This window comes from Octopus bimaculoides, unplaced genomic scaffold, assembly GCF_046866305.1.
Source record: "Octopus bimaculoides isolate indiv1 unplaced genomic scaffold, ASM4686630v1 contig168, whole genome shotgun sequence".
Taxonomy (NCBI): domain Eukaryota; kingdom Metazoa; phylum Mollusca; class Cephalopoda; order Octopoda; family Octopodidae; genus Octopus; species Octopus bimaculoides.
In genome coordinates this window covers 1-65,000 of record NW_028315418.1, presented here as the reverse complement: position 1 = coordinate 65,000, position 65,000 = coordinate 1, and the positions used below count along the sequence as shown (strand labels likewise).

General features: G+C 43.9%; 11 protein-coding genes across 11 annotated transcripts; all 11 read right to left on the bottom strand.

Moving 5' to 3' along the window:
• Nucleotides 1–5,356: 5,356 nt before the first annotated feature.
• Nucleotides 5,357–6,289, bottom strand: LOC149129051 (uncharacterized). Its single transcript, XM_089346812.1, has one exon. The coding sequence runs from the start codon at nt 6,287–6,289 to the stop codon at nt 5,357–5,359; it is 933 nt and encodes a 310-aa protein (XP_089202938.1).
• Nucleotides 6,290–15,963: 9,674 nt separating this feature from the next.
• On the bottom strand, nt 15,964–16,743 carry LOC149129050 (uncharacterized). The gene has a single exon (XM_089346811.1). The coding sequence runs from the start codon at nt 16,741–16,743 to the stop codon at nt 15,964–15,966; it is 780 nt and encodes a 259-aa protein (XP_089202937.1).
• Nucleotides 16,744–26,558: 9,815 nt separating this feature from the next.
• LOC149129049 (uncharacterized) lies at nt 26,559–27,338 on the bottom strand. The gene has a single exon (XM_089346810.1). The coding sequence runs from the start codon at nt 27,336–27,338 to the stop codon at nt 26,559–26,561; it is 780 nt and encodes a 259-aa protein (XP_089202936.1).
• A 9,803-nt stretch (nt 27,339–37,141) lies between these two features.
• Nucleotides 37,142–37,921, bottom strand: LOC149129048 (uncharacterized). The gene has a single exon (XM_089346809.1). The coding sequence runs from the start codon at nt 37,919–37,921 to the stop codon at nt 37,142–37,144; it is 780 nt and encodes a 259-aa protein (XP_089202935.1).
• A 2,743-nt stretch (nt 37,922–40,664) lies between these two features.
• On the bottom strand, nt 40,665–41,597 carry LOC149129047 (uncharacterized). The gene has a single exon (XM_089346808.1). The coding sequence runs from the start codon at nt 41,595–41,597 to the stop codon at nt 40,665–40,667; it is 933 nt and encodes a 310-aa protein (XP_089202934.1).
• Nucleotides 41,598–44,187: 2,590 nt separating this feature from the next.
• On the bottom strand, nt 44,188–45,120 carry LOC149129046 (uncharacterized). Its single transcript, XM_089346807.1, has one exon. It carries the CDS (start codon nt 45,118–45,120, stop codon nt 44,188–44,190), a length of 933 nt encoding a protein of 310 aa, XP_089202933.1.
• Nucleotides 45,121–47,735: 2,615 nt separating this feature from the next.
• On the bottom strand, nt 47,736–48,668 carry LOC149129045 (uncharacterized). Its single transcript, XM_089346805.1, has one exon. It carries the CDS (start codon nt 48,666–48,668, stop codon nt 47,736–47,738), a length of 933 nt encoding a protein of 310 aa, XP_089202931.1.
• Nucleotides 48,669–51,283: 2,615 nt separating this feature from the next.
• Nucleotides 51,284–52,030, bottom strand: LOC149129044 (uncharacterized). The gene has a single exon (XM_089346804.1). The coding sequence runs from the start codon at nt 52,028–52,030 to the stop codon at nt 51,284–51,286; it is 747 nt and encodes a 248-aa protein (XP_089202930.1).
• A 2,784-nt stretch (nt 52,031–54,814) lies between these two features.
• Nucleotides 54,815–55,747, bottom strand: LOC149129043 (uncharacterized). Its single transcript, XM_089346803.1, has one exon. It carries the CDS (start codon nt 55,745–55,747, stop codon nt 54,815–54,817), a length of 933 nt encoding a protein of 310 aa, XP_089202929.1.
• A 2,610-nt stretch (nt 55,748–58,357) lies between these two features.
• On the bottom strand, nt 58,358–59,290 carry LOC149129042 (uncharacterized). Its single transcript, XM_089346802.1, has one exon. The coding sequence runs from the start codon at nt 59,288–59,290 to the stop codon at nt 58,358–58,360; it is 933 nt and encodes a 310-aa protein (XP_089202928.1).
• A 2,584-nt stretch (nt 59,291–61,874) lies between these two features.
• LOC149129041 (uncharacterized) lies at nt 61,875–62,807 on the bottom strand. Its single transcript, XM_089346801.1, has one exon. The coding sequence runs from the start codon at nt 62,805–62,807 to the stop codon at nt 61,875–61,877; it is 933 nt and encodes a 310-aa protein (XP_089202927.1).
• Between the last annotated feature and the right edge of the window lie 2,193 nt (nt 62,808–65,000).

Here is a 65,000-nt window from a genome sequence, read left to right as displayed (position 1 = left end):
TGTTAAAACTATGAATGTCTGACCAGAGTTCAAAAACAAATTAAAAAAATTTCGTGTAAAATAACTTGGAACGAATTGGAACAGAAACAGAAAACTGCACGCGCTGGCGAACGGGAGTGGGGTGGGAGGAGAGGGAGGGAAGGTTCAGATCGTCAGACATCGTCAGTCGATGGCCTCTGAACTGGAAAGGTTTGACCAGAACTCAAAAACGAAATAAAAAATTAGTGTGAATGCGTGCGTTCATGTTCGTGTTTGTGTGAATGCGTGTGTGCACCTGTGTGTGTGTAAGTAATTGAACGGGTGACTGTGTGTGTATGTGTGTGTGTGTGAAGCAGACACAGAAGAGAAAGGGAGAGAGTGGATCGTAATGCATCAGTTGTTGCACAACTTCGACATAAAAAAATATAATCCCAAAAACAACTTTTCTAAGGCAATAAAAAGGGGTTAAAACTATAAATGTTTGACCCCGAGCTCAGAAACGAAATAAAAAAATTAGTCTAAAACAACTTGGCTGTTGGGAACATAGCAAAAGACAAATATTATTCTATATTTTTCAGATGAGGAATTACGTACTTTATTTACAATGGATGGATAAGTGTCTTCATCTTGTTTGTTATCAAAAACGAAATTAAAAAATTAGTGTAAAACAACTTTGCTGGGAAAAAACAAACAAAAAAAAGAAATGCGCGCTCGCGCATATCTGTGTGTGTATGTGTGTGTGTCTTTGTATGTGTTCGTCCCCACCCACTGTCTGTCTCTCCCTCTCTCTCTCTATCTATGCATCTATTTGTTCACCTATATATCTATCTATTTATGTATTTATTTATCTTTCTGTCTGTCTCCCGTAAATCCTTGAGTATAAATCTGCATTTTGACTCCAAGATTTAATGGTCAAAATCCCTAGTTCGTACGATATACGAGGTTGAAAATGAAAAATATTATTCGTAAGGTCGCCATTAAGATCGCCAAAATGGCGACCTTACGGTTTCAGGCAAAACACATGGAATATATTCTGGGAGTTTGTCAGATTTCGTCTGAGGCAAAGAGAAAGATTTGTGGAGTAAGGGAGACAACTCTGTCATAGCTAACCTGTGCGTGTGCGTTCATGTTCGTGTATGTGTGTTTGTGTGAATACGTGCGTTCATGTGTGTTTGCGTCAATGCGTGTGTGCGCCTGTGTGTGTGTAAGTAATTGAACGGGTGACTCACTGTGTGTATGTGTGTGTGAAGCAGACACAGAAGAGAAAGGGAGAGAGTGGATCGGAATTGTGAATGTGTGTGTGTGTGTGTGTGACAGAGACAGACAGACAGAGAGCGTATGTGTGTGTATGCATGTTTGTGTATATGTGCGCGTGTTTACTACACATGACTAAACCATTGGTTCCCAATCTGGGATCCGCCGACCCCTGGTAGTCCCCTGGGAGTCCGTGAACTAAATTCAAAATACATAGGCGCAATAGTGGCGGTTCTGGGTTCAGTCCTACTGCATGGCACCTTGGACAAGTGTCTTCTGCTATAGCCCTGGGTCAACCAAAGCCTTGCGAGTGGATTTGGTAGACAGAAAATGAAAGAAGCCCGTCGTGTGTGTGCGTGTGTGTATGTTTGTGTCCCACCCCACCATTGCGAAACAACCGATGTTGGTGTGTTTACGTCCCCAGAGAACCATAGAACAAACGCTAGGCTTTTACAGGGTGGGGCATAAATACTGTTACAAAATAAAACACAGATTTATCCCGACAAAAATTTATTTAACAACCCACTATTACAAAATATGCTTTGCAAATGGCCAAGGAACAATATGGTGTATCTTTTATTCAAAATGTTTACCTCGTGCCTTCACAACACTACAAAGTCTTTTTGGGAAGTCATCTATAGCAGCAAGCACAACATCTAAGGGTATTTTAACCCAGCACTTGGTCAATTTTTTCTTTAGAGCTCCAATATTTTGGCAAGGAGTAGAGCAGGCTTCATTCTCCAGAATTGACCACAAACAATAATCAAGAGCGTTAAGATCAGGTGATGAGGGAGGCCATTCTTCTTTGCTGATCCAGGACGGACAGTTGTCTCTACACCACTGTTGTGTTAATCGAGACGTGTGGCTCGTCGCCCCATCTTCTGGGAAAGTCCAAACTTCATCACCGTACACCGAATTGCACCATGGTATCAATGCACCTTCCAGAATGTCCTCGATGTACCGTTCTTTGTTTATCTTGATTCCTTGAAGGACAAAAACAAGTGGAGTTTTCCCTCTTTCAGAAATGGCTGTCCAGACCATCACTGATGCTGGTTTATGGGTTCTGAAAACCTTTCCTGCATTACCAGGTATTGCCTCAATACTTTTAGCAAGGATTCGGTCATTTTGATGATTGTGAGACTGTTGAACTGAGAATAACTTTTCATCACTAAAGATGATGTTACGGAGCGTGCCATCTTTAATACGGTTCAACAAGAGTCTGCTTCCGCTGAGTCTCTTTTCATTTGTGGGCGTGGAGGGAAGCTGTCTCTTTTGGAGTTTATAGGGTGACAACTTTAGGTCACTTTTGCATATCCTCCGCGTAGTCCTTGGCGATGTTTGTTCTTCTTTTGCCATTCTACTCATGGATCTTCTTGGATTTCGTCTGATTTTTTCCCTAACATTTTTGATGAGTTTAGGTGTTCTGGAGGTGAGGGGATGGCCTGATCTTTGTCTATCTTTCATCGAAGAAGTTTCCTGGTAACGATCAATCGTCCTTTTTATCAACATTCTGTTAATTTTGAGGTTTTTCCCTAACTTGAATATTTCAGGTGGACGCATGCCCTTCTCATGTTGCTCTATGATAGGAAGGTAGATAAAACACAAACCCCTTCAGGTAGATGGCCCTGCTCAGTATGTAGAAAAGGAGTAGGTAGTAACTCTATAAGATGTACCCGGTGCAACCTATGGACACATAAGAGGTGCAGCAATATCAAAGGCAGGTTAACTAGGAAGTTAGTTTTTGTATGTGGCAGATGTTCAGGTGCAATAAACACTGTAAACAAACAGGAAACAACTTCTATCTCATTCCAGGGAGAAAAACTAGAGGTAGTCGATAGCTTCCGCTATTTGGGTGACCAAGTTAGTAGTGGGGGTGGGTGCGCTGAAAGTGTAGCTGCTAGAATAAGAATAGCCTGGGCAAAGTTTAGAGAGCTCTTACCTCTGCTGGCGACAAAGGGACTCTCACTCAGAGTAAAAGGCAGACTGTATGACACATGTGTACGAACAGCCATGCTACATGGCAGTGAAACATGGGCTGTAACTGCTGAAGACATGCGTAAGCTCGCAAGGAATGAAGCCAGTATGCTCCGCTGGATGTGTAATGTCAGTGTGCATACCCGTCAGAGTGTAAGTATCTTGAGAGAAAAGCTGAACATTAGAAGCATCAGTTGTGGTGTGCAAGAGAGACGATTGCGCTGGTATGGACATGTGGTGAGAATGGATGAGGATAGCTGCGTGAAAAAGTGCCACACCCTAACAGTTGAGGGAACCCATGGAAGAGGTAGACCTCGGATGAGGTGGTGAGGCAACACCTTCGAACATTGGGCCTCACCGAGGCGATGACTACTGACCGAGATCTTTGCAAATGTGCTGTGCGTGAGAAGACCAGGCAAGCCAAGTGAGATCGTTGCCAGTGCCCCTGGACTGGCTCTTGTGCGGGTGGCACATAAGATGCACCATTTTGAGAGTGGCCGTTGCCAGTACTGCCTCACCGGCTTTTGTGCCGGTGGCATGTAAAAGCACCCACTACACTCTCTGAGTGGTTGGCGTTAGGAAGGGCATCCAGCTGTAGAAACTCTGCCAGATCGGATTGGAGCCTGGTGTTGCCAGCCGGTTTCACCAGTCCTCAGTCAAATCGTCCAACCCATGCTAGCATGGAAAGCGGACGTTAAACGACGATGATGATGATGATGATGTATTCAGATGGTATTGAGAACAATAAAAGACAATTGGGATATTAAAATGGTGTTGGGAACATAGCAAAAGACAAATATTATTCTATATTTTTGAGATGAGGAATTACGTACTTTATTTACAATGGATGGATAAGTGTCTTCATCTTGTTTGTTATCAAAAACGAAATTAAAAAATTAGTGTAAAACAACTTTGCTGGGAAAAAACAAACAAAAAAAAGAAATGCGCGCTCGCGCATATCTGTGTGTGTATGTGTGTGTGTCTTTGTATGTGTTCGTCCCCACCCACTGTCTGTCTCTCCCTCTCTCTCTCTCTATCTATGCATCTATTTGTCCACCTATATATCTATCTATTTATGTATTTATTTATCTTTCTGTCTGTCTCCCGTAAATCCTTGAGTATAAATCTGCATTTTGACTCCAAGATTTAATGGTCAAAATCCCTAGTTCGTACGATATACGAGGTTGAAAATGAAAAATATTATTCGTAAGGTCGCCATTAAGATCGCCAAAATGGCGACCTTACGGTTTCAGGCAAAACACATGGAATATATTATGGGAGTTTGTCAGATTTCGTCTGAGGCAAAGAGAAAGATTTGTGGAGTAAGGGAGACAACTCTGTCATAGCTAATGTGTGCGTGTGCGTGTGTGTGAATGCATGCGTTCATGTTCGTGTATGTGTGAATACGTGCGTTCATGTGCGTGTATGTGTGAATGCGTGCGTTCATGTGCGTGTATGTGTGAATGCGTGCGTTCATGTGTGTGTTTGCGTCAATGCGTGTGTGCGCCTGTGTGTGTGTAAGTAATTGAACGGGTGACTCACTGTGTGTATGTGTGTGTGAAGCAGAAACAGAAGAGAAAGGGAGAGAGTGGATGGGAATTGTGAATGTGTGTGTGTGTGTGTGTGTGTGTGACAGAGACAGACAGACAGAGAGCGTATGTGTGTGTATGCATGTTTGTGTATACGTGCGCGTGTTTACTACACATGATTAAACCATTGGTTCCCAATCTGGGATCCGCTGACCCCTGGTAGTCCCCTGGGAGTCCGTGAACTAAATTCAAAATACATAGGCGCAATAGTGGCGGTTCTGGGTTCAGTCCTACTGCATGGCACCTTGGACAAGTGTCTTCTGCTATAGCCCTGGGTCAACCAAAGCCTTGCGAGTGGATTTGGTAGACAGAAAATGAAAGAAGCCCGTCGTGTGTGTGCGTGTGTGTATGTTTGTGTCCCACCCCACCATTGCGAAACAACCGATGTTGGTGTGTTTACGTCCCCAGAGAACCATAGAACAAACGCTAGGCTTTTACAGGGTGGGGCATAAATACTGTTACAAAATAAAACACAGATTTATCCCGACAAAAATTTATTTAACAACCCACTATTACAAAATATGCTTTGCAAATGGCCAAGGAACAATATGGTGTATCTTTTATTCAAAATGTTTACCTCGTGCCTTCACAACACTACAAAGTCTTTTTGGGAAGTCATCTATAGCAGCAAGCACAACATCTAAGGGTATTTTAACCCAGCACTTGGTCAATTTTTTCTTTAGAGCTCCAATATTTTGGCAAGGAGTAGAGCAGGCTTCATTCTCCAGAATTGACCACAAACAATAATCAAGAGCGTTAAGATCAGGTGATGAGGGAGGCCATTCTTCTTTGCTGATCCAGGACGGACAGTTGTCTCTACACCACTGTTGTGTTAATCGAGACGTGTGGCTCGTCGCCCCATCTTCTGGGAAAGTCCAAACTTCATCACCGTACACCGAATTGCACCATGGTATCAATGCACCTTCCAGAATGTCCTCGATGTACCGTTCTTTGTTTATCTTGATTCCTTGAGGGACAAAAACAAGTGGAGTTTTCCCTCTTTCAGAAATGGCTGTCCAGACCATCACTGATGCTGGTTTATGGGTTCTGAAAACCTTTCCTGCATTACCAGGTATTGCCTCAATACTTTTAGCAAGGATTCGGTCATTTTGATGATTGTGAGACTGTTGAACTGAGAATAACTTTTCATCACTAAAGATGATGTTACGGAGCGTGCCATCTTTAATACGGTTCAACAAGAGTCTGCTTCCGCTGAGTCTCTTTTCAATTGTGGGCGTGGAGGGAAGCTGTCTCTTTTGGAGTTTATAGGGTGACAACTTTAGGTCACTTTTGCATATCCTCCGCGTAGTCCTTGGCGATGTTTGTTCTTCTTTTGCCATTCTACTCATGGATCTTCTTGGATTTCGTCTGATTTTTTCCCTAACATTTTTGATGAGTTTAGGTGTTCTGGAGGTGAGGGGATGGCCTGATCTTTGTCTATCTTTCATCGAAGAAGTTTCCTGGTAACGATCAATCGTCCTTTTTATCAACATTCTGTTAATTTTGAGGTTTTTCCCTAACTTGAATATTTCAGGTGGACGCATGCCCTTCTCATGTTGCTCTATGATAGGAAGGTAGATAAAACACAAACCCCTTCAGGTAGATGGCCCTGCTCAGTATGTAGAAAAGGAGTAGGTAGTAACTCTATAAGATGTACCCGGTGCAACCTATGGACACATAAGAGGTGCAGCAATATCAAAGGCAGGTTAACTAGGAAGTTAGTCTTTGTATGTGGCAGATGTTCAGGTGCAATAAACACTGTAAACAAACAGGAAACAACTTCTATCTCATTCCAGAGAGAAAAACTAGAGGTAGTCGATAGCTTCCGCTATTTGGGTGACCAAGTTAGTAGTGGGGGTGGGTGCGCTGAAAGTGTAGCTGCTAGAATAAGAATAGCCTGGGCAAAGTTTAGAGAGCTCTTACCTCTGCTGGCGACAAAGGGACTCTCACTCAGAGTAAAAGGCAGACTGTATGACACATGTGTACGAACAGCCATGCTACATGGCAGTGAAACATGGGCTGTAACTGCTGAAGACATGCGTAAGCTCGCAAGGAATGAAGCCAGTATGCTCCGCTGGATGTGTAATGTCAGTGTGCATACCCGTCAGAGTGTAAGTATCTTGAGAGAAAAGCTGAACATTAGAAGCATCAGTTGTGGTGTGCAAGAGAGACGATTGCGCTGGTATGGACATGTGGTGAGAATGGATGAGGATAGCTGCGTGAAAAAGTGCCACACCCTAACAGTTGAGGGAACCCATGGAAGAGGTAGACCTCGGATGAGGTGGTGAGGCAACACCTTCGAACATTGGGCCTCACCGAGGCGATGACTACTGACCGAGATCTTTGCAAATGTGCTGTGCGTGAGAAGACCAGGCAAGCCAAGTGAGATCGTTGCCAGTGCCCCTGGACTGGCTCTTGTGCGGGTGGCACATAAGATGCACCATTTTGAGAGTGGCCGTTGCCAGTACTGCCTCACCGGCTTTTGTGCCGGTGGCATGTAAAAGCACCCACTACACTCTCTGAGTGGTTGGCGTTAGGAAGGGCATCCAGCTGTAGAAACACTGCCAGATCGGATTGGAGCCTGGTGTTGCCAGCCGGTTTCACCAGTCCTCAGTCAAATCGTCCAACCCATGCTAGCATGGAAAGCGGACGTTAAACGACGATGATGATGATGATGATGTATTCAGATGGTATTAAGAACAATAAAAGACAATTGGGATATTAAAATGGTGTTGGGAACATAGCAAAAGACAAATATTATTCTATATTTTTGAGATGAGGAATTACGTACTTTATTTACAATGGATGGATAAGTGTCTTCATCTTGTTTGTTATCAAAAACGAAATTAAAAAATTAGTGTAAAACAACTTTGCTGGGAAAAAACAAACAAAAAAAAGAAATGCGCGCTCGCGCATATCTGTGTGTGTATGTGTGTGTGTCTTTGTATGTGTTCGTCCCCACCCACTGTCTGTCTCTCCCTCTCTCTCTCTCTATCTATGCATCTATTTGTCCACCTATATATCTATCTATTTATGTATTTATTTATCTTTCTGTCTGTCTCCCGTAAATCCTTGAGTATAAATCTGCATTTTGACTCCAAGATTTAATGGTTAAAATCCCTAGTTCGTACGATATACGAGGTTGAAAATGAAAAATATTATTCGTAAGGTCGCCATTAAGATCGCCAAAATGGCGACCTTACGGTTTCAGGCAAAACACATGGAATATATTATGGGAGTTTGTCAGATTTCGTCTGAGGCAAAGAGAAAGATTTGTGGAGTAAGGGAGACAACTCTGTCATAGCTAATGTGTGCGTGTGCGTGTGTGTGAATGCATGCGTTCATGTTCGTGTATGTGTGAATACGTGCGTTCATGTGCGTGTATGTGTGAATGCGTGCGTTCATGTGCGTGTATGTGTGAATGCGTGCGTTCATGTGTGTGTTTGCGTCAATGCGTGTGTGCGCCTGTGTGTGTGTAAGTAATTGAACGGGTGACTCACTGTGTGTATGTGTGTGTGAAGCAGAAACAGAAGAGAAAGGGAGAGAGTGGATGGGAATTGTGAATGTGTGTGTGTGTGTGTGTGTGTGTGACAGAGACAGACAGACAGAGAGCGTATGTGTGTGTATGCATGTTTGTGTATATGTGCGCGTGTTTACTACACATGATTAAACCATTGGTTCCCAATCTGGGATCCGCCGACCCCTGGTAGTCCCCTGGGAGTCCGTGAACTAAATTCAAAATACATAGGCGCAATAGTGGCGGTTCTGGGTTCAGTCCTACTGCATGGCACCTTGGACAAGTGTCTTCTGCTATAGCCCTGGGTCAACCAAAGCCTTGCGAGTGGATTTGGTAGACAGAAAATGAAAGAAGCCCGTCGTGTGTGTGCGTGTGTGTATGTTTGTGTCCCACCCCACCATTGCGAAACAACCGATGTTGGTGTGTTTACGTCCCCAGAGAACCATAGAACAAACGCTAGGCTTTTACAGGGTGGGGCATAAATACTGTTACAAAATAAAACACAGATTTATCCCGACAAAAATTTATTTAACAACCCACTATTACAAAATATGCTTTGCAAATGGCCAAGGAACAATATGGTGTATCTTTTATTCAAAATGTTTACCTCGTGCCTTCACAACACTACAAAGTCTTTTTGGGAAGTCATCTATAGCAGCAAGCACAACATCTAAGGGTATTTTAACCCAGCACTTGGTCAATTTTTTCTTTAGAGCTCCAATATTTTGGCAAGGAGTAGAGCAGGCTTCATTCTCCAGAATTGACCACAAACAATAATCAAGAGCGTTAAGATCAGGTGATGAGGGAGGCCATTCTTCTTTGCTGATCCAGGACGGACAGTTGTCTCTACACCACTGTTGTGTTAATCGAGACGTGTGGCTCGTCGCCCCATCTTGTTGGAAAGTCCAAACTTCATCACCGTACACCGAATTGCACCATGGTATCAATGCGCCTTCCAGAATGTCCTCGATGTACCGTTCTTTGTTTATCTTGATTCCTTGAGGGACAAAAACAAGTGGAGTTTTCCCTCTTTCAGAAATGGCTGTCCAGACCATCACTGATGCTGGTTTATGGGTTCTGAAAACCTTTCCTGCATTACCAGGTATTGCCACAATACTTTTAGCAAGGATTCGGTCATTTTGATGATTGTGAGACTGTTGAACTGAGAATAACTTTTCATCACTAAAGATGATGTTACGGAGCGTGCCATCTTTAATACGGTTCAACAAGAGTCTGCTTCCGCTGAGTCTCTTTTCAATTGTGGGCGTGGAGGGAAGCTGTCTCTTTTGGAGTTTATAGGGTGACAACTTTAGGTCACTTTTGCATATCCTCCGCGTAGTCCTTGGCGATGTTTGTTCTTCTTTTGCCATTCTACTCATGGATCTTCTTGGATTTCGTTTGATTTTTTCCCTAACATTTTTGATGAGTTTAGGTGTTCTGGAGGTGAGGGGATGGCCTGATCTTTGTCTATCTTTCATCGAAGAAGTTTCCTGGTAACGATCAATCGTCCTTTTTATCAACATTCTGTTAATTTTGAGGTTTTTCCCTAACTTGAATATTTCAGGTGGACGCATGCCCTTCTCATGTTGCTCTATGATAGGAAGGTAGATAAAACACAAACCCCTTCAGGTAGATGGCCCTGCTCAGTATGTAGAAAAGGAGTAGGTAGTAACTCTATAAGATGTACCCGGTGCAACCTATGGACACATAAGAGGTGCAGCAATATCAAAGGCAGGTTAACTAGGAAGTTAGTTTTTGTATGTGGCAGATGTTCAGGTGCAATAAACACTGTAAACAAACAGGAAACAACTTCTATCTCATTCCAGGGAGAAAAACTAGAGGTAGTCGATAGCTTCCGCTATTTGGGTGACCAAGTTAGTAGTGGGGGTGGGTGCGCTGAAAGTGTAGCTGCTAGAATAAGAATAGCCTGGGCAAAGTTTAGAGAGCTCTTACCTCTGCTGGCGACAAAGGGACTCTCACTCAGAGTAAAAGGCAGACTGTATGACACATGTGTACGAACAGCCATGCTACATGGCAGTGAAACATGGGCTGTAACTGCTGAAGACATGCGTAAGCTCGCAAGGAATGAAGCCAGTATGCTCCGCTGGATGTGTAATGTCAGTGTGCATACCCGTCAGAGTGTAAGTATCTTGAGAGAAAAGCTGAACATTAGAAGCATCAGTTGTGGTGTGCAAGAGAGACGATTGCGCTGGTATGGACATGTGGTGAGAATGGATGAGGATAGCTGCGTGAAAAAGTGCCACACCCTAACAGTTGAGGGAACCCATGGAAGAGGTAGACCTCGGATGAGGTGGTGAGGCAACACCTTCGAACATTGGGCCTCACCGAGGCGATGACTACTGACCGAGATCTTTGCAAATGTGCTGTGCGTGAGAAGACCAGGCAAGCCAAGTGAGATCGTTGCCAGTGCCCCTGGACTGGCTCTTGTGCGGGTGGCACATAAGATGCACCATTTTGAGAGTGGCCGTTGCCAGTACTGCCTCACCGGCTTTTGTGCCGGTGGCATGTAAAAGCACCCACTACACTCTCTGAGTGGTTGGCGTTAGGAAGGGCATCCAGCTGTAGAAACTCTGCCAGATCGGATTGGAGCCTGGTGTTGCCAGCCGGTTTCACCAGTCCTCAGTCAAATCGTCCAACCCATGCTAGCATGGAAAGCGGACGTTAAACGACGATGATGATGATGATGATGTATTCAGATGGTATTAAGAACAATAAAAGACAATTGGGATATTAAAATGGTGTTGGGAACATAGCAAAAGACAAATATTATTCTATATTTTTGAGATGAGGAATTACGTACTTTATTTACAATGGATGGATAAGTGTCTTCATCTTGTTTGTTATCAAAAACGAAATTAAAAAATTAGTGTAAAACAACTTTGCTGGGAAAAAACAAACAAAAAAAAGAAATGCGCGCTCGCGCATATCTGTGTGTGTATGTGTGTGTGTTCGTCCCCACCCACTGTCTGTCTCTCCCTCTCTCTCTCTCTATCTATGCATCTATTTGTCCACCTATATATCTATCTATTTATGTATTTATTTATCTTTCTGTCTGTCTCCCGTAAATCCTTGAGTATAAATCTGCATTTTGACTCCAAGATTTAATGGTCAAAATCCCTAGTTCGTACGATATACGAGGTTGAAAATGAAAAATATTATTCGTAAGGTCGCCATTAAGATCGCCAAAATGGCGACCTTACGGTTTCAGGCAAAACACATGGAATATATTCTGGGAGTTTGTCAGATTTCGTCTGAGGCAAAGAGAAAGATTTGTGGAGTAAGGGAGACAACTCTGTCATAGCTAATGTGTGCGTGTGCGTGTGTGTGAATGCATGCGTTCATGTTCGTGTATGTGTGAATACGTGCGTTCATGTGCGTGTATGTGTGAATGCGTGCGTTCATGTGCGTGTATGTGTGAATGCGTGCGTTCATGTGTGTGTTTGCGTCAATGCGTGTGTGCGCCTGTGTGTGTGTAAGTAATTGAACAGGTGACTCACTGTGTGTATGTGTGTGTGAAGCAGAAACAGAAGAGAAAGGGAGAGAGTGGATGGGAATTGTGAATGTGTGTGTGTGTGTGTGTGTGTGTGTGACAGAGACAGACAGACAGAGAGCGTATGTGTGTGTATGCATGTTTGTGTATATGTGCGCGTGTTTACTACACATGATTAAACCATTGGTTCCCAATCTGGGATCCGCCGACCCCTGGTAGTCCCCTGGGAGTCCGTGAACTAAATTCAAAATACATAGGCGCAATAGTGGCGGTTCTGGGTTCAGTCCTACTGCATGGCACCTTGGACAAGTGTCTTCTGCTATAGCCCTGGGTCAACCAAAGCCTTGCGAGTGGATTTGGTAGACAGAAAATGAAAGAAGCCCGTCGTGTGTGTGCGTGTGTGTATGTTTGTGTCCCACCCCACCATTGCGAAACAACCGATGTTGGTGTGTTTACGTCCCCAGAGAACCATAGAACAAACGCTAGGCTTTTACAGGGTGGGGCATAAATACTGTTACAAAATAAAACACAGATTTATCCCGACAAAAGTTTATTTAACAACCCACTATTACAAAATATGCTTTGCAAATGGCCAAGGAACAATATGGTGTATCTTTTATTCAAAATGTTTACCTCGTGCCTTCACAACACTACAAAGTCTTTTTGGGAAGTCATCTATAGCAGCAAGCACAACATCTAAGGGTATTTTAACCCAGCACTTGGTCAATTTTTTCTTTAGAGCTCCAATATTTTGGCAAGGAGTAGAGCAGGCTTCATTCTCCAGAATTGACCACAAACAATAATCAAGAGCGTTAAGATCAGGTGATGAGGGAGGCCATTCTTCTTTGCTGATCCAGGACGGACAGTTGTCTCTACACCACTGTTGTGTTAATCGAGACGTGTGGCTCGTCGCCCCATCTTGTTGGAAAGTCCAAACTTCATCACCGTACACCGAATTGCACCATGGTATCAATGCGCCTTCCAGAATGTCCTCGATGTACCGTTCTTTGTTTATCTTGATTCCTTGAGGGACAAAAACAAGTGGAGTTTTCCCTCTTTCAGAAATGGCTGTCCAGACCATCACTGATGCTGGTTTATGGGTTCTGAAAACCTTTCCTGCATTACCAGGTATTGCCACAATACTTTTAGCAAGGATTCGGTCATTTTGATGATTGTGAGACTGTTGAACTGAGAATAACTTTTCATCACTAAAGATGATGTTACGGAGCGTGCCATCTTTAATACGGTTCAACAAGAGTCTGCTTCCGCTGAGTCTCTTTTCATTTGTGGGCGTGGAGGGAAGCTGTCTCTTTTGGAGTTTATAGGGTGACAACTTTAGGTCACTTTTGCATATCCTCCGCGTAGTCCTTGGCGATGTTTGTTCTTCTTTTGCCATTCTACTCATGGATCTTCTTGGATTTCGTCTGATTTTTTCCCTAACATTTTTGATGAGTTTAGGTGTTCTGGAGGTGAGGGGATGGCCTGATCTTTGTCTATCTTTCATCGAAGAAGTTTCCTGGTAACGATCAATCGTCCTTTTTATCAACATTCTGTTAATTTTGAGGTTTTTCCCTAACTTGAATATTTCAGGTGGACGCATGCCCTTCTCATGTTGCTCTATGATAGGAAGGTAGATAAAACACAAACCCCTTCAGGTAGATGGCCCTGCTCAGTATGTAGAAAAGGAGTAGGTAGTAACTCTATAAGATGTACCCGGTGCAACCTATGGACACATAAGAGGTGCAGCAATATCAAAGGCAGGTTAACTAGGAAGTTAGTTTTTGTATGTGGCAGATGTTCAGGTGCAATAAACACTGTAAACAAACAGGAAACAACTTCTATCTCATTCCAGGGAGAAAAACTAGAGGTAGTCGATAGCTTCCGCTATTTGGGTGACCAAGTTAGTAGTGGGGGTGGGTGCGCTGAAAGTGTAGCTGCTAGAATAAGAATAGCCTGGGCAAAGTTTAGAGAGCTCTTACCTCTGCTGGCGACAAAGGGACTCTCACTCAGAGTAAAAGGCAGACTGTATGACACATGTGTACGAACAGCCATGCTACATGGCAGTGAAACATGGGCTGTAACTGCTGAAGACATGCGTAAGCTCGCAAGGAATGAAGCCAGTATGCTCCGCTGGATGTGTAATGTCAGTGTGCATACCCGTCAGAGTGTAAGTATCTTGAGAGAAAAGCTGAACATTAGAAGCATCAGTTGTGGTGTGCAAGAGAGACGATTGCGCTGGTATGGACATGTGGTGAGAATGGATGAGGATAGCTGCGTGAAAAAGTGCCACACCCTAACAGTTGAGGGAACCCATGGAAGAGGTAGACCTCGGATGAGGTGGTGAGGCAACACCTTCGAACATTGGGCCTCACCGAGGCGATGACTACTGACCGAGATCTTTGCAAATGTGCTGTGCGTGAGAAGACCAGGCAAGCCAAGTGAGATCGTTGCCAGTGCCCCTGGACTGGCTCTTGTGCGGGTGGCACATAAGATGCACCATTTTGAGAGTGGCCGTTGCCAGTACTGCCTCACCGGCTTTTGTGCCGGTGGCATGTAAAAGCACCCACTACACTCTCTGAGTGGTTGGCGTTAGGAAGGGCATCCAGCTGTAGAAACTCTGCCAGATCGGATTGGAGCCTGGTGTTGCCAGCCGGTTTCACCAGTCCTCAGTCAAATCGTCCAACCCATGCTAGCATGGAAAGCGGACGTTAAACGACGATGATGATGATGATGATGTATTCAGATGGTATTGAGAACAATAAAAGACAATTGGGATATTAAAATGGTGTTGGGAACATAGCAAAAGACAAATATTATTCTATATTTTTGAGATGAGGAATTACGTACTTTATTTACAATGGATGGATAAGTGTCTTCATCTTGTTTGTTATCAAAAACGAAATTAAAAAATTAGTGTAAAACAACTTTGCTGGGAAAAAACAAACAAAAAAAAGAAATGCGCGCTCGCGCATATCTGTGTGTGTATGTGTGTGTGTCTTTGTATGTGTTCGTCCCCACCCACTGTCTGTCTCTCCCTCTCTCTCTCTCTATCTATGCATCTATTTGTCCACCTATATATCTATCTATTTATGTATTTATTTATCTTTCTGTCTGTCTCCCGTAAATCCTTGAGTATAAATCTGCATTTTGACTCCAAGATTTAATGGTCAAAATCCCTAGTTCGTACGATATACGAGGTTGAAAATGAAAAATATTATTCGTAAGGTCGCCATTAAGATCGCCAAAATGGCGACCTTACGGTTTCAGGCAAAACACATGGAATATATTCTGGGAGTTTGTCAGATTTCGTCTGAGGCAAAGAGAAAGATTTGTGGAGTAAGGGAGACAACTCTGTCATAGCTAATGTGTGCGTGTGCGTGTGTGTGAATGCATGCGTTCATGTTCGTGTATGTGTGAATACGTGCGTTCATGTGCGTGTATGTGTGAATGCGTGCGTTCATGTGTGTGTTTGCGTCAATGCGTGTGTGCGCCTGTGTGTGTGTAAGTAATTGAACGGGTGACTCACTGTGTGTATGTGTGTGTGAAGCAGAAACAGAAGAGAAAGGGAGAGAGTGGATGGGAATTGTGAATGTGTGTGTGTGTGTGTGTGTGTGTGTGTGTGACAGAGACAGACAGACAGAGAGCGTATGTGTGTGTATGCATGTTTGTGTATACGTGCGCGTGTTTACTACACATGATTAAACCATTGGTTCCCAATCTGGGATCCGCCGACCCCTGGTAGTCCCCTGGGAGTCCGTGAACTAAATTCAAAATACATAGGCGCAATAGTGGCGGTTCTGGGTTCAGTCCTACTGCATGGCACCTTGGACAAGTGTCTTCTGCTATAGCCCTGGGTCAACCAAAGCCTTGCGAGTGGATTTGGTAGACAGAAAATGAAAGAAGCCCGTCGTGTGTGTGCGTGTGTGTATGTTTGTGTCCCACCCCACCATTGCGAAACAACCGATGTTGGTGTGTTTACGTCCCCAGAGAACCATAGAACAAACGCTAGGCTTTTACAGGGTGGGGCATAAATACTGTTACAAAATAAAACACAGATTTATCCCGACAAAAATTTATTTAACAACCCACTATTACAAAATATGCTTTGCAAATGGCCAAGGAACAATATGGTGTATCTTTTATTCAAAATGTTTACCTCGTGCCTTCACAACACTACAAAGTCTTTTTGGGAAGTCATCTATAGCAGCAAGCACAACATCTAAGGGTATTTTAACCCAGCACTTGGTCAATTTTTTCTTTAGAGCTCCAATATTTTGGCAAGGAGTAGAGCAGGCTTCATTCTCCAGAATTGACCACAAACAATAATCAAGAGCGTTAAGATCAGGTGATGAGGGAGGCCATTCTTCTTTGCTGATCCAGGACGGACAGTTGTCTCTACACCACTGTTGTGTTAATCGAGACGTGTGGCTCGTCGCCCCATCTTGTTGGAAAGTCCAAACTTCATCACCGTACACCGAATTGCACCATGGTATCAATGCGCCTTCCAGAATGTCCTCGATGTACCGTTCTTTGTTTATCTTGATTCCTTGAGGGACAAAAACAAGTGGAGTTTTCCCTCTTTCAGAAATGGCTGTCCAGACCATCACTGATGCTGGTTTATGGGTTCTGAAAACCTTTCCTGCATTACCAGGTATTGCCACAATACTTTTAGCAAGGATTCGGTCATTTTGATGATTGTGAGACTGTTGAACTGAGAATAACTTTTCATCACTAAAGATGATGTTACGGAGCGTGCCATCTTTAATACGGTTCAACAAGAGTCTGCTTCCGCTGAGTCTCTTTTCAATTGTGGGCGTGGAGGGAAGCTGTCTCTTTTGGAGTTTATAGGGTGACAACTTTAGGTCACTTTTGCATATCCTCCGCGTAGTCCTTGGCGATGTTTGTTCTTCTTTTGCCATTCTACTCATGGATCTTCTTGGATTTCGTCTGATTTTTTCCCTAACATTTTTGATGAGTTTAGGTGTTCTGGAGGTGAGGGGATGGCCTGATCTTTGTCTATCTTTCATCAAAGAAGTTTCCTGGTAACGATCAATCGTCCTTTTTATCAACATTCTGTTAATTTTGAGGTTTTTCCCTAACTTGAATATTTCAGGTGGACGCATGCCCTTCTCATGTTGCTCTATGATAGGAAGGTAGATAAAACACAAACCCCTTCAGGTAGATGGCCCTGCTCAGTATGTAGAAAAGGAGTAGGTAGTAACTCTATAAGATGTACCCGGTGCAACCTATGGACACATAAGAGGTGCAGCAATATCAAAGGCAGGTTAACTAGGAAGTTAGTTTTTGTATGTGGCAGATGTTCAGGTGCAATAAACACTGTAAACAAACAGGAAACAACTTCTATCTCATTCCAGGGAGAAAAACTAGAGGTAGTCGATAGCTTCCGCTATTTGGGTGACCAAGTTAGTAGTGGGGGTGGGTGCGCTGAAAGTGTAGCTGCTAGAATAAGAATAGCCTGGGCAAAGTTTAGAGAGCTCTTACCTCTGCTGGCGACAAAGGGACTCTCACTCAGAGTAAAAGGCAGACTGTATGACACATGTGTACGAACAGCCATGCTACATGGCAGTGAAACATGGGCTGTAACTGCTGAAGACATGCGTAAGCTCGCAAGGAATGAAGCCAGTATGCTCCGCTGGATGTGTAATGTCAGTGTGCATACCCGTCAGAGTGTAAGTATCTTGAGAGAAAAGCTGAACATTAGAAGCATCAGTTGTGGTGTGCAAGAGAGACGATTGCGCTGGTATGGACATGTGGTGAGAATGGATGAGGATAGCTGCGTGAAAAAGTGCCACACCCTAACAGTTGAGGGAACCCATGGAAGAGGTAGACCTCGGATGAGGTGGTGAGGCAACACCTTCGAACATTGGGCCTCACCGAGGCGATGACTACTGACCGAGATCTTTGCAAATGTGCTGTGCGTGAGAAGACCAGGCAAGCCAAGTGAGATCGTTGCCAGTGCCCCTGGACTGGCTCTTGTGCGGGTGGCACATAAGATGCACCATTTTGAGAGTGGCCGTTGCCAGTACTGCCTCACCGGCTTTTGTGCCGGTGGCATGTAAAAGCACCCACTACACTCTCTGAGTGGTTGGCGTTAGGAAGGGCATCCAGCTGTAGAAACTCTGCCAGATCGGATTGGAGCCTGGTGTTGCCAGCCGGTTTCACCAGTCCTCAGTCAAATCGTCCAACCCATGCTAGCATGGAAAGCGGACGTTAAACGACGATGATGATGATGATGATGTATTCAGATGGTATTGAGAACAATAAAAGACAATTGGGATATTAAAATGGTGTTGGGAACATAGCAAAAGACAAATATTATTCTATATTTTTGAGATGAGGAATTACGTACTTTATTTACAATGGATGGATAAGTGTCTTCATCTTGTTTGTTATCAAAAACGAAATTAAAAAATTAGTGTAAAACAACTTTGCTGGGAAAAAACAAACAAAAAAAAGAAATGCGCGCTCGCGCATATCTGTGTGTGTATGTGTGTGTGTCTTTGTATGTGTTCGTCCCCACCCACTGTCTGTCTCTCCCTCTCTCTCTCTCTATCTATGCATCTATTTGTCCACCTATATATCTATCTATTTATGTATTTATTTATCTTTCTGTCTGTCTCCCGTAAATCCTTGAGTATAAATCTGCATTTTGACTCCAAGATTTAATGGTCAAAATCCCTAGTTCGTACGATATACGAGGTTGAAAATGAAAAATATTATTCGTAAGGTCGCCATTAAGATCGCCAAAATGGCGACCTTACGGTTTCAGGCAAAACACATGGAATATATTATGGGAGTTTGTCAGATTTCGTCTGAGGCAAAGAGAAAGATTTGTGGAGTAAGGGAGACAACTCTGTCATAGCTAATGTGTGCGTGTGCGTGTGTGTGAATGCATGCGTTCATGTTCGTGTATGTGTGAATACGTGCGTTCATGTGCGTGTATGTGTGAATGCGTGCGTTCATGTGCGTGTATGTGTGAATGCGTGCGTTCATGTGTGTGTTTGCGTCAATGCGTGTGTGCGCCTGTGTGTGTGTAAGTAATTGAACGGGTGACTCACTGTGTGTATGTGTGTGTGAAGCAGAAACAGAAGAGAAAGGGAGAGAGTGGATGGGAATTGTGAATGTGTGTGTGTGTGTGTGTGTGTGTGACAGAGACAGACAGACAGAGAGCGTATGTGTGTGTATGCATGTTTGTGTATATGTGCGCGTGTTTACTACACATGATTAAACCATTGGTTCCCAATCTGGGATCCGCCGACCCCTGGTAGTCCCCTGGGAGTCCGTGAACTAAATTCAAAATACATAGGCGCAATAGTGGCGGTTCTGGGTTCAGTCCTACTGCATGGCACCTTGGACAAGTGTCTTCTGCTATAGCCCTGGGTCAACCAAAGCCTTGCGAGTGGATTTGGTAGACAGAAAATGAAAGAAGCCCGTCGTGTGTGTGCGTGTGTGTATGTTTGTGTCCCACCCCACCATTGCGAAACAACCGATGTTGGTGTGTTTACGTCCCCAGAGAACCATAGAACAAACGCTAGGCTTTTACAGGGTGGGGCATAAATACTGTTACAAAATAAAACACAGATTTATCCCGACAAAAATTTATTTAACAACCCACTATTACAAAATATGCTTTGCAAATGGCCAAGGAACAATATGGTGTATCTTTTATTCAAAATGTTTACCTCGTGCCTTCACAACACTACAAAGTCTTTTTGGGAAGTCATCTATAGCAGCAAGCACAACATCTAAGGGTATTTTAACCCAGCACTTGGTCAATTTTTTCTTTAGAGCTCCAATATTTTGGCAAGGAGTAGAGCAGGCTTCATTCTCCAGAATTGACCACAAACAATAATCAAGAGCGTTAAGATCAGGTGATGAGGGAGGCCATTCTTCTTTGCTGATCCAGGACGGACAGTTGTCTCTACACCACTGTTGTGTTAATCGAGACGTGTGGCTCGTCGCCCCATCTTGTTGGAAAGTCCAAACTTCATCACCGTACACCGAATTGCACCATGGTATCAATGCGCCTTCCAGAATGTCCTCGATGTACCGTTCTTTGTTTATCTTGATTCCTTGAGGGACAAAAACAAGTGGAGTTTTCCCTCTTTCAGAAATGGCTGTCCAGACCATCACTGATGCTGGTTTATGGGTTCTGAAAACCTTTCCTGCATTACCAGGTATTGCCACAATACTTTTAGCAAGGATTCGGTCATTTTGATGATTGTGAGACTGTTGAACTGAGAATAACTTTTCATCACTAAAGATGATGTTACGGAGCGTGCCATCTTTAATACGGTTCAACAAGAGTCTGCTTCCGCTGAGTCTCTTTTCAATTGTGGGCGTGGAGGGAAGCTGTCTCTTTTGGAGTTTATAGGGTGACAACTTTAGGTCACTTTTGCATATCCTCCGCGTAGTCCTTGGCGATGTTTGTTCTTCTTTTGCCATTCTACTCATGGATCTTCTTGGATTTCGTTTGATTTTTTCCCTAACATTTTTGATGAGTTTAGGTGTTCTGGAGGTGAGGGGATGGCCTGATCTTTGTCTATCTTTCATCGAAGAAGTTTCCTGGTAACGATCAATCGTCCTTTTTATCAACATTCTGTTAATTTTGAGGTTTTTCCCTAACTTGAATATTTCAGGTGGACGCATGCCCTTCTCATGTTGCTCTATGATAGGAAGGTAGATAAAACACAAACCCCTTCAGGTAGATGGCCCTGCTCAGTATGTAGAAAAGGAGTAGGTAGTAACTCTATAAGATGTACCCGGTGCAACCTATGGACACATAAGAGGTGCAGCAATATCAAAGGCAGGTTAACTAGGAAGTTAGTTTTTGTATGTGGCAGATGTTCAGGTGCAATAAACACTGTAAACAAACAGGAAACAACTTCTATCTCATTCCAGGGAGAAAAACTAGAGGTAGTCGATAGCTTCCGCTATTTGGGTGACCAAGTTAGTAGTGGGGGTGGGTGCGCTGAAAGTGTAGCTGCTAGAATAAGAATAGCCTGGGCAAAGTTTAGAGAGCTCTTACCTCTGCTGGCGACAAAGGGACTCTCACTCAGAGTAAAAGGCAGACTGTATGACACATGTGTACGAACAGCCATGCTACATGGCAGTGAAACATGGGCTGTAACTGCTGAAGACATGCGTAAGCTCGCAAGGAATGAAGCCAGTATGCTCCGCTGGATGTGTAATGTCAGTGTGCATACCCGTCAGAGTGTAAGTATCTTGAGAGAAAAGCTGAACATTAGAAGCATCAGTTGTGGTGTGCAAGAGAGACGATTGCGCTGGTATGGACATGTGGTGAGAATGGATGAGGATAGCTGCGTGAAAAAGTGCCACACCCTAACAGTTGAGGGAACCCATGGAAGAGGTAGACCTCGGATGAGGTGGTGAGGCAACACCTTCGAACATTGGGCCTCACCGAGGCGATGACTACTGACCGAGATCTTTGCAAATGTGCTGTGCGTGAGAAGACCAGGCAAGCCAAGTGAGATCGTTGCCAGTGCCCCTGGACTGGCTCTTGTGCGGGTGGCACATAAGATGCACCATTTTGAGAGTGGCCGTTGCCAGTACTGCCTCACAGGCTTTTGTGCCAGTGGCATGTAAAAGCACCCACTACACTCTCTGAGTGGTTGGCGTTAGGAAGGGCATCCAGCTGTAGAAACTCTGCCAGATCGGATTGGAGCCTGGTGTTGCCAGCCGGTTTCACCAGTCCTCAGTCAAATCGTCCAACCCATGCTAGCATGGAAAGCGGACGTTAAACGACGATGATGATGATGATGATGTATTCAGATGGTATTAAGAACAATAAAAGACAATTGGGATATTAAAATGGTGTTGGGAACATAGCAAAAGACAAATATTATTCTATATTTTTGAGATGAGGAATTACGTACTTTATTTACAATGGATGGATAAGTGTCTTCATCTTGTTTGTTATCAAAAACGAAATTAAAAAATTAGTGTAAAACAACTTTGCTGGGAAAAAACAAACAAAAAAAAGAAATGCGCGCTCGCGCATATCTGTGTGTGTATGTGTGTGTGTTCGTCCCCACCCACTGTCTGTCTCTCCCTCTCTCTCTCTCTATCTATGCATCTATTTGTCCACCTATATATCTATCTATTTATGTATTTATTTATCTTTCTGTCTGTCTCCCGTAAATCCTTGAGTATAAATCTGCATTTTGACTCCAAGATTTAATGGTCAAAATCCCTAGTTCGTACGATATACGAGGTTGAAAATGAAAAATATTATTCGTAAGGTCGCCATTAAGATCGCCAAAATGGCGACCTTACGGTTTCAGGCAAAACACATGGAATATATTATGGGAGTTTGTCAGATTTCGTCTGAGGCAAAGAGAAAGATTTGTGGAGTAAGGGAGACAACTCTGTCATAGCTAATGTGTGCGTGTGCGTGTGTGTGAATGCATGCGTTCATGTTCGTGTATGTGTGAATACGTGCGTTCATGTGCGTGTATGTGTGAATGCGTGCGTTCATGTGCGTGTATGTGTGAATGCGTGCGTTCATGTGTGTGTTTGCGTCAATGCGTGTGTGCGCCTGTGTGTGTGTAAGTAATTGAACAGGTGACTCACTGTGTGTATGTGTGTGTGAAGCAGAAACAGAAGAGAAAGGGAGAGAGTGGATGGGAATTGTGAATGTGTGTGTGTGTGTGTGTGTGTGTGTGACAGAGACAGACAGACAGAGAGCGTATGTGTGTGTATGCATGTTTGTGTATATGTGCGCGTGTTTACTACACATGATTAAACCATTGGTTCCCAATCTGGGATCCGCCGACCCCTGGTAGTCCCCTGGGAGTCCGTGAACTAAATTCAAAATACATAGGCGCAATAGTGGCGGTTCTGGGTTCAGTCCTACTGCATGGCACCTTGGACAAGTGTCTTCTGCTATAGCCCTGGGTCAACCAAAGCCTTGCGAGTGGATTTGGTAGACAGAAAATGAAAGAAGCCCGTCGTGTGTGTGCGTGTGTGTATGTTTGTGTCCCACCCCACCATTGCGAAACAACCGATGTTGGTGTGTTTACGTCCCCAGAGAACCATAGAACAAACGCTAGGCTTTTACAGGGTGGGGCATAAATACTGTTACAAAATAAAACACAGATTTATCCCGACAAAAGTTTATTTAACAACCCACTATTACAAAATATGCTTTGCAAATGGCCAAGGAACAATATGGTGTATCTTTTATTCAAAATGTTTACCTCGTGCCTTCACAACACTACAAAGTCTTTTTGGGAAGTCATCTATAGCAGCAAGCACAACATCTAAGGGTATTTTAACCCAGCACTTGGTCAATTTTTTCTTTAGAGCTCCAATATTTTGGCAAGGAGTAGAGCAGGCTTCATTCTCCAGAATTGACCACAAACAATAATCAAGAGCGTTAAGATCAGGTGATGAGGGAGGCCATTCTTCTTTGCTGATCCAGGACGGACAGTTGTCTCTACACCACTGTTGTGTTAATCGAGACGTGTGGCTCGTCGCCCCATCTTGTTGGAAAGTCCAAACTTCATCACCGTACACCGAATTGCACCATGGTATCAATGCGCCTTCCAGAATGTCCTCGATGTACCGTTCTTTGTTTATCTTGATTCCTTGAGGGACAAAAACAAGTGGAGTTTTCCCTCTTTCAGAAATGGCTGTCCAGACCATCACTGATGCTGGTTTATGGGTTCTGAAAACCTTTCCTGCATTACCAGGTATTGCCACAATACTTTTAGCAAGGATTCGGTCATTTTGATGATTGTGAGACTGTTGAACTGAGAATAACTTTTCATCACTAAAGATGATGTTACGGAGCGTGCCATCTTTAATACGGTTCAACAAGAGTCTGCTTCCGCTGAGTCTCTTTTCATTTGTGGGCGTGGAGGGAAGCTGTCTCTTTTGGAGTTTATAGGGTGACAACTTTAGGTCACTTTTGCATATCCTCCGCGTAGTCCTTGGCGATGTTTGTTCTTCTTTTGCCATTCTACTCATGGATCTTCTTGGATTTCGTCTGATTTTTTCCCTAACATTTTTGATGAGTTTAGGTGTTCTGGAGGTGAGGGGATGGCCTGATCTTTGTCTATCTTTCATCGAAGAAGTTTCCTGGTAACGATCAATCGTCCTTTTTATCAACATTCTGTTAATTTTGAGGTTTTTCCCTAACTTGAATATTTCAGGTGGACGCATGCCCTTCTCATGTTGCTCTATGATAGGAAGGTAGATAAAACACAAACCCCTTCAGGTAGATGGCCCTGCTCAGTATGTAGAAAAGGAGTAGGTAGTAACTCTATAAGATGTACCCGGTGCAACCTATGGACACATAAGAGGTGCAGCAATATCAAAGGCAGGTTAACTAGGAAGTTAGTTTTTGTATGTGGCAGATGTTCAGGTGCAATAAACACTGTAAACAAACAGGAAACAACTTCTATCTCATTCCAGGGAGAAAAACTAGAGGTAGTCGATAGCTTCCGCTATTTGGGTGACCAAGTTAGTAGTGGGGGTGGGTGCGCTGAAAGTGTAGCTGCTAGAATAAGAATAGCCTGGGCAAAGTTTAGAGAGCTCTTACCTCTGCTGGCGACAAAGGGACTCTCACTCAGAGTAAAAGGCAGACTGTATGACACATGTGTACGAACAGCCATGCTACATGGCAGTGAAACATGGGCTGTAACTGCTGAAGACATGCGTAAGCTCGCAAGGAATGAAGCCAGTATGCTCCGCTGGATGTGTAATGTCAGTGTGCATACCCGTCAGAGTGTAAGTATCTTGAGAGAAAAGCTGAACATTAGAAGCATCAGTTGTGGTGTGCAAGAGAGACGATTGCGCTGGTATGGACATGTGGTGAGAATGGATGAGGATAGCTGCGTGAAAAAGTGCCACACCCTAACAGTTGAGGGAACCCATGGAAGAGGTAGACCTCGGATGAGGTGGTGAGGCAACACCTTCGAACATTGGGCCTCACCGAGGCGATGACTACTGACCGAGATCTTTGCAAATGTGCTGTGCGTGAGAAGACCAGGCAAGCCAAGTGAGATCGTTGCCAGTGCCCCTGGACTGGCTCTTGTGCGGGTGGCACATAAGATGCACCATTTTGAGAGTGGCCGTTGCCAGTACTGCCTCACCGGCTTTTGTGCCGGTGGCATGTAAAAGCACCCACTACACTCTCTGAGTGGTTGGCGTTAGGAAGGGCATCCAGCTGTAGAAACTCTGCCAGATCGGATTGGAGCCTGGTGTTGCCAGCCGGTTTCACCAGTCCTCAGTCAAATCGTCCAACCCATGCTAGCATGGAAAGCGGACGTTAAACGACGATGATGATGATGATGATGTATTCAGATGGTATTGAGAACAATAAAAGACAATTGGGATATTAAAATGGTGTTGGGAACATAGCAAAAGACAAATATTATTCTATATTTTTGAGATGAGGAATTACGTACTTTATTTACAATGGATGGATAAGTGTCTTCATCTTGTTTGTTATCAAAAACGAAATTAAAAAATTAGTGTAAAACAACTTTGCTGGGAAAAAACAAACAAAAAAAAGAAATGCGCGCTCGCGCATATCTGTGTGTGTATGTGTGTGTGTTCGTCCCCACCCACTGTCTGTCTCTCCCTCTCTCTCTCTCTATCTATGCATCTATTTGTCCACCTATATATCTATCTATTTATGTATTTATTTATCTTTCTGTCTGTCTCCCGTAAATCCTTGAGTATAAATCTGCATTTTGACTCCAAGATTTAATGGTCAAAATCCCTAGTTCGTACGATATACGAGGTTGAAAATGAAAAATATTATTCGTAAGGTCGCCATTAAGATCGCCAAAATGGCGACCTTACGGTTTCAGGCAAAACACATGGAATATATTATGGGAGTTTGTCAGATTTCGTCTGAGGCAAAGAGAAAGATTTGTGGAGTAAGGGAGACAACTCTGTCATAGCTAATGTGTGCGTGTGCGTGTGTGTGAATGCATGCGTTCATGTTCGTGTATGTGTGAATACGTGCGTTCATGTGCGTGTATGTGTGAATGCGTGCGTTCATGTGTGTGTTTGCGTCAATGCGTGTGTGCGCCTGTGTGTGTGTAAGTAATTGAACGGGTGACTCACTGTGTGTATGTGTGTGTGAAGCAGAAACAGAAGAGAAAGGGAGAGAGTGGATGGGAATTGTGAATGTGTGTGTGTGTGTGTGTGTGTGTGTGTGTGACAGAGACAGACAGACAGAGAGCGTATGTGTGTGTATGCATGTTTGTGTATACGTGCGCGTGTTTACTACACATGATTAAACCATTGGTTCCCAATCTGGGATCCGCCGACCCCTGGTAGTCCCCTGGGAGTCCGTGAACTAAATTCAAAATACATAGGCGCAATAGTGGCGGTTCTGGGTTCAGTCCTACTGCATGGCACCTTGGACAAGTGTCTTCTGCTATAGCCCTGGGTCAACCAAAGCCTTGCGAGTGGATTTGGTAGACAGAAAATGAAAGAAGCCCGTCGTGTGTGTGCGTGTGTGTATGTTTGTGTCCCACCCCACCATTGCGAAACAACCGATGTTGGTGTGTTTACGTCCCCAGAGAACCATAGAACAAACGCTAGGCTTTTACAGGGTGGGGCATAAATACTGTTACAAAATAAAACACAGATTTATCCCGACAAAAATTTATTTAACAACCCACTATTACAAAATATGCTTTGCAAATGGCCAAGGAACAATATGGTGTATCTTTTATTCAAAATGTTTACCTCGTGCCTTCACAACACTACAAAGTCTTTTTGGGAAGTCATCTATAGCAGCAAGCACAACATCTAAGGGTATTTTAACCCAGCACTTGGTCAATTTTTTCTTTAGAGCTCCAATATTTTGGCAAGGAGTAGAGCAGGCTTCATTCTCCAGAATTGACCACAAACAATAATCAAGAGCGTTAAGATCAGGTGATGAGGGAGGCCATTCTTCTTTGCTGATCCAGGACGGACAGTTGTCTCTACACCACTGTTGTGTTAATCGAGACGTGTGGCTCGTCGCCCCATCTTGTTGGAAAGTCCAAACTTCATCACCGTACACCGAATTGCACCATGGTATCAATGCGCCTTCCAGAATGTCCTCGATGTACCGTTCTTTGTTTATCTTGATTCCTTGAGGGACAAAAACAAGTGGAGTTTTCCCTCTTTCAGAAATGGCTGTCCAGACCATCACTGATGCTGGTTTATGGGTTCTGAAAACCTTTCCTGCATTACCAGGTATTGCCACAATACTTTTAGCAAGGATTCGGTCATTTTGATGATTGTGAGACTGTTGAACTGAGAATAACTTTTCATCACTAAAGATGATGTTACGGAGCGTGCCATCTTTAATACGGTTCAACAAGAGTCTGCTTCCGCTGAGTCTCTTTTCAATTGTGGGCGTGGAGGGAAGCTGTCTCTTTTGGAGTTTATAGGGTGACAACTTTAGGTCACTTTTGCATATCCTCCGCGTAGTCCTTGGCGATGTTTGTTCTTCTTTTGCCATTCTACTCATGGATCTTCTTGGATTTCGTCTGATTTTTTCCCTAACATTTTTGATGAGTTTAGGTGTTCTGGAGGTGAGGGGATGGCCTGATCTTTGTCTATCTTTCATCAAAGAAGTTTCCTGGTAACGATCAATCGTCCTTTTTATCAACATTCTGTTAATTTTGAGGTTTTTCCCTAACTTGAATATTTCAGGTGGACGCATGCCCTTCTCATGTTGCTCTATGATAGGAAGGTAGATAAAACACAAACCCCTTCAGGTAGATGGCCCTGCTCAGTATGTAGAAAAGGAGTAGGTAGTAACTCTATAAGATGTACCCGGTGCAACCTATGGACACATAAGAGGTGCAGCAATATCAAAGGCAGGTTAACTAGGAAGTTAGTTTTTGTATGTGGCAGATGTTCAGGTGCAATAAACACTGTAAACAAACAGGAAACAACTTCTATCTCATTCCAGGGAGAAAAACTAGAGGTAGTCGATAGCTTCCGCTATTTGGGTGACCAAGTTAGTAGTGGGGGTGGGTGCGCTGAAAGTGTAGCTGCTAGAATAAGAATAGCCTGGGCAAAGTTTAGAGAGCTCTTACCTCTGCTGGCGACAAAGGGACTCTCACTCAGAGTAAAAGGCAGACTGTATGACACATGTGTACGAACAGCCATGCTACATGGCAGTGAAACATGGGCTGTAACTGCTGAAGACATGCGTAAGCTCGCAAGGAATGAAGCCAGTATGCTCCGCTGGATGTGTAATGTCAGTGTGCATACCCGTCAGAGTGTAAGTATCTTGAGAGAAAAGCTGAACATTAGAAGCATCAGTTGTGGTGTGCAAGAGAGACGATTGCGCTGGTATGGACATGTGGTGAGAATGGATGAGGATAGCTGCGTGAAAAAGTGCCACACCCTAACAGTTGAGGGAACCCATGGAAGAGGTAGACCTCGGATGAGGTGGTGAGGCAACACCTTCGAACATTGGGCCTCACCGAGGCGATGACTACTGACCGAGATCTTTGCAAATGTGCTGTGCGTGAGAAGACCAGGCAAGCCAAGTGAGATCGTTGCCAGTGCCCCTGGACTGGCTCTTGTGCGGGTGGCACATAAGATGCACCATTTTGAGAGTGGCCGTTGCCAGTACTGCCTCACCGGCTTTTGTGCCGGTGGCATGTAAAAGCACCCACTACACTCTCTGAGTGGTTGGCGTTAGGAAGGGCATCCAGCTGTAGAAACTCTGCCAGATCGGATTGGAGCCTGGTGTTGCCAGCCGGTTTCACCAGTCCTCAGTCAAATCGTCCAACCCATGCTAGCATGGAAAGCGGACGTTAAACGACGATGATGATGATGATGATGTATTCAGATGGTATTGAGAACAATAAAAGACAATTGGGATATTAAAATGGTGTTGGGAACATAGCAAAAGACAAATATTATTCTATATTTTTGAGATGAGGAATTACGTACTTTATTTACAATGGATGGATAAGTGTCTTCATCTTGTTTGTTATCAAAAACGAAATTAAAAAATTAGTGTAAAACAACTTTGCTGGGAAAAAACAAACAAAAAAAAGAAATGCGCGCTCGCGCATATCTGTGTGTGTATGTGTGTGTGTCTTTGTATGTGTTCGTCCCCACCCACTGTCTGTCTCTCCCTCTCTCTCTCTCTATCTATGCATCTATTTGTCCACCTATATATCTATCTATTTATGTATTTATTTATCTTTCTGTCTGTCTCCCGTAAATCCTTGAGTATAAATCTGCATTTTGACTCCAAGATTTAATGGTCAAAATCCCTAGTTCGTACGATATACGAGGTTGAAAATGAAAAATATTATTCGTAAGGTCGCCATTAAGATCGCCAAAATGGCGACCTTACGGTTTCAGGCAAAACACATGGAATATATTATGGGAGTTTGTCAGATTTCGTCTGAGGCAAAGAGAAAGATTTGTGGAGTAAGGGAGACAACTCTGTCATAGCTAATGTGTGCGTGTGCGTGTGTGTGAATGCATGCGTTCATGTTCGTGTATGTGTGAATACGTGCGTTCATGTGCGTGTATGTGTGAATGCGTGCGTTCATGTGTGTGTTTGCGTCAATGCGTGTGTGCGCCTGTGTGTGTGTAAGTAATTGAACGGGTGACTCACTGTGTGTATGTGTGTGTGAAGCAGAAACAGAAGAGAAAGGGAGAGAGTGGATGGGAATTGTGAATGTGTGTGTGTGTGTGTGTGTGTGTGTGTGTGACAGAGACAGACAGACAGAGAGCGTATGTGTGTGTATGCATGTTTGTGTATACGTGCGCGTGTTTACTACACATGATTAAACCATTGGTTCCCAATCTGGGATCCGCCGACCCCTGGTAGTCTCCTGGGAGTCCGTGAACTAAATTCAAAATACATAGGCGCAATAGTGGCGGTTCTGGGTTCAGTCCTACTGCATGGCACCTTGGACAAGTGTCTTCTGCTATAGCCCTGGGTCAACCAAAGCCTTGCGAGTGGATTTGGTAGACAGAAAATGAAAGAAGCCCGTCGTGTGTGTGCGTGTGTGTATGTTTGTGTCCCACCCCACCATTGCGAAACAACCGATGTTGGTGTGTTTACGTCCCCAGAGAACCATAGAACAAACGCTAGGCTTTTACAGGGTGGGGCATAAATACTGTTACAAAATAAAACACAGATTTATCCCGACAAAAATTTATTTAACAACCCACTATTACAAAATATGCTTTGCAAATGGCCAAGGAACAATATGGTGTATCTTTTATTCAAAATGTTTACCTCGTGCCTTCACAACACTACAAAGTCTTTTTGGGAAGTCATCTATAGCAGCAAGCACAACATCTAAGGGTATTTTAACCCAGCACTTGGTCAATTTTTTCTTTAGAGCTCCAATATTTTGGCAAGGAGTAGAGCAGGCTTCATTCTCCAGAATTGACCACAAACAATAATCAAGAGCGTTAAGATCAGGTGATGAGGGAGGCCATTCTTCTTTGCTGATCCAGGACGGACAGTTGTCTCTACACCACTGTTGTGTTAATCGAGACGTGTGGCTCGTCGCCCCATCTTGTTGGAAAGTCCAAACTTCATCACCGTACACCGAATTGCACCATGGTATCAATGCGCCTTCCAGAATGTCCTCGATGTACCGTTCTTTGTTTATCTTGATTCCTTGAGGGACAAAAACAAGTGGAGTTTTCCCTCTTTCAGAAATGGCTGTCCAGACCATCACTGATGCTGGTTTATGGGTTCTGAAAACCTTTCCTGCATTACCAGGTATTGCCACAATACTTTTAGCAAGGATTCGGTCATTTTGATGATTGTGAGACTGTTGAACTGAGAATAACTTTTCATCACTAAAGATGATGTTACGGAGCGTGCCATCTTTAATACGGTTCAACAAGAGTCTGCTTCCGCTGAGTCTCTTTTCAATTGTGGGCGTGGAGGGAAGCTGTCTCTTTTGGAGTTTATAGGGTGACAACTTTAGGTCACTTTTGCATATCCTCCGCGTAGTCCTTGGCGATGTTTGTTCTTCTTTTGCCATTCTACTCATGGATCTTCTTGGATTTCGTTTGATTTTTTCCCTAACATTTTTGATGAGTTTAGGTGTTCTGGAGGTGAGGGGATGGCCTGATCTTTGTCTATCTTTCATCGAAGAAGTTTCCTGGTAACGATCAATCGTCCTTTTTATCAACATTCTGTTAATTTTGAGGTTTTTCCCTAACTTGAATATTTCAGGTGGACGCATGCCCTTCTCATGTTGCTCTATGATAGGAAGGTAGATAAAACACAAACCCCTTCAGGTAGATGGCCCTGCTCAGTATGTAGAAAAGGAGTAGGTAGTAACTCTATAAGATGTACCCGGTGCAACCTATGGACACATAAGAGGTGCAGCAATATCAAAGGCAGGTTAACTAGGAAGTTAGTTTTTGTATGTGGCAGATGTTCAGGTGCAATAAACACTGTAAACAAACAGGAAACAACTTCTATCTCATTCCAGGGAGAAAAACTAGAGGTAGTCGATAGCTTCCGCTATTTGGGTGACCAAGTTAGTAGTGGGGGTGGGTGCGCTGAAAGTGTAGCTGCTAGAATAAGAATAGCCTGGGCAAAGTTTAGAGAGCTCTTACCTCTGCTGGCGACAAAGGGACTCTCACTCAGAGTAAAAGGCAGACTGTATGACACATGTGTACGAACAGCCATGCTACATGGCAGTGAAACATGGGCTGTAACTGCTGAAGACATGCGTAAGCTCGCAAGGAATGAAGCCAGTATGCTCCGCTGGATGTGTAATGTCAGTGTGCATACCCGTCAGAGTGTAAGTATCTTGAGAGAAAAGCTGAACATTAGAAGCATCAGTTGTGGTGTGCAAGAGAGACGATTGCGCTGGTATGGACATGTGGTGAGAATGGATGAGGATAGCTGCGTGAAAAAGTGCCACACCCTAACAGTTGAGGGAACCCATGGAAGAGGTAGACCTCGGATGAGGTGGTGAGGCAACACCTTCGAACATTGGGCCTCACCGAGGCGATGACTACTGACCGAGATCTTTGCAAATGTGCTGTGCGTGAGAAGACCAGGCAAGCCAAGTGAGATCGTTGCCAGTGCCCCTGGACTGGCTCTTGTGCGGGTGGCACATAAGATGCACCATTTTGAGAGTGGCCGTTGCCAGTACTGCCTCACAGGCTTTTGTGCCAGTGGCATGTAAAAGCACCCACTACACTCTCTGAGTGGTTGGCGTTAGGAAGGGCATCCAGCTGTAGAAACTCTGCCAGATCGGATTGGAGCCTGGTGTTGCCAGCCGGTTTCACCAGTCCTCAGTCAAATCGTCCAACCCATGCTAGCATGGAAAGCGGACGTTAAACGACGATGATGATGATGATGATGTATTCAGATGGTATTAAGAACAATAAAAGACAATTGGGATATTAAAATGGTGTTGGGAACATAGCAAAAGACAAATATTATTCTATATTTTTGAGATGAGGAATTACGTACTTTATTTACAATGGATGGATAAGTGTCTTCATCTTGTTTGTTATCAAAAACGAAATTAAAAAATTAGTGTAAAACAACTTTGCTGGGAAAAAACAAACAAAAAAAAGAAATGCGCGCTCGCGCATATCTGTGTGTGTATGTGTGTGTGTTCGTCCCCACCCACTGTCTGTCTCTCCCTCTCTCTCTCTCTATCTATGCATCTATTTGTCCACCTATATATCTATCTATTTATGTATTTATTTATCTTTCTGTCTGTCTCCCGTAAATCCTTGAGTATAAATCTGCATTTTGACTCCAAGATTTAATGGTCAAAATCCCTAGTTCGTACGATATACGAGGTTGAAAATGAAAAATATTATTCGTAAGGTCGCCATTAAGATCGCCAAAATGGCGACCTTACGGTTTCAGGCAAAACACATGGAATATATTATGGGAGTTTGTCAGATTTCGTCTGAGGCAAAGAGAAAGATTTGTGGAGTAAGGGAGACAACTCTGTCATAGCTAATGTGTGCGTGTGCGTGTGTGTGAATGCATGCGTTCATGTTCGTGTATGTGTGAATACGTGCGTTCATGTGCGTGTATGTGTGAATGCGTGCGTTCATGTGCGTGTATGTGTGAATGCGTGCGTTCATGTGTGTGTTTGCGTCAATGCGTGTGTGCGCCTGTGTGTGTGTAAGTAATTGAACAGGTGACTCACTGTGTGTATGTGTGTGTGAAGCAGAAACAGAAGAGAAAGGGAGAGAGTGGATGGGAATTGTGAATGTGTGTGTGTGTGTGTGTGTGTGTGTGACAGAGACAGACAGACAGAGAGCGTATGTGTGTGTATGCATGTTTGTGTATATGTGCGCGTGTTTACTACACATGATTAAACCATTGGTTCCCAATCTGGGATCCGCCGACCCCTGGTAGTCCCCTGGGAGTCCGTGAACTAAATTCAAAATACATAGGCGCAATAGTGGCGGTTCTGGGTTCAGTCCTACTGCATGGCACCTTGGACAAGTGTCTTCTGCTATAGCCCTGGGTCAACCAAAGCCTTGCGAGTGGATTTGGTAGACAGAAAATGAAAGAAGCCCGTCGTGTGTGTGCGTGTGTGTATGTTTGTGTCCCACCCCACCATTGCGAAACAACCGATGTTGGTGTGTTTACGTCCCCAGAGAACCATAGAACAAACGCTAGGCTTTTACAGGGTGGGGCATAAATACTGTTACAAAATAAAACACAGATTTATCCCGACAAAAGTTTATTTAACAACCCACTATTACAAAATATGCTTTGCAAATGGCCAAGGAACAATATGGTGTATCTTTTATTCAAAATGTTTACCTCGTGCCTTCACAACACTACAAAGTCTTTTTGGGAAGTCATCTATAGCAGCAAGCACAACATCTAAGGGTATTTTAACCCAGCACTTGGTCAATTTTTTCTTTAGAGCTCCAATATTTTGGCAAGGAGTAGAGCAGGCTTCATTCTCCAGAATTGACCACAAACAATAATCAAGAGCGTTAAGATCAGGTGATGAGGGAGGCCATTCTTCTTTGCTGATCCAGGACGGACAGTTGTCTCTACACCACTGTTGTGTTAATCGAGACGTGTGGCTCGTCGCCCCATCTTGTTGGAAAGTCCAAACTTCATCACCGTACACCGAATTGCACCATGGTATCAATGCGCCTTCCAGAATGTCCTCGATGTACCGTTCTTTGTTTATCTTGATTCCTTGAGGGACAAAAACAAGTGGAGTTTTCCCTCTTTCAGAAATGGCTGTCCAGACCATCACTGATGCTGGTTTATGGGTTCTGAAAACCTTTCCTGCATTACCAGGTATTGCCTCAATACTTTTAGCAAGGATTCGGTCATTTTGATGATTGTGAGACTGTTGAACTGAGAATAACTTTTCATCACTAAAGATGATGTTACGGAGCGTGCCATCTTTAATACGGTTCAACAAGAGTCTGCTTCCGCTGAGTCTCTTTTCATTTGTGGGCGTGGAGGGAAGCTGTCTCTTTTGGAGTTTATAGGGTGACAACTTTAGGTCACTTTTGCATATCCTCCGCGTAGTCCTTGGCGATGTTTGTTCTTCTTTTGCCATTCTACTCATGGATCTTCTTGGATTTCGTCTGATTTTTTCCCTAACATTTTTGATGAGTTTAGGTGTTCTGGAGGTGAGGGGATGGCCTGATCTTTGTCTATCTTTCATCGAAGAAGTTTCCTGGTAACGATCAATCGTCCTTTTTATCAACATTCTGTTAATTTTGAGGTTTTTCCCTAACTTGAATATTTCAGGTGGACGCATGCCCTTCTCATGTTGCTCTATGATAGGAAGGTAGATAAAACACAAACCCCTTCAGGTAGATGGCCCTGCTCAGTATGTAGAAAAGGAGTAGGTAGTAACTCTATAAGATGTACCCGGTGCAACCTATGGACACATAAGAGGTGCAGCAATATCAAAGGCAGGTTAACTAGGAAGTTAGTTTTTGTATGTGGCAGATGTTCAGGTGCAATAAACACTGTAAACAAACAGGAAACAACTTCTATCTCATTCCAGGGAGAAAAACTAGAGGTAGTCGATAGCTTCCGCTATTTGGGTGACCAAGTTAGTAGTGGGGGTGGGTGCGCTGAAAGTGTAGCTGCTAGAATAAGAATAGCCTGGGCAAAGTTTAGAGAGCTCTTACCTCTGCTGGCGACAAAGGGACTCTCACTCAGAGTAAAAGGCAGACTGTATGACACATGTGTACGAACAGCCATGCTACATGGCAGTGAAACATGGGCTGTAACTGCTGAAGACATGCGTAAGCTCGCAAGGAATGAAGCCAGTATGCTCCGCTGGATGTGTAATGTCAGTGTGCATACCCGTCAGAGTGTAAGTATCTTGAGAGAAAAGCTGAACATTAGAAGCATCAGTTGTGGTGTGCAAGAGAGACGATTGCGCTGGTATGGACATGTGGTGAGAATGGATGAGGATAGCTGCGTGAAAAAGTGCCACACCCTAACAGTTGAGGGAACCCATGGAAGAGGTAGACCTCGGATGAGGTGGTGAGGCAACACCTTCGAACATTGGGCCTCACCGAGGCGATGACTACTGACCGAGATCTTTGCAAATGTGCTGTGCGTGAGAAGACCAGGCAAGCCAAGTGAGATCGTTGCCAGTGCCCCTGGACTGGCTCTTGTGCGGGTGGCACATAAGATGCACCATTTTGAGAGTGGCCGTTGCCAGTACTGCCTCACCGGCTTTTGTGCCGGTGGCATGTAAAAGCACCCACTACACTCTCTGAGTGGTTGGCGTTAGGAAGGGCATCCAGCTGTAGAAACTCTGCCAGATCGGATTGGAGCCTGGTGTTGCCAGCCGGTTTCACCAGTCCTCAGTCAAATCGTCCAACCCATGCTAGCATGGAAAGCGGACGTTAAACGACGATGATGATGATGATGATGTATTCAGATGGTATTGAGAACAATAAAAGACAATTGGGATATTAAAATGGTGTTGGGAACATAGCAAAAGACAAATATTATTCTATATTTTTGAGATGAGGAATTACGTACTTTATTTACAATGGATGGATAAGTGTCTTCATCTTGTTTGTTATCAAAAACGAAATTAAAAAATTAGTGTAAAACAACTTTGCTGGGAAAAAACAAACAAAAAAAAGAAATGCGCGCTCGCGCATATCTGTGTGTGTATGTGTGTGTGTCTTTGTATGTGTTCGTCCCCACCCACTGTCTGTCTCTCCCTCTCTCTCTCTCTATCTATGCATCTATTTGTCCACCTATATATCTATCTATTTATCTATTTATTTATCTTTCTGTCTGTCTCCCGTAAATCCTTGAGTATAAATCTGCATTTTGACTCCAAGATTTAATGGTCAAAATCCCTAGTTCGTACGATATACGAGGTTGAAAATGAAAAATATTATTCGTAAGGTCGCCATTAAGATCGCCAAAATGGCGACCTTACGGTTTCAGGCAAAACACATGGAATATATTATGGGAGTTTGTCAGATTTCGTCTGAGGCAAAGAGAAAGATTTGTGGAGTAAGGGAGACAACTCTGTCATAGCTAATGTGTGCGTGTGCGTGTGTGTGAATGCATGCGTTCATGTTCGTGTATGTGTGAATACGTGCGTTCATGTGCGTGTATGTGTGAATGCGTGCGTTCATGTGTGTGTTTGCGTCAATGCGTGTGTGCGCCTGTGTGTGTGTAAGTAATTGAACGGGTGACTCACTGTGTGTATGTGTGTGTGAAGCAGAAACAGAAGAGAAAGGGAGAGAGTGGATGGGAATTGTGAATGTGTGTGTGTGTGTGTGTGTGTGTGTGTGTGACAGAGACAGACAGACAGAGAGCGTATGTGTGTGTATGCATGTTTGTGTATACGTGCGCGTGTTTACTACACATGATTAAACCATTGGTTCCCAATCTGGGATCCGCCGACCCCTGGTAGTCCCCTGGGAGTCCGTGAACTAAATTCAAAATACATAGGCGCAATAGTGGCGGTTCTGGGTTCAGTCCTACTGCATGGCACCTTGGACAAGTGTCTTCTGCTATAGCCCTGGGTCAACCAAAGCCTTGCGAGTGGATTTGGTAGACAGAAAATGAAAGAAGCCCGTCGTGTGTGTGCGTGTGTGTATGTTTGTGTCCCACCCCACCATTGCGAAACAACCGATGTTGGTGTGTTTACGTCCCCAGAGAACCATAGAACAAACGCTAGGCTTTTACAGGGTGGGGCATAAATACTGTTACAAAATAAAACACAGATTTATCCCGACAAAAATTTATTTAACAACCCACTATTACAAAATATGCTTTGCAAATGGCCAAGGAACAATATGGTGTATCTTTTATTCAAAATGTTTACCTCGTGCCTTCACAACACTACAAAGTCTTTTTGGGAAGTCATCTATAGCAGCAAGCACAACATCTAAGGGTATTTTAACCCAGCACTTGGTCAATTTTTTCTTTAGAGCTCCAATATTTTGGCAAGGAGTAGAGCAGGCTTCATTCTCCAGAATTGACCACAAACAATAATCAAGAGCGTTAAGATCAGGTGATGAGGGAGGCCATTCTTCTTTGCTGATCCAGGACGGACAGTTGTCTCTACACCACTGTTGTGTTAATCGAGACGTGTGGCTCGTCGCCCCATCTTGTTGGAAAGTCCAAACTTCATCACCGTACACCGAATTGCACCATGGTATCAATGCGCCTTCCAGAATGTCCTCGATGTACCGTTCTTTGTTTATCTTGATTCCTTGAGGGACAAAAACAAGTGGAGTTTTCCCTCTTTCAGAAATGGCTGTCCAGACCATCACTGATGCTGGTTTATGGGTTCTGAAAACCTTTCCTGCATTACCAGGTATTGCCACAATACTTTTAGCAAGGATTCGGTCATTTTGATGATTGTGAGACTGTTGAACTGAGAATAACTTTTCATCACTAAAGATGATGTTACGGAGCGTGCCATCTTTAATACGGTTCAACAAGAGTCTGCTTCCGCTGAGTCTCTTTTCAATTGTGGGCGTGGAGGGAAGCTGTCTCTTTTGGAGTTTATAGGGTGACAACTTTAGGTCACTTTTGCATATCCTCCGCGTAGTCCTTGGCGATGTTTGTTCTTCTTTTGCCATTCTACTCATGGATCTTCTTGGATTTCGTCTGATTTTTTCCCTAACATTTTTGATGAGTTTAGGTGTTCTGGAGGTGAGGGGATGGCCTGATCTTTGTCTATCTTTCATCAAAGAAGTTTCCTGGTAACGATCAATCGTCCTTTTTATCAACATTCTGTTAATTTTGAGGTTTTTCCCTAACTTGAATATTTCAGGTGGACGCATGCCCTTCTCATGTTGCTCTATGATAGGAAGGTAGATAAAACACAAACCCCTTCAGGTAGATGGCCCTGCTCAGTATGTAGAAAAGGAGTAGGTAGTAACTCTATAAGATGTACCCGGTGCAACCTATGGACACATAAGAGGTGCAGCAATATCAAAGGCAGGTTAACTAGGAAGTTAGTTTTTGTATGTGGCAGATGTTCAGGTGCAATAAACACTGTAAACAAACAGGAAACAACTTCTATCTCATTCCAGGGAGAAAAACTAGAGGTAGTCGATAGCTTCCGCTATTTGGGTGACCAAGTTAGTAGTGGGGGTGGGTGCGCTGAAAGTGTAGCTGCTAGAATAAGAATAGCCTGGGCAAAGTTTAGAGAGCTCTTACCTCTGCTGGCGACAAAGGGACTCTCACTCAGAGTAAAAGGCAGACTGTATGACACATGTGTACGAACAGCCATGCTACATGGCAGTGAAACATGGGCTGTAACTGCTGAAGACATGCGTAAGCTCGCAAGGAATGAAGCCAGTATGCTCCGCTGGATGTGTAATGTCAGTGTGCATACCCGTCAGAGTGTAAGTATCTTGAGAGAAAAGCTGAACATTAGAAGCATCAGTTGTGGTGTGCAAGAGAGACGATTGCGCTGGTATGGACATGTGGTGAGAATGGATGAGGATAGCTGCGTGAAAAAGTGCCACACCCTAACAGTTGAGGGAACCCATGGAAGAGGTAGACCTCGGATGAGGTGGTGAGGCAACACCTTCGAACATTGGGCCTCACCGAGGCGATGACTACTGACCGAGATCTTTGCAAATGTGCTGTGCGTGAGAAGACCAGGCAAGCCAAGTGAGATCGTTGCCAGTGCCCCTGGACTGGCTCTTGTGCGGGTGGCACATAAGATGCACCATTTTGAGAGTGGCCGTTGCCAGTACTGCCTCACCGGCTTTTGTGCCGGTGGCATGTAAAAGCACCCACTACACTCTCTGAGTGGTTGGCGTTAGGAAGGGCATCCAGCTGTAGAAACTCTGCCAGATCGGATTGGAGCCTGGTGTTGCCAGCCGGTTTCACCAGTCCTCAGTCAAATCGTCCAACCCATGCTAGCATGGAAAGCGGACGTTAAACGACGATGATGATGATGATGATGTATTCAGATGGTATTGAGAACAATAAAAGACAATTGGGATATTAAAATGGTGTTGGGAACATAGCAAAAGACAAATATTATTCTATATTTTTGAGATGAGGAATTACGTACTTTATTTACAATGGATGGATAAGTGTCTTCATCTTGTTTGTTATCAAAAACGAAATTAAAAAATTAGTGTAAAACAACTTTGCTGGGAAAAAACAAACAAAAAAAAGAAATGCGCGCTCGCGCATATCTGTGTGTGTATGTGTGTGTGTCTTTGTATGTGTTCGTCCCCACCCACTGTCTGTCTCTCCCTCTCTCTCTCTCTATCTATGCATCTATTTGTCCACCTATATATCTATCTATTTATGTATTTATTTATCTTTCTGTCTGTCTCCCGTAAATCCTTGAGTATAAATCTGCATTTTGACTCCAAGATTTAATGGTCAAAATCCCTAGTTCGTACGATATACGAGGTTGAAAATGAAAAATATTATTCGTAAGGTCGCCATTAAGATCGCCAAAATGGCGACCTTACGGTTTCAGGCAAAACACATGGAATATATTATGGGAGTTTGTCAGATTTCGTCTGAGGCAAAGAGAAAGATTTGTGGAGTAAGGGAGACAACTCTGTCATAGCTAATGTGTGCGTGTGCGTGTGTGTGAATGCATGCGTTCATGTTCGTGTATGTGTGAATACGTGCGTTCATGTGCGTGTATGTGTGAATGCGTGCGTTCATGTGTGTGTTTGCGTCAATGCGTGTGTGCGCCTGTGTGTGTGTAAGTAATTGAACGGGTGACTCACTGTGTGTATGTGTGTGTGAAGCAGAAACAGAAGAGAAAGGGAGAGAGTGGATGGGAATTGTGAATGTGTGTGTGTGTGTGTGTGTGTGTGTGTGTGACAGAGACAGACAGACAGAGAGCGTATGTGTGTGTATGCATGTTTGTGTATACGTGCGCGTGTTTACTACACATGATTAAACCATTGGTTCCCAATCTGGGATCCGCCGACCCCTGGTAGTCTCCTGGGAGTCCGTGAACTAAATTCAAAATACATAGGCGCAATAGTGGCGGTTCTGGGTTCAGTCCTACTGCATGGCACCTTGGACAAGTGTCTTCTGCTATAGCCCTGGGTCAACCAAAGCCTTGCGAGTGGATTTGGTAGACAGAAAATGAAAGAAGCCCGTCGTGTGTGTGCGTGTGTGTATGTTTGTGTCCCACCCCACCATTGCGAAACAACCGATGTTGGTGTGTTTACGTCCCCAGAGAACCATAGAACAAACGCTAGGCTTTTACAGGGTGGGGCATAAATACTGTTACAAAATAAAACACAGATTTATCCCGACAAAAATTTATTTAACAACCCACTATTACAAAATATGCTTTGCAAATGGCCAAGGAACAATATGGTGTATCTTTTATTCAAAATGTTTACCTCGTGCCTTCACAACACTACAAAGTCTTTTTGGGAAGTCATCTATAGCAGCAAGCACAACATCTAAGGGTATTTTAACCCAGCACTTGGTCAATTTTTTCTTTAGAGCTCCAATATTTTGGCAAGGAGTAGAGCAGGCTTCATTCTCCAGAATTGACCACAAACAATAATCAAGAGCGTTAAGATCAGGTGATGAGGGAGGCCATTCTTCTTTGCTGATCCAGGACGGACAGTTGTCTCTACACCACTGTTGTGTTAATCGAGACGTGTGGCTCGTCGCCCCATCTTGTTGGAAAGTCCAAACTTCATCACCGTACACCGAATTGCACCATGGTATCAATGCGCCTTCCAGAATGTCCTCGATGTACCGTTCTTTGTTTATCTTGATTCCTTGAGGGACAAAAACAAGTGGAGTTTTCCCTCTTTCAGAAATGGCTGTCCAGACCATCACTGATGCTGGTTTATGGGTTCTGAAAACCTTTCCTGCATTACCAGGTATTGCCACAATACTTTTAGCAAGGATTCGGTCATTTTGATGATTGTGAGACTGTTGAACTGAGAATAACTTTTCATCACTAAAGATGATGTTACGGAGCGTGCCATCTTTAATACGGTTCAACAAGAGTCTGCTTCCGCTGAGTCTCTTTTCAATTGTGGGCGTGGAGGGAAGCTGTCTCTTTTGGAGTTTATAGGGTGACAACTTTAGGTCACTTTTGCATATCCTCCGCGTAGTCCTTGGCGATGTTTGTTCTTCTTTTGCCATTCTACTCATGGATCTTCTTGGATTTCGTCTGATTTTTTCCCTAACATTTTTGATGAGTTTAGGTGTTCTGGAGGTGAGGGGATGGCCTGATCTTTGTCTATCTTTCATCGAAGAAGTTTCCTGGTAACGATCAATCGTCCTTTTTATCAACATTCTGTTAATTTTGAGGTTTTTCCCTAACTTGAATATTTCAGGTGGACGCATGCCCTTCTCATGTTGCTCTATGATAGGAAGGTAGATAAAACACAAACCCCTTCAGGTAGATGGCCCTGCTCAGTATGTAGAAAAGGAGTAGGTAGTAACTCTATAAGATGTACCCGGTGCAACCTATGGACACATAAGAGGTGCAGCAATATCAAAGGCAGGTTAACTAGGAAGTTAGTTTTTGTATGTGGCAGATGTTCAGGTGCAATAAACACTGTAAACAAACAGGAAACAACTTCTATCTCATTCACGGGAGAAAAACTAGAGGTAGTCGATAGCTTCCGCTATTTGGGTGACCAAGTTAGTAGTGGGGGTGGGTGCGCTGAAAGTGTAGCTGCTAGAATAAGAATAGCCTGGGCAAAGTTTAGAGAGCTCTTACCTCTGCTGGCGACAAAGGGACTCTCACTCAGAGTAAAAGGCAGACTGTATGACACATGTGTACGAACAGCCATGCTACATGGCAGTGAAACATGGGCTGTAACTGCTGAAGACATGCGTAAGCTCGCAAGGAATGAAGCCAGTATGCTCCGCTGGATGTGTAATGTCAGTGTGCATACCCGTCAGAGTGTAAGTATCTTGAGAGAAAAGCTGAACATTAGAAGCATCAGTTGTGGTGTGCAAGAGAGACGATTGCGCTGGTATGGACATGTGGTGAGAATGGATGAGGATAGCTGCGTGAAAAAGTGCCACACCCTAACAGTTGAGGGAACCCATGGAAGAGGTAGACCTCGGATGAGGTGGTGAGGCAACACCTTCGAACATTGGGCCTCACCGAGGCGATGACTACTGACCGAGATCTTTGCAAATGTGCTGTGCGTGAGAAGACCAGGCAAGCCAAGTGAGATCGTTGCCAGTGCCCCTGGACTGGCTCTTGTGCGGGTGGCACATAAGATGCACCATTTTGAGAGTGGCCGTTGCCAGTACTGCCTCACCGGCTTTTGTGCCGGTGGCATGTAAAAGCACCCACTACACTCTCTGAGTGGTTGGCGTTAGGAAGGGCATCCAGCTGTAGAAACTCTGCCAGATCGGATTGGAGCCTGGTGTTGCCAGCCGGTTTCACCAGTCCTCAGTCAAATCGTCCAACCCATGCTAGCATGGAAAGCGGACGTTAAACGACGATGATGATGATGATGATGTATTCAGATGGTATTGAGAACAATAAAAGACAATTGGGATATTAAAATGGTGTTGGGAACATAGCAAAAGACAAATATTATTCTATATTTTTGAGATGAGGAATTACGTACTTTATTTACAATGGATGGATAAGTGTCTTCATCTTGTTTGTTATCAAAAACGAAATTAAAAAATTAGTGTAAAACAACTTTGCTGGGAAAAAACAAACAAAAAAAAGAAATGCGCGCTCGCGCATATCTGTGTGTGTATGTGTGTGTGTCTTTGTATGTGTTCGTCCCCACCCACTGTCTGTCTCTCCCTCTCTCTCTCTCTATCTATGCATCTATTTGTCCACCTATATATCTATCTATTTATGTATTTATTTATCTTTCTGTCTGTCTCCCGTAAATCCTTGAGTATAAATCTGCATTTTGACTCCAAGATTTAATGGTCAAAATCCCTAGTTCGTACGATATACGAGGTTGAAAATGAAAAATATTATTCGTAAGGTCGCCATTAAGATCGCCAAAATGGCGACCTTACGGTTTCAGGCAAAACACATGGAATATATTCTGGGAGTTTGTCAGATTTCGTCTGAGGCAAAGAGAAAGATTTGTGGAGTAAGGGAGACAACTCTGTCATAGCTAATGTGTGCGTGTGCGTGTGTGTGAATGCATGCGTTCATGTTCGTGTATGTGTGAATACGTGCGTTCATGTGCGTGTATGTGTGAATGCGTGCGTTCATGTGTGTGTTTGCGTCAATGCGTGTGTGCGCCTGTGTGTGTGTAAGTAATTGAACGGGTGACTCACTGTGTGTATGTGTGTGTGAAGCAGAAACAGAAGAGAAAGGGAGAGAGTGGATGGGAATTGTGAATGTGTGTGTGTGTGTGTGTGTGTGTGTGTGTGACAGAGACAGACAGACAGAGAGCGTATGTGTGTGTATGCATGTTTGTGTATACGTGCGCGTGTTTACTACACATGATTAAACCATTGGTTCCCAATCTGGGATCCGCCGACCCCTGGTAGTCCCCTGGGAGTCCGTGAACTAAATTCAAAATACATAGGCGCAATAGTGGCGGTTCTGGGTTCAGTCCTACTGCATGGCACCTTGGACAAGTGTCTTCTGCTATAGCCCTGGGTCAACCAAAGCCTTGCGAGTGGATTTGGTAGACAGAAAATGAAAGAAGCCCGTCGTGTGTGTGCGTGTGTGTATGTTTGTGTCCCACCCCACCATTGCGAAACAACCGATGTTGGTGTGTTTACGTCCCCAGAGAACCATAGAACAAACGCTAGGCTTTTACAGGGTGGGGCATAAATACTGTTACAAAATAAAACACAGATTTATCCCGACAAAAATTTATTTAACAACCCACTATTACAAAATATGCTTTGCAAATGGCCAAGGAACAATATGGTGTATCTTTTATTCAAAATGTTTACCTCGTGCCTTCACAACACTACAAAGTCTTTTTGGGAAGTCATCTATAGCAGCAAGCACAACATCTAAGGGTATTTTAACCCAGCACTTGGTCAATTTTTTCTTTAGAGCTCCAATATTTTGGCAAGGAGTAGAGCAGGCTTCATTCTCCAGAATTGACCACAAACAATAATCAAGAGCGTTAAGATCAGGTGATGAGGGAGGCCATTCTTCTTTGCTGATCCAGGACGGACAGTTGTCTCTACACCACTGTTGTGTTAATCGAGACGTGTGGCTCGTCGCCCCATCTTGTTGGAAAGTCCAAACTTCATCACCGTACACCGAATTGCACCATGGTATCAATGCGCCTTCCAGAATGTCCTCGATGTACCGTTCTTTGTTTATCTTGATTCCTTGAGGGACAAAAACAAGTGGAGTTTTCCCTCTTTCAGAAATGGCTGTCCAGACCATCACTGATGCTGGTTTATGGGTTCTGAAAACCTTTCCTGCATTACCAGGTATTGCCACAATACTTTTAGCAAGGATTCGGTCATTTTGATGATTGTGAGACTGTTGAACTGAGAATAACTTTTCATCACTAAAGATGATGTTACGGAGCGTGCCATCTTTAATACGGTTCAACAAGAGTCTGCTTCCGCTGAGTCTCTTTTCAATTGTGGGCGTGGAGGGAAGCTGTCTCTTTTGGAGTTTATAGGGTGACAACTTTAGGTCACTTTTGCATATCCTCCGCGTAGTCCTTGGCGATGTTTGTTCTTCTTTTGCCATTCTACTCATGGATCTTCTTGGATTTCGTCTGATTTTTTCCCTAACATTTTTGATGAGTTTAGGTGTTCTGGAGGTGAGGGGATGGCCTGATCTTTGTCTATCTTTCATCGAAGAAGTTTCCTGGTAACGATCAATCGTCCTTTTTATCAACATTCTGTTAATTTTGAGGTTTTTCCCTAACTTGAATATTTCAGGTGGACGCATGCCCTTCTCATGTTGCTCTATGATAGGAAGGTAGATAAAACACAAACCCCTTCAGGTAGATGGCCCTGCTCAGTATGTAGAAAAGGAGTAGGTAGTAACTCTATAAGATGTACCCGGTGCAACCTATGGACACATAAGAGGTGCAGCAATATCAAAGGCAGGTTAACTAGGAAGTTAGTTTTTGTATGTGGCAGATGTTCAGGTGCAATAAACACTGTAAACAAACAGGAAACAACTTCTATCTCATTCCAGGGAGAAAAACTAGAGGTAGTCGATAGCTTCCGCTATTTGGGTGACCAAGTTAGTAGTGGGGGTGGGTGCGCTGAAAGTGTAGCTGCTAGAATAAGAATAGCCTGGGCAAAGTTTAGAGAGCTCTTACCTCTGCTGGCGACAAAGGGACTCTCACTCAGAGTAAAAGGCAGACTGTATGACACATGTGTACGAACAGCCATGCTACATGGCAGTGAAACATGGGCTGTAACTGCTGAAGACATGCGTAAGCTCGCAAGGAATGAAGCCAGTATGCTCCGCTGGATGTGTAATGTCAGTGTGCATACCCGTCAGAGTGTAAGTATCTTGAGAGAAAAGCTGAACATTAGAAGCATCAGTTGTGGTGTGCAAGAGAGACGATTGCGCTGGTATGGACATGTGGTGAGAATGGATGAGGATAGCTGCGTGAAAAAGTGCCACACCCTAACAGTTGAGGGAACCCATGGAAGAGGTAGACCTCGGATGAGGTGGTGAGGCAACACCTTCGAACATTGGGCCTCACCGAGGCGATGACTACTGACCGAGATCTTTGCAAATGTGCTGTGCGTGAGAAGACCAGGCAAGCCAAGTGAGATCGTTGCCAGTGCCCCTGGACTGGCTCTTGTGCGGGTGGCACATAAGATGCACCATTTTGAGAGTGGCCGTTGCCAGTACTGCCTCACCGGCTTTTGTGCCGGTGGCATGTAAAAGCACCCACTACACTCTCTGAGTGGTTGGCGTTAGGAAGGGCATCCAGCTGTAGAAACTCTGCCAGATCGGATTGGAGCCTGGTGTTGCCAGCCGGTTTCACCAGTCCTCAGTCAAATCGTCCAACCCATGCTAGCATGGAAAGCGGACGTTAAACGACGATGATGATGATGATGATGTATTCAGATGGTATTGAGAACAATAAAAGACAATTGGGATATTAAAATGGTGTTGGGAACATAGCAAAAGACAAATATTATTCTATATTTTTGAGATGAGGAATTACGTACTTTATTTACAATGGATGGATAAGTGTCTTCATCTTGTTTGTTATCAAAAACGAAATTAAAAAATTAGTGTAAAACAACTTTGCTGGGAAAAAACAAACAAAAAAAAGAAATGCGCGCTCGCGCATATCTGTGTGTGTATGTGTGTGTGTCTTTGTATGTGTTCGTCCCCACCCACTGTCTGTCTCTCCCTCTCTCTCTCTCTATCTATGCATCTATTTGTCCACCTATATATCTATCTATTTATGTATTTATTTATCTTTCTGTCTGTCTCCCGTAAATCCTTGAGTATAAATCTGCATTTTGACTCCAAGATTTAATGGTCAAAATCCCTAGTTCGTACGATATACGAGGTTGAAAATGAAAAATATTATTCGTAAGGTCGCCATTAAGATCGCCAAAATGGCGACCTTACGGTTTCAGGCAAAACACATGGAATATATTCTGGGAGTTTGTCAGATTTCGTCTGAGGCAAAGAGAAAGATTTGTGGAGTAAGGGAGACAACTCTGTCATAGCTAATGTGTGCGTGTGCGTGTGTGTGAATGCATGCGTTCATGTTCGTGTATGTGTGAATACGTGCGTTCATGTGCGTGTATGTGTGAATGCGTGCGTTCATGTGCGTGTATGTGTGAATGCGTGCGTTCATGTGTGTGTTTGCGTCAATGCGTGTGTGCGCCTGTGTGTGTGTAAGTAATTGAACGGGTGACTCACTGTGTGTATGTGTGTGTGAAGCAGAAACAGAAGAGAAAGGGAGAGAGTGGATGGGAATTGTGAATGTGTGTGTGTGTGTGTGTGTGTGTGACAGAGACAGACAGACAGAGAGCGTATGTGTGTGTATGCATGTTTGTGTATATGTGCGCGTGTTTACTACACATGATTAAACCATTGGTTCCCAATCTGGGATCCGCCGACCCCCTGGTAGTCCCCTGGGAGTCCGTGAACTAAATTCAAAATACATAGGCGCAATAGTGGCGGTTCTGGGTTCAGTCCTACTGCATGGCACCTTGGACAAGTGTCTTCTGCTATAGCCCTGGGTCAACCAAAGCCTTGCGAGTGGATTTGGTAGACAGAAAATGAAAGAAGCCCGTCGTGTGTGTGCGTGTGTGTATGTTTGTGTCCCACCCCACCATTGCGAAACAACCGATGTTGGTGTGTTTACGTCCCCAGAGAACCATAGAACAAACGCTAGGCTTTTACAGGGTGGGGCATAAATACTGTTACAAAATAAAACACAGATTTATCCCGACAAAAATTTATTTAACAACCCACTATTACAAAATATGCTTTGCAAATGGCCAAGGAACAATATGGTGTATCTTTTATTCAAAATGTTTACCTCGTGCCTTCACAACACTACAAAGTCTTTTTGGGAAGTCATCTATAGCAGCAAGCACAACATCTAAGGGTATTTTAACCCAGCACTTGGTCAATTTTTTCTTTAGAGCTCCAATATTTTGGCAAGGAGTAGAGCAGGCTTCATTCTCCAGAATTGACCACAAACAATAATCAAGAGCGTTAAGATCAGGTGATGAGGGAGGCCATTCTTCTTTGCTGATCCAGGACGGACAGTTGTCTCTACACCACTGTTGTGTTAATCGAGACGTGTGGCTCGTCGCCCCATCTTGTTGGAAAGTCCAAACTTCATCACCGTACACCGAATTGCACCATGGTATCAATGCGCCTTCCAGAATGTCCTCGATGTACCGTTCTTTGTTTATCTTGATTCCTTGAGGGACAAAAACAAGTGGAGTTTTCCCTCTTTCAGAAATGGCTGTCCAGACCATCACTGATGCTGGTTTATGGGTTCTGAAAACCTTTCCTGCATTACCAGGTATTGCCTCAATACTTTTAGCAAGGATTCGGTCATTTTGATGATTGTGAGACTGTTGAACTGAGAATAACTTTTCATCACTAAAGATGATGTTACGGAGCGTGCCATCTTTAATTCGGTTCAACAAGAGTCTGCTTCCGCTGAGTCTCTTTTCAATTGTGGGCGTGGAGGGAAGCTGTCTCTTTTGGAGTTTATAGGGTGACAACTTTAGGTCACTTTTGCATATCCTCCGCGTAGTCCTTGGCGATGTTTGTTCTTCTTTTGCCATTCTACTCATGGATCTTCTTGGATTTCGTCTGATTTTTTCCCTAACATTTTTGATGAGTTTAGGTGTTCTGGAGGTGAGGGGATGGCCTGATCTTTGTCTATCTTTCATCGAAGAAGTTTCCTGGTAACGATCAATCGTCCTTTTTATCAACATTCTGTTAATTTTGAGGTTTTTCCCTAACTTGAATATTTCAGGTGGACGCATGCCCTTCTCATGTTGCTCTATGATAGGAAGGTAGATAAAACACAAACCCCTTCAGGTATATGGCCCTGCTCAGTATGTAGAAAAGGAGTAGGTAGTAACTCTATAAGATGTACCCGGTGCAACCTATGGACACATAAGAGGTGCAGCAATATCAAAGGCAGGTTAAGTAGGAAGTTAGTCTTTGTATGTGGCAGATGTTCAGGTGCAATAAACACTGTAAACAAACAGGAAACAACTTCTATTTCATTCCAGGGAGAAAAACTAGAGGTAGTCAATAGCTTCCGCTATTTGGGTGACCAAGTTAGTAGTGGGGGTGGGTGCGCTGAAAATGTAGCTGCTAGAATAAGAATAGCCTGGGCAAAGTTTAGAGAGCTCTTACCTCTGCTGGCGACAAAGGGACTCTCACTCAGAGTAAAAGGCAGACTGTATGACACATGTGTACGAACAGCCATGCTACATGGCAGTGAAACATGGGCTGTAACTGCTGAAGACATGCGTAAGCTCGCAAGGAATGAAGCCAGTATGCTCCGCTGGATGTGTAATGTCAGTGTGCATACCCGTCAGGGTGTAAGTATCTTGAGAGAAAAGCTGAACATTAGAAGCATCAGTTGTGGTGTGCAAGAGAGACGATTGCGCTGGTATGGACATGTGGTGAGAATGGATGAGGATAGCTGCGTGAAAAAGTGCCACACCCTAACAGTTGAGGGAACCCATGGAAGAGGTAGACCTCGGATGAGGTGGTGAGGCAACACCTTCGAACATTGGGCCTCACCGAGGCGATGACTACTGACCGAGATCTTTGCAAATGTGCTGTGCGTGAGAAGACCAGGCAAGCCAAGTGAGATCGTTGCCAGTGCCCCTGGACTGGCTCTTGTGCGGGTGGCACATAAGATGCACCATTTTGAGAGTGGCCGTTGCCAGTACTGCCTCACCGGCTTTTGTGCCGGTGGCATGTAAAAGCACCCACTACACTCTCTGAGTGGTTGGCGTTAGGAAGGGCATCCAGCTGTAGAAACTCTGCCAGATCGGATTGGAGCCTGGTGTTGCCAGCCGGTTTCACCAGTCCTCAGTCAAATCGTCCAACCCATGCTAGCATGGAAAGCGGACGTTAAACGACGATGATGATGATGATGATGTATTCAGATGGTATTAAGAACAATAAAAGACAATTGGGATATTAAAATGGTGTTGGGAACATAGCAAAAGACAAATATTATTCTATATTTTTGAGATGAGGAATTACGTACTTTATTTACAATGGATGGATAAGTGTCTTCATCTTGTTTGTTATCAAAAACGAAATTAAAAAATTAGTGTAAAACAACTTTGCTGGGAAAAAACAAACAAAAAAAAGAAATGCGCGCTCGCGCATATCTGTGTGTGTATGTGTGTGTGTCTTTGTATGTGTTCGTCCCCACCCACTGTCTGTCTCTCCCTCTCTCTCTCTCTATCTATGCATCTATTTGTCCACCTATATATCTATCTATTTATGTATTTATTTATCTTTCTGTCTGTCTCCCGTAAATCCTTGAGTATAAATCTGCATTTTGACTCCAAGATTTAATGGTCAAAATCCCTAGTTCGTACGATATACGAGGTTGAAAATGAAAAATATTATTCGTAAGGTCGCCATTAAGATCGCCAAAATGGCGACCTTACGGTTTCAGGCAAAACACATGGAATATATTCTGGGAGTTTGTCAGATTTCGTCTGAGGCAAAGAGAAAGATTTGTGGAGTAAGGGAGACAACTCTGTCATAGCTAATGTGTGCGTGTGCGTGTGTGTGAATGCATGCGTTCATGTTCGTGTATGTGTGAATACGTGCGTTCATGTGCGTGTATGTGTGAATGCGTGCGTTCATGTGCGTGTATGTGTGAATGCGTGCGTTCATGTGTGTGTTTGCGTCAATGCGTGTGTGCGCCTGTGTGTGTGTAAGTAATTGAACGGGTGACTCACTGTGTGTATGTGTGTGTGAAGCAGAAACAGAAGAGAAAGGGAGAGAGTGGATGGGAATTGTGAATGTGTGTGTGTGTGTGTGTGTGTGTGACAGAGACAGACAGACAGAGAGCGTATGTGTGTGTATGCATGTTTGTGTATATGTGCGCGTGTTTACTACACATGATTAAACCATTGGTTCCCAATCTGGGATCCGCCGACCCCCTGGTAGTCCCCTGGGAGTCCGTGAACTAAATTCAAAATACATAGGCGCAATAGTGGCGGTTCTGGGTTCAGTCCTACTGCATGGCACCTTGGACAAGTGTCTTCTGCTATAGCCCTGGGTCAACCAAAGCCTTGCGAGTGGATTTGGTAGACAGAAAATGAAAGAAGCCCGTCGTGTGTGTGCGTGTGTGTATGTTTGTGTCCCACCCCACCATTGCGAAACAACCGATGTTGGTGTGTTTACGTCCCCAGAGAACCATAGAACAAACGCTAGGCTTTTACAGGGTGGGGCATAAATACTGTTACAAAATAAAACACAGATTTATCCCGACAAAAATTTATTTAACAACCCACTATTACAAAATATGCTTTGCAAATGGCCAAGGAACAATATGGTGTATCTTTTATTCAAAATGTTTACCTCGTGCCTTCACAACACTACAAAGTCTTTTTGGGAAGTCATCTATAGCAGCAAGCACAACATCTAAGGGTATTTTAACCCAGCACTTGGTCAATTTTTTCTTTAGAGCTCCAATATTTTGGCAAGGAGTAGAGCAGGCTTCATTCTCCAGAATTGACCACAAACAATAATCAAGAGCGTTAAGATCAGGTGATGAGGGAGGCCATTCTTCTTTGCTGATCCAGGACGGACAGTTGTCTCTACACCACTGTTGTGTTAATCGAGACGTGTGGCTCGTCGCCCCATCTTGTTGGAAAGTCCAAACTTCATCATCGTACACCGAATTGCACCATGGTATCAATGCGCCTTCCAGAATGTCCTCGATGTACCGTTCTTTGTTTATCTTGATTCCTTGAGGGACGAAAACAAGTGGAGTTTTCCCTCTTTCAGAAATGGCTGTCCAGACCATCACTGATGCTGGTTTATGGGTTCTGAAAACCTTTCCTGCATTACCAGGTATTGCCTCAATACTTTTAGCAAGGATTCGGTCATTTTGATGATTGTGAGACTGTTGAACTGAGAATAACTTTTCATCACTAAAGATGATGTTACGGAGCGTGCCATCTTTAATACGGTTCAACAAGAGTCTGCTTCCGCTGAGTCTCTTTTCAATTGTGGGCGTGGAGGGAAGCTGTCTCTTTTGGAGTTTATAGGGTGACAACTTTAGGTCACTTTTGCATATCCTCCGCATAGTCCTTCTTTTGCCATTCTCCTCATGGATCTTCTTGGATTTCGTCTGAATTTTTTCCTAACATTTTTGATGAGTTTAGGTGTTCTGGAGGTGAGGGGATGGCCTGATCTTTGTCTATCTTTCATCGAAGAAGTTTCCTGGTAACGATCAATCGTCCTTTTTATCAACATTCTGTTAATTTTGAGGTTTTTCCCTAACTTGAATATTTCAGGTGGACGCATGCCCTTCTCATGTTGCTCTATGATAGGAAGGTAGATAAAACACAAACCCCTTCAGGTAGATGGCCCTGCTCAGTATGTAGAAAAGGAGTAGGTAGTAACTCTATAAGATGTACCCGGTGCAACCTATGGACACATAAGAGGTGCAGCAATATCAAAGGCAGGTTAAGTAGGAAGTTAGTTTTTGTATGTGGCAGATGTTCAGGTGCAATAAACACTGTAAACAAACAGGAAACAACTTCTATCTCATTCCAGGGAGAAAAACTAGAGGTAGTCGATAGCTTCCGCTATCTGGCTGACCAAGTTAGTAGTGGGGGTGGGTGCGCTGAAAGTGTAGCTGCTAGAATAAGAATAGCCTGGGCAAAGTTTAGAGAGCTCTTACCTCTGCTGGCGACAAAGGGACTCTCACTCAGAGTAAAAGGCAGACTGTATGACACATGTGTACGAACAGCCATGCTACATGGCAGTGAAACATGGGCTGTAACTGCTGAAGACATGCGTAAGCTCGCAAGGAATGAAGCCAGTATGCTCCGCTGGATGTGTAATGTCAGTGTGCATACCCGTCAGAGTGTAAGTATCTTGAGAGAAAAGCTGAACATTAGAAGCATCAGTTGTGGTGTGCAAGAGAGACGATTGCGCTGGTATGGACATGTGGTGAGAATGGATGAGGATAGCTGCGTGAAAAAGTGCCACACCCTAACAGTTGAGGGAACCCATGGAAGAGGTAGACCTCGGATGAGGTGGTGAGGCAACACCTTCGAACATTGGGCCTCACCGAGGCGATGACTACTGACCGAGATCTTTGCAAATGTGCTGTGCGTGAGAAGACCAGGCAAGCCAAGTGAGATCGTTGCCAGTGCCCCTGGACTGGCTCTTGTGCGGGTGGCACATAAGATGCACCATTTTGAGAGTGGCCGTTGCCAGTACTGCCTCACGGGCTTTTGTGCCGGTGGCATGTAAAAGCACCCACTACACTCTCTGAGTGGTTGGCGTTAGGAAGGGCATCCAGCTGTAGAAACTCTGCCAGATCGGATTGGAGCCTGGTGTTGCTAGCCGGTTTCACCAGTCCTCAGTCAAATCGTCCAACCCATGCTAGCATGGAAAGCGGACGTTAAACGACGATGATGATGATGATGATGTATTCAGATGGTATTGAGAACAATAAAAGACAATTGGGATATTAAAATGGTGTTGGGAACATAGCAAAAGACAAATATTATTCTATATTTTTGAGATGAGGAATTACGTACTTTATTTACAATGGATGGATAAGTGTCTTCATCTTGTTTGTTATCAAAAACGAAATTAAAAAATTAGTGTAAAACAACTTTGCTGGGAAAAAACAAACAAAAAAAAGAAATGCGCGCTCGCGCATATCTGTGTGTGTATGTGTGTGTGTCTTTGTATGTGTTCGTCCCCACCCACTGTCTGTCTCTCCCTCTCTCTCTCTCTATCTATGCATCTATTTGTCCACCTATATATCTATCTATTTATGTATTTATTTATCTTTCTGTCTGTCTCCCGTAAATCCTTGAGTATAAATCTGCATTTTGACTCCAAGATTTAATGGTCAAAATCCCTAGTTCGTACGATATACGAGGTTGAAAATGAAAAATATTATTCGTAAGGTCGCCATTAAGATCGCCAAAATGGCGACCTTACGGTTTCAGGCAAAACACATGGAATATATTCTGGGAGTTTGTCAGATTTCGTCTGAGGCAAAGAGAAAGATTTGTGGAGTAAGGGAGACAACTCTGTCATAGCTAATGTGTGCGTGTGCGTGTGTGTGAATGCATGCGTTCATGTTCGTGTATGTGTGAATACGTGCGTTCATGTGCGTATATGTGTGAATGCGTGCGTTCATGTGCGTGTATGTGTGAATGCGTGCGTTCATGTGTGTGTTTGCGTCAATGCGTGTGTGCGCCTGTGTGTGTGTAAGTAATTGAACGGGTGACTCACTGTGTGTATGTGTGTGTGAAGCAGAAACAGAAGAGAAAGGGAGAGAGTGGATGGGAATTGTGAATGTGTGTGTGTGTGTGTGTGTGTGTGACAGAGACAGACAGACAGAGAGCGTATGTGTGTGTATGCATGTTTGTGTATATGTGCGCGTGTTTACTACACATGATTAAACCATTGGTTCCCAATCTGGGATCCGCCGACCCCTGGTAGTGTCCTGGGAGTCCGTGAACTAAATTCAAAATACATAGGCGCAATAGTGGCGGTTCTGGGTTCAGTCCTACTGCATGGCACCTTGGACAAGTGTCTTCTGCTATAGCCCTGGGTCAACCAAAGCCTTGCGAGTGGATTTGGTAGACAGAAAATGAAAGAAGCCCGTCGTGTGTGTGCGTGTGTGTATGTTTGTGTCCCACCCCACCATTGCGAAACAACCGATGTTGGTGTGTTTACGTCCCCAGAGAACCATAGAACAAACGCTAGGCTTTTACAGGGTGGGGCATAAATACTGTTACAAAATAAAACACAGATTTATCCCGACAAAAATTTATTTAACAACCCACTATTACAAAATATGCTTTGCAAATGGCCAAGGAACAATATGGTGTATCTTTTATTCAAAATGTTTACCTCGTGCCTTCACAACACTACAAAGTCTTTTTGGGAAGTCATCTATAGCAGCAAGCACAACATCTAAGGGTATTTTAACCCAGCACTTGGTCAATTTTTTCTTTAGAGCTCCAATATTTTGGCAAGGAGTAGAGCAGGCTTCATTCTCCAGAATTGACCACAAACAATAATCAAGAGCATTAAGATCAGGTGATGAGGGAGGCCATTCTTCTTTGCTGATCCAGGACGGACAGTTGTCTCTACACCACTGTTGTGTTAATCGAGACGTGTGGCTCGTCGCCCCATCTTGTTGGAAAGTCCAAACTTCATCACCGTACACCGAATTGCACCATGGTATCAATGCGCCTTCCAGAATGTCCTCGATGTACCGTTCTTTGTTTATCTTGATTCCTTGAGGGACAAAAACAAGTGGAGTTTTCCCTCTTTCAGAAATGGCTGTCCAGACCATCACTGATGCTGGTTTATGGGTTCTGAAAACCTTTCCTGCATTACCAGGTATTGCCTCAATACTTTTAGCAAGGATTCGGTCATTTTGATGATTGTGAGACTGTTGAACTGAGAATAACTTTTCATCACTAAAGATGATGTTACGGAGCGTGCCATCTTTAATTCGGTTCAACAAGAGTCTGCTTCCGCTGAGTCTCTTTTCAATTGTGGGCGTGGAGGGAAGCTGTCTCTTTTGGAGTTTATAGGGTGACAACTTTAGGTCACTTTTGCATATCCTCCGCGTAGTCCTTGGCGATGTTTGTTCTTCTTTTGCCATTCTACTCATGGATCTTCTTGGATTTCGTCTGATTTTTTCCCTAACATTTTTGATGAGTTTAGGTGTTCTGGAGGTGAGGGGATGGCCTGATCTTTGTCTATCTTTCATCGAAGAAGTTTCCTGGTAACGATCAATCGTCCTTTTTATCAACATTCTGTTAATTTTGAGGTTTTTCCCTAACTTGAATATTTCAGGTGGACGCATGCCCTTCTCATGTTGCTCTATGATAGGAAGGTAGATAAAACACAAACCCCTTCAGGTAGATGGCCCTGCTCAGTATGTAGAAAAGGAGTAGGTAGTAACTCTATAAGATGTACCCGGTGCAACCTATGGACACATAAGAGGTGCAGCAATATCAAAGGCAGGTTAACTAGGAAGTTAGTCTTTGTATGTGGCAGATGTTCAGGTGCAATAAACACTGTAAACAAACAGGAAACAACTTCTATCTCATTCCAGAGAGAAAAACTAGAGGTAGTCGATAGCTTCCGCTATTTGGGTGACCAAGTTAGTAGTGGGGGTGGGTGCGCTGAAAGTGTAGCTGCTAGAATAAGAATAGCCTGGGCAAAGTTTAGAGAGCTCTTACCTCTGCTGGCGACAAAGGGACTCTCACTCAGAGTAAAAGGCAGACTGTATGACACATGTGTACGAACAGCCATGCTACATGGCAGTGAAACATGGGCTGTAACTGCTGAAGACATGCGTAAGCTCGCAAGGAATGAAGCCAGTATGCTCCGCTGGATGTGTAATGTCAGTGTGCATACCCGTCAGAGTGTAAGTATCTTGAGAGAAAAGCTGAACATTAGAAGCATCAGTTGTGGTGTGCAAGAGAGACGATTGCGCTGGTATGGACATGTGGTGAGAATGGATGAGGATAGCTGCGTGAAAAAGTGCCACACCCTAACAGTTGAGGGAACCCATGGAAGAGGTAGACCTCGGATGAGGTGGTGAGGCAACACCTTCGAACATTGGGCCTCACCGAGGCGATGACTACTGACCGAGATCTTTGCAAATGTGCTGTGCGTGAGAAGACCAGGCAAGCCAAGTGAGATCGTTGCCAGTGCCCCTGGACTGGCTCTTGTGCGGGTGGCACATAAGATGCACCATTTTGAGAGTGGCCGTTGCCAGTACTGCCTCACCGGCTTTTGTGCCGGTGGCATGTAAAAGCACCCACTACACTCTCTGAGTGGTTGGCGTTAGGAAGGGCATCCAGCTGTAGAAACTCTGCCAGATCGGATTGGAGCCTGGTGTTGCCAGCCGGTTTCACCAGTCCTCAGTCAAATCGTCCAACCCATGCTAGCATGGAAAGCGGACGTTAAACGACGATGATGATGATGATGATGTATTCAGATGGTATTGAGAACAATAAAAGACAATTGGGATATTAAAATGGTGTTGGGAACATAGCAAAAGACAAATATTATTCTATATTTTTGAGATGAGGAATTACGTACTTTATTTACAATGGATGGATAAGTGTCTTCATCTTGTTTGTTATCAAAAACGAAATTAAAAAATTAGTGTAAAACAACTTTGCTGGGAAAAAACAAACAAAAAAAAGAAATGCGCGCTCGCGCATATCTGTGTGTGTCTTTGTATGTGTTCGTCCCCACCCACTGTCTGTCTCTCCCTCTCTCTCTCTCTATCTATGCATCTATTTGTCCACCTATATATCTATCTATTTATGTATTTATTTATCTTTCTGTCTGTCTCCCGTAAATCCTTGAGTATAAATCTGCATTTTGACTCCAAGATTTAATGGTCAAAATCCCTAGTTCGTACGATATACGAGGTTGAAAATGAAAAATATTATTCGTAAGGTCGCCATTAAGATCGCCAAAATGGCGACCTTACGGTTTCAGGCAAAACACATGGAATATATTATGGGAGTTTGTCAGATTTCGTCTGAGGCAAAGAGAAAGATTTGTGGAGTAAGGGAGACAACTCTGTCATAGCTAATGTGTGCGTGTGCGTGTGTGTGAATGCATGCGTTCATGTTCGTGTATGTGTGAATACGTGCGTTCATGTGCGTGTATGTGTGAATGCGTGCGTTCATGTGCGTGTATGTGTGAATGCGTGCGTTCATGTGTGTGTTTGCGTCAATGCGTGTGTGCGCCTGTGTGTGTGTAAGTAATTGAACGGGTGACTCACTGTGTGTATGTGTGTGTGAAGCAGAAACAGAAGAGAAAGGGAGAGAGTGGATGGGAATTGTGAATGTGTGTGTGTGTGTGTGTGTGTGTGTGTGTGTGACAGAGACAGACAGACAGAGAGCGTATGTGTGTGTATGCATGTTTGTGTATATGTGCGCGTGTTTACTACACATGATTAAACCATTGGTTCCCAATCTGGGATCCGCCGACCCCTGGTAGTCCCCTGGGAGTCCGTGAACTAAATTCAAAATACATAGGCGCAATAGTGGCGGTTCTGGGTTCAGTCCTACTGCATGGCACCTTGGACAAGTGTCTTCTGCTATAGCCCTCGGTCAACCAAAGCCTTGCGAGTGGATTTGGTAGACAGAAAATGAAAGAAGCCCGTCGTGTGTGTGCGTGTGTGTATGTTTGTGTCCCACCCCACCATTGCGAAACAACCGATGTTGGTGTGTTTACGTCCCCAGAGAACCATAGAACAAACGCTAGGCTTTTACAGGGTGGGGCATAAATACTGTTACAAAATAAAACACAGATTTATCCCGACAAAAATTTATTTAACAACCCACTATTACAAAATATGCTTTGCAAATGGCCAAGGAACAATATGGTGTATCTTTTATTCAAAATGTTTACCTCGTGCCTTCACAACACTACAAAGTCTTTTTGGGAAGTCATCTATAGCAGCAAGCACAACATCTAAGGGTATTTTAACCCAGCACTTGGTCAATTTTTTCTTTAGAGCTCCAATATTTTGGCAAGGAGTAGAGCAGGCTTCATTCTCCAGAATTGACCACAAACAATAATCAAGAGCGTTAAGATCAGGTGATGAGGGAGGCCATTCTTCTTTGCTGATCCAGGACGGACAGTTGTCTCTACACCACTGTTGTGTTAATCGAGACGTGTGGCTCGTCGCCCCATCTTGTTGGAAAGTCCAAACTTCATCACCGTACACCGAATTGCACCATGGTATCAATGCGCCTTCCAGAATGTCCTCGATGTACCGTTCTTTGTTTATCTTGATTCCTTGAGGGACAAAAACAAGTGGAGTTTTCCCTCTTTCAGAAATGGCTGTCCAGACCATCACTGATGCTGGTTTATGGGTTCTGAAAACCTTTCCTGCATTACCAGGTATTGCCACAATACTTTTAGCAAGGATTCGGTCATTTTGATGATTGTGAGACTGTTGAACTGAGAATAACTTTTCATCACTAAAGATGATGTTACGGAGCGTGCCATCTTTAATACGGTTCAACAAGAGTCTGCTTCCGCTGAGTCTCTTTTCAATTGTGGGCGTGGAGGGAAGCTGTCTCTTTTGGAGTTTATAGGGTGACAACTTTAGGTCACTTTTGCATATCCTCCGCGTAGTCCTTGGCGATGTTTGTTCTTCTTTTGCCATTCTACTCATGGATCTTCTTGGATTTCGTCTGATTTTTTCCCTAACATTTTTGATGAGTTTAGGTGTTCTGGAGGTGAGGGGATGGCCTGATCTTTGTCTATCTTTCATCGAAGAAGTTTCCTGGTAACGATCAATCGTCCTTTTTATCAACATTCTGTTAATTTTGAGGTTTTTCCCTAACTTGAATATTTCAGGTGGACGCATGCCCTTCTCATGTTGCTCTATGATAGGAAGGTAGATAAAACACAAACCCCTTCAGGTAGATGGCCCTGCTCAGTATGTAGAAAAGGAGTAGGTAGTAACTCTATAAGATGTACCCGGTGCAACCTATGGACACATAAGCGGTGCAGCAATATCAAAGGCAGGTTAACTAGGAAGTTAGTTTTTGTATGTGGCAGATGTTCAGGTGCAATAAACACTGTAAACAAACAGGAAACAACTTCTATCTCATTCCAGGGAGAAAAACTAGAGGTAGTCGATAGCTTCCGCTATTTGGGTGACCAAGTTAGTAGTGGGGGTGGGTGCGCTGAAAGTGTAGCTGCTAGAATAAGAATAGCCTGGGCAAAGTTTAGAGAGCTCTTACCTCTGCTGGCGACAAAGGGACTCTCACTCAGAGTAAAAGGCAGACTGTATGACACATGTGTACGAACAGCCATGCTACATGGCAGTGAAACATGGGCTGTAACTGCTGAAGACATGCGTAAGCTCGCAAGGAATGAAGCCAGTATGCTCCGCTGGATGTGTAATGTCAGTGTGCATACCCGTCAGAGTGTAAGTATCTTGAGAGAAAAGCTGAACATTAGAAGCATCAGTTGTGGTGTGCAAGAGAGACGATTGCGCTGGTATGGACATGTGGTGAGAATGGATGAGGATAGCTGCGTGAAAAAGTGCCACACCCTAACAGTTGAGGGAACCCATGGAAGAGGTAGACCTCGGATGAGGTGGTGAGGCAACACCTTCGAACATTGGGCCTCACCGAGGCGATGACTACTGACCGAGATCTTTGCAAATGTGCTGTGCGTGAGAAGACCAGGCAAGCCAAGTGAGATCGTTGCCAGTGCCCCTGGACTGGCTCTTGTGCGGGTGGCACATAAGATGCACCATTTTGAGAGTGGCCGTTGCCAGTACTGCCTCACAGGCTTTTGTGCCAGTGGCATGTAAAAGCACCCACTACACTCTCTGAGTGGTTGGCGTTAGGAAGGGCATCCAGCTGTAGAAACTCTGCCAGATCGGATTGGAGCCTGGTGTTGCCAGCCGGTTTCACCAGTCCTCAGTCAAATCGTCCAACCCATGCTAGCATGGAAAGCGGACGTTAAACGACGATGATGATGATGATGATGTATTCAGATGGTATTGAGAACAATAAAAGACAATTGGGATATTAAAATGGTGTTGGGAACATAGCAAAAGACAAATATTATTCTATATTTTTGAGATGAGGAATTACGTACTTTATTTACAATGGATGGATAAGTGTCTTCATCTTGTTTGTTATCAAAAACGAAATTAAAAAATTAGTGTAAAACAACTTTGCTGGGAAAAAACAAACAAAAAAAAGAAATGCGCGCTCGCGCATATCTGTGTGTGTATGTGTGTGTGTCTTTGTATGTGTTCGTCCCCACCCACTGTCTGTCTCTCCCTCTCTCTCTCTCTATCTATGCATCTATTTGTCCACCTATATATCTATCTATTTATGTATTTATTTATCTTTCTGTCTGTCTCCCGTAAATCCTTGAGTATAAATCTGCATTTTGACTCCAAGATTTAATGGTCAAAATCCCTAGTTCGTACGATATACGAGGTTGAAAATGAAAAATATTATTCGTAAGGTCGCCATTAAGATCGCCAAAATGGCGACCTTACGGTTTCAGGCAAAACACATGGAATATATTATGGGAGTTTGTCAGATTTCGTCTGAGGCAAAGAGAAAGATTTGTGGAGTAAGGGAGACAACTCTGTCATAGCTAATGTGTGCGTGTGCGTGTGTGTGAATGCATGCGTTCATGTTCGTGTATGTGTGAATACGTGCGTTCATGTGCGTGTATGTGTGAATGCGTGCGTTCATGTGCGTGTATGTGTGAATGCGTGCGTTCATGTGTGTGTTTGCGTCAATGCGTGTGTGCGCCTGTGTGTGTGTAAGTAATTGAACGGGTGACTCACTGTGTGTATGTGTGTGTGAAGCAGAAACAGAAGAGAAAGGGAGAGAGTGGATGGGAATTGTGAATGTGTGTGTGTGTGTGTGTGTGTGTGACAGAGACAGACAGACAGAGAGCGTATGTGTGTGTATGCATGTTTGTGTATATGTGCGCGTGTTTACTACACATGATTAAACCATTGGTTCCCAATCTGGGATCCGCCGACCCCCTGGTAGTCCCCTGGGAGTCCGTGAACTAAATTCAAAATACATAGGCGCAATAGTGGCGGTTCTGGGTTCAGTCCTACTGCATGGCACCTTGGACAAGTGTCTTCTGCTATAGCCATGGGTCAACCAAAGCCTTGCGAGTGGATTTGGTAGACAGAAAATGAAAGAAGCCCGTCGTGTGTGTGCGTGTGTGTATGTTTGTGTCCCACCCCACCATTGCGAAACAACCGATGTTGGTGTGTTTACGTCCCCAGAGAACCATAGAACAAACGCTAGGCTTTTACAGGGTGGGGCATAAATACTGTTACAAAATAAAACACAGATTTATCCCAAAATATGCTTTGCAAATGGCCAAGGAACAATATGGTGTATCTTTTATTCAAAATGTTTACCTCGTGCCTTCACAACACTACAAAGTCTTTTTGGGAAGTCATCTCTAGCAGCAAGCACAACATCTAAGGGTATTTTAACCCAGCACTTGGTCAATTTTTTCTTTAGAGCTCCAATATTTTGGCAAGGAGTAGAGCAGGCTTCATTCTCCAGAATTGACCACAAACAATAATCAAGAGCGTTAAGATCAGGTGATGAGGGAGGCCATTCTTCTTTGCTGATCCAGGACGGACAGTTGTCTCTACACCACTGTTGTGTTAATCGAGACGTGTGGCTCGTCGCCCCATCTTGTTGGAAAGTCCAAACTTCATCACCGTACACCGAATTGCACCATGGTATCAATGCGCCTTCCAGAATGTCCTCGATGTACCGTTCTTCGTTTATCTTGATTCCTTGAGGGACGAAAACAAGTGGAGTTTTCCCTCTTTCAGAAATGGCTGTCCAGACCATCACTGATGCTGGTTTATGGGTTCTGAAAACCTTTCCTGCATTACCAGGTATTGCCTCAATACTTTTAGCAAGGATTCGGTCATTTTGATGATTGTGAGACTGTTGAACTGAGAATAACTTTTCATCACTAAAGATGATGTTACGGAGCGTGCCATCTTTAATACGGTTCAACAAGAGTCTGCTTCCGCTGAGTCTCTTTTCAATTGTGGGCGTGGAGGGAAGCTGTCTCTTTTGGAGTTTATAGGGTGACAACTTTAGGTCACTTTTGCATATCCTCCGCGTAGTCCTTGGCGATGTTTGTTCTTCTTTTGCCATTCTACTCATGGATCTTCTTGGATTTCGTCTGATTTTTTCCCTAACATTTTTGATGAGTTTAGGTGTTGTGGAGGTGAGGGGATGGCCTGATCTTTGTCTATCTTTCATCGAAGAAGTTTCCTGGTAACGATCAATCGTCCTTTTTATCAACATTCTGTTAATTTTGAGGTTTTTCCCTAACTTGAATATTTCAGGTGGACGCATGCCCTTCTCATGTTGCTCTATGATAGGAAGGTAGATAAAACACAAACCCCTTCAGGTAGATGGCCCTGCTCAGTATGTAGAAAAGGAGTAGGTAGTAACTCTATAAGATGTACCCGGTGCAACCTATGGACACATAAGAGGTGCAGCAATATCAAAGGCAGGTTAACTAGGAAGTTAGTTTTTGTATGTGGCAGATGTTCAGGTGCAATAAACACTGTAAACAAACAGGAAACAACTTCTATCTCATTCCAGGGAGAAAAACTAGAGGTAGTCGATAGCTTCCGCTATTTGGGTGACCAAGTTAGTAGTGGGGGTGGGTGCGCTGAAAGTGTAGCTGCTAGAATAAGAATAGCCTGGGCAAAGTTTAGAGAGCTCTTACCTCTGCTGGCGACAAAGGGACTCTCACTCAGAGTAAAAGGCAGACTGTATGACACATGTGTACGAACAGCCATGCTACATGGCAGTGAAACATGGGCTGTAACTGCTGAAGACATGCGTAAGCTCGCAAGGAATGAAGCCAGTATGCTCCGCTGGATGTGTAATGTCAGTGTGCATACCCGTCAGAGTGTAAGTATCTTGAGAGAAAAGCTGAACATTAGAAGCATCAGTTGTGGTGTGCAAGAGAGACGATTGCGCTGGTATGGACATGTGGTGAGAATGGATGAGGATAGCTGCGTGAAAAAGTGCCACACCCTAACAGTTGAGGGAACCCATGGAAGAGGTAGACCTCGGATGAGGTGGTGAGGCAACACCTTCGAACATTGGGCCTCACCGAGGCGATGACTACTGACCGAGATCTTTGCAAATGTGCTGTGCGTGAGAAGACCAGGCAAGCCAAGTGAGATCGTTGCCAGTGCCCCTGGACTGGCTCTTGTGCGGGTGGCACATAAGATGCACCATTTTGAGAGTGGCCGTTGCCAGTACTGCCTCACCGGCTTTTGTGCCGGTGGCATGTAAAAGCACCCACTACACTCTCTGAGTGGTTGGCGTTAGGAAGGGCATCCAGCTGTAGAAACTCTGCCAGATCGGATTGGAGCCTGGTGTTGCCAGCCGGTTTCACCAGTCCTCAGTCAAATCGTCCAACCCATGCTAGCATGGAAAGCGGACGTTAAACGACGATGATGATGATGATGATGTATTCAGATGGTATTGAGAACAATAAAAGACAATTGGGATATTAAAATGGTGTTGGGAACATAGCAAAAGACAAATATTATTCTATATTTTTGAGATGAGGAATTACGTACTTTATTTACAATGGATGGATAAGTGTCTTCATCTTGTTTGTTATCAAAAACGAAATTAAAAAATTAGTGTAAAACAACTTTGCTGGGAAAAAACAAACAAAAAAAAGAAATGCGCGCTCGCGCATATCTGTGTGTGTATGTGTGTGTGTCTTTGTATGTGTTCGTCCCCACCCACTGTCTGTCTCTCCCTCTCTCTCTCTCTATCTATGCATCTATTTGTCCACCTATATATCTATCTATTTATGTATTTATTTATCTTTCTGTCTGTCTCCCGTAAATCCTTGAGTATAAATCTGCATTTTGACTCCAAGATTTAATGGTCAAAATCCCTAGTTCGTACGATATACGAGGTTGAAAATGAAAAATATTATTCGTAAGGTCGCCATTAAGATCGCCAAAATGGCGACCTTACGGTTTCAGGCAAAACACATGGAATATATTATGGGAGTTTGTCAGATTTCGTCTGAGGCAAAGAGAAAGATTTGTGGAGTAAGGGAGACAACTCTGTCATAGCTAATGTGTGCGTGTGCGTGTGTGTGAATGCATGCGTTCATGTTCGTGTATGTGTGAATACGTGCGTTCATGTGCGTGTATGTGTGAATGCGTGCGTTCATGTGCGTGTATGTGTGAATGCGTGCGTTCATGTGTGTGTTTGCGTCAATGCGTGTGTGCGCCTGTGTGTGTGTAAGTAATTGAACGGGTGACTCACTGTGTGTATGTGTGTGTGAAGCAGAAACAGAAGAGAAAGGGAGAGAGTGGATGGGAATTGTGAATGTGTGTGTGTGTGTGTGTGTGTGTGTGACAGAGACAGACAGACAGAGAGCGTATGTGTGTGTATGCATGTTTGTGTATACGTGCGCGTGTTTACTACACATGATTAAACCATTGGTTCCCA

Coding starts and splice junctions, on each gene's coding strand:
- LOC149129049 (XM_089346810.1), bottom strand. CDS start 27,338: ATGGCAAAAGAAGAACAAACATCGCCAAGGACTACGCGGAGGATATGC.
- LOC149129047 (XM_089346808.1), bottom strand. CDS start 41,597: ATGTTGATAAAAAGGACGATTGATCGTTACCAGGAAACTTCTTCGATG.
- LOC149129048 (XM_089346809.1), bottom strand. CDS start 37,921: ATGGCAAAAGAAGAACAAACATCGCCAAGGACTACGCGGAGGATATGC.
- LOC149129050 (XM_089346811.1), bottom strand. CDS start 16,743: ATGGCAAAAGAAGAACAAACATCGCCAAGGACTACGCGGAGGATATGC.
- LOC149129044 (XM_089346804.1), bottom strand. CDS start 52,030: ATGCGGAGGATATGCAAAAGTGACCTAAAGTTGTCACCCTATAAACTC.
- LOC149129046 (XM_089346807.1), bottom strand. CDS start 45,120: ATGTTGATAAAAAGGACGATTGATCGTTACCAGGAAACTTCTTCGATG.
- LOC149129043 (XM_089346803.1), bottom strand. CDS start 55,747: ATGTTGATAAAAAGGACGATTGATCGTTACCAGGAAACTTCTTCGATG.
- LOC149129051 (XM_089346812.1), bottom strand. CDS start 6,289: ATGTTGATAAAAAGGACGATTGATCGTTACCAGGAAACTTCTTCGATG.
- LOC149129042 (XM_089346802.1), bottom strand. CDS start 59,290: ATGTTGATAAAAAGGACGATTGATCGTTACCAGGAAACTTCTTCGATG.
- LOC149129045 (XM_089346805.1), bottom strand. CDS start 48,668: ATGTTGATAAAAAGGACGATTGATCGTTACCAGGAAACTTCTTCGATG.
- LOC149129041 (XM_089346801.1), bottom strand. CDS start 62,807: ATGTTGATAAAAAGGACGATTGATCGTTACCAGGAAACTTCTTCGATG.